This window comes from Urocampus carinirostris, chromosome 11 (assembly GCF_059441175.1).
Source record: "Urocampus carinirostris isolate Australia breed hairy pipefish chromosome 11, RoL_Ucar_1.0, whole genome shotgun sequence".
In the NCBI taxonomy this organism is placed as follows: Eukaryota; Metazoa; Chordata; class Actinopteri; order Syngnathiformes; family Syngnathidae; genus Urocampus; species Urocampus carinirostris.
The window spans coordinates 34206618-34267565 of NC_142359.1; the positions used below are offsets into that span (position 1 = coordinate 34206618).

Below are 60948 nucleotides of genomic sequence, written 5' to 3' on the forward strand. Positions count from 1 at the left end.
ATGCAAGACGTTATGTTTGGCATAAAAGCAGCACAGCTCATCACCCTCAACACATCATCCCCACAGTCAGCATCATGGTTTGGGCCTGCTTTTCTTCAGCAGGGAAAGGGACGATGGTTTAAATTGATGGGAAGATGGATGGAGCCAAATACCATTTGGGAAGAAAACCTGATGGAGTCCGGGAAAGACCTAAGACTGGGACGGAGATTTGTCTTCCAACAAGACAATGATCCAAAACATAAAGCAAAAGTGACAATGGAATGGTTCACCAAAAACATATCAAGGTGTTAGAATGGCCAAGTCAAAGTCCAGACCAATCCACTTGAGAACCTGTGGAAAGAACTGAAAACTGCTGTTCACAAACACTTCCCATCCAACCTCACTGAGCTCGAGCTGTTTTGCAAGAAGGAATGGGCAAAAATATCAGTTTCTTGACATGCAAAACTGATAGAGACATACCCAAAGCGAGTTGTGGCTGTAATTGCAGCAAAAGGTGGCCCTACAAAGTATTAACTCAATGGGGCGGACTAATTTTGCACACCCACTTTTTCGTTTTTTTATTTGTTAACATTTTTTAAAATGTCCAATTAAGTGTGTTCCACTTCCTGATATTCCTCATATTGTTGATACTTCACAGGAAATTAAAATGTTATATATTTGTGTTTGAAGTCTGAAATGTGGCAAAAGGTCACTAAGTTCAAGGGGGCCAAATAGCCACTGTATGTGTACCAACATTTCTAAAGTTTTGGGAGCATTAAGGCCTGGATATGGCAAATGAGAAAACTGCTTGCAAAGTTCGCAAAGCAAACCTTGCGTATTATGGCAGTACCTCTGTAATGCAGGGACATTTAAAGAGAACAGCCAGACTGTTTGAACGAGTCTGACTTGCCTCTGAAAGATTTACCTAAGTAATATTCAAGCCAATATGGTTTTTATGACATATATTGTTCTCTTTATATGCGTATATTTCGCTATAATGAGAGCATGAGCGTGCTTTAGAGGTGAGATCTTAGGTCCGAGCCAGCATGAACCTGCCTGAATTTTGTGCCATGTTCTGGCCTTAAATGTCAATTATGTCGAGCTCGGGCCAATTCGGGCTTCTCTGTTGCTGACTATTTTTTTTAACTTTTTTATTCTCCACCCGTTATTTGTCCTACGTTAATTTTTCTTAGTGGAGGATCCGCGCAGCGCAGCATGCATGTTCGACAGCGCATGGGCTCATCGGACACAGCGGAGCAGGCGCATGGCGGGGGGGGATGGTGGAAGCCAAAATCACCCTTCCTTATAGGAAAACTCGGGTTTGCTCCAGTTTCAGTCCCTCAAAACAAGTTAATTGGCCAGGCTTGGGCTGGTTCAGACCTTTATACCCAGAGGCCGGTCAAGTTGGGCTGAATTTTTTTTAGGCCCGGTCTTACCTCTAGCTTGCGCATGTCAGACTGTGCCTGACAAATGCGATTTAACTTAAATGCATGCAGTCCAAAGAAGTCAAGTCATTTTTATTTGTATAGCCCTAAATCACGAAGAGTCTCAAAGGGCTTCACAGATTATTACACTATATTACACAGACTATTTTTTATCCGACGAGAAGAGTAGGTTATTCATATGCTATGGAGTAGAAGTGAGTTTTAAGCTTAGATTTAAACATTTCCACTGAGGTTGCAGATCGGATCTCAGGGGGAAGAGCATTCCACAGCACCGGTGCCCGGATGGAGAACGCTCTCGAACCAGCAGAACACTTCTTTGCTCTTGGGATCACCAGAAGACCGGCACTCTCAGATCGTAGGCTTCGGACCGGGACATAGGGGCAAATCAGTTAAAATAATTTGATTTCAAACCATTGAGAATCATTAAATCATAAATGACTGCATTTATAAAGCGCTTTAACCTGTCACTGAGGACCTCCAAAGCGCTTTACAACGCACAGCACACTTTACCCACTCGTACACACACTTACACACCGATAGCAGAGTCAGTCATGCAAGGCGGCAACCTGCTCATTGTGGGCTTTAGGGGTTCAGTGCCTTGTCCAAGGACACTTCAACATTTAACTCAGAGGAGCCGGGAATCCAACTTGTGACCTCTTTGGTCCCAAGGCAAGCGAGCTACCTACTGAGGTTGTAGCAGACTTTGTAGTTGACCATGATTTAATTTACTGTTCACTTGCTGCTAATGAGCGTGTTGTAGGTTTATACACATAATTTTTTAAGTGATTTCAACAAATTACTTTATTTGACTGTCCCTAAAAACGGACATAGGTTTATTTTTGGATTTATGTCTCTACTGACCAAGCACTGTGCTTAATTGGTTTTAGAGTGGGCATTTTGTCATTATTTACCACATAATTCAATCAACTTCATGCTAAATTGAAGAAAAAAACAGTATCTGATTATTCGAGTAATTGTTTCAAAACCTCCAAAAACATGCAGGACATACGGTCCTCGAAGACCGTGTTGCCCACCTCTGCACTAAAGGATTCGGTCAGTCGCGCCGCTCACCATTTCTTCTTCTCATATTTGTCTTGCAAAAACTCTTTAAACTTGTGCGAGTCCTTGGCCTCCGGGCGTCCGTCGGTCTTGGGATCAAAGGCCCACAACCACGTCCTCCTTCCCACCTGAAAATAGGACGCAATTGCTCACAAAGGCCATCGGGAGATCCATTCCAAAATGGAACTAATGAAACGGTTTGTACATCTTTCCCCTTGCTAAATTCAAGCACTTTTTAAGCACATTTCCAATTTTCCCAGGACCAATAAAAGAAGTAATCCAGTGCCAATCAAAAGAACGAGAGCTTGAACTTTTGTTTCAAACCCTAACTCTAGCCCCCACCCTTATTTCGAAACCCTAAAATCGGTTTAACACCCCAAGCCCAAACCCTATCCCCTAAGCAGAGCTCTACAACCTAACCCTAGCTGTTACCCTAGCCCTAACCCCGTTTTTAACCGTAAGCTAAAATAGATTTTGGAACCCTACATTCAGTTTAGAAACCTGATACGGAGCTCAAAGCCTAGTTCTTAACCCAAAACCTAACTCAAGCTGTAACGCTAGCCCCAACTCTGTTTGAGAACCGTCAAATTCAGTTTAATACCCTAATAAGGAGACTAACACTTTCTAACCCTTCCCCGACCCTATTTTGGAACTATAAAATAATTTCAAACCCCTTATTTGGAGTGCAAACCCTAGCTCCTAACCCTAGCCCAACATCAACCTAAGAAACATGGCAAAAATGTCAAACATTTACAAGCACTATACCTAAAATTCAAGAACTTTTTAAACCCTGAAAAGACCAAATTAAATTCAAGTATTATCAAGGATTTAAAGTACCCTCATGAACCCTGTATCGAACGTGATGCTCCATTAGGGGACATTAGAGCGAGACATTGTCGTCTGCTGTGTCACTCACCTCATTGCCATGGTTTTGGAGGAATTCCACTTCCTGTTGTGAGAAGGTTGTCATGGAGATGGACTTGACCCTGTGCGGAGGATTGAGACCTCGCCTGTGGAGACAGGGGTGTCAACTGGGTTATAAAATAAAACAGCACATCAAATATCTTGTCATCACCTTAATTTTGATCATATAATATTGGTGTGGACAAAACGATTGCTTGATATTGTTGGGAACACTTTACCGCCGTCCATGCCAAATCTATACATTTTTGGCACATTTTGGCTGAGAAAAAAACCTAAAAATAATGACAATACTTAACTAGAAAGGAAACCAGATTCTGTCCAGTGTTCAAGTCTTCTCACAACTGCACTTTCTCCCCTTATTAATGATTGCAATTTCATTTATTAAGTGATAATTAACTTTACAAACACAGCGAGACAGATTATGTAGAATTAGAAAATATATCATTTGTGTAGGCATGTTTATTTTATTTACCATATTAAATACGCAGACAATTATTTCATTATCTTTCTTAGTTCTTTCCCCAATGGCAGTGAATTTAGCAGTCAGGCACAATTAGGGCAATGGACAATCTGGTAAGGAGTGATCAACGTGTGGAAGATGCTTCAAACAAGGTTGAGTTTCCTCATTCGGGCCACATAAGACAGCTTACCAAGTTCAAACAATTAGAGGCACTGGTTGAGAACTGCCAGCGCTGCAAAGCCCCAAACCTAAGCCTAAAATATATCCTGTCCAATCGCAAGACAGCCCTGGTACAGGGTATAGGTGGTAGGGCTGCACAATTTTGGAAAATAAATAGCGATTTTTCAGTCCAGTTTGGTTATTTCAATGTGATTTTTGATCTTAAAGGAAAATTCATTTTCTGTGCTAGTTTTTTTTTTTTGTGTGAATACTTCATCCTCTTGTCTTCGGGTCAAAGTGACATGCCACTGCGTTGTTAAAAACCCAGAAAAATCCCCTTGAATTATATTTTATTTAACTTTAAAAGTTTTTTTAAGGCAGCAGGGCGGCTGAGTGGTTAGCGTGTCCGCGGCACAGTTCTAAGGTCATGGAAATCCAGCTACTGCTGGGGCGGCAGTAGCTCAGGAGGTAGAGCGCTTGTCTTGGGATCAAGGGATCCCAGTTCTAATCCCGGCTCGTCCGTGTTACATGTCGAAGTGTCCTTGGGTAAGACACTGAACCCCTAATACCCCCAATAAGCAGGTTAGCGTCTTACATGGCTGCAATACAAGGCCGCTATTGGGAAATGTGGAGCACATTGTAAAGCGCTTTGGGAAGTCATTGACTTGAAAAGCGCTATATTAATGCAGATCATTTCATTTCTTATCAGCTTTTCTGTGTAGAGTTTGCATGTTCTCCCAGTCTTTGCGCGGGTTTCCTCCAGGCACTCCGGTTTCCTCCCACATTCCAAAAACATGCATGTCAGGTTAATTGGCCGGTCCAAATTGTCCCTAGGTCTGAATGAGCGAATGAATTGTCCGTCTCTGTGTGCCCTGCAACTGACTGGCAATAGCTCAGTGTGTCCCCTGTCCACTGCCCTAAACTAGCTCGGATGGGCTCCAGCACCCCCGCAACCTTATTGGGGATAAGCTGTCCAGATAATAGATGGATGTTCTTTCTCCTAATTGATACCAGTAGTAAAATTATTTTTTTATTTTTTATTCACATTTATATGTAATCTGTATAAAAACATTAAAAGATGGTCTTTTAAATGAAGACAACACGAGGGTTAATCATATGTGCTTTATTAGGAAAACTGTGTCCTCGTCTGGATGCTTGTTGGGGTTCCTGTCTGCTCACACAAGGCTCAAACCCGCAGTGTGTTGCAATCACACAATTACACTACGTCACATCGCAATATCGATTAGATTTTGGTTAATCATGCAGCCCTATGTGGCGGCATGTTCTGGTCTTGCAGAAGCTTGCAGAAGTCCTTGAAGAGCGGAGAATGGAAGCTTCCAAAGACCCTCCCCTTCCAACTCAAACACTGATCCACTTCAATGGACCAGGGGCCAGAGCTCAGATCATAAGCCAAAGGGAGAGACCACTACTTTTAAAACTTGAATGTGACTGGAACTTAAGGGTGAACCTTAATAGGCAGCTCAAGTTCCCACCAGATATATCCATCACCCAGGGATCAGAATGGAGATTTTCATTTTCAGCTGAAATAGCCAGGGTCCAGGTGCCGCAGGCCCTGGCCAGGTCCAGGGCGGAGCCCGGTGGGGGGCTCAGGGGGGCAAACCCACCTGAAGCCAACGGCATTTATCTTATTTGCTATGTGAAAATTGCACTAGAATGAATTAAGTCCAACAAAACAGAAACCATGTATTTTTTTCAGTTTTAAGATGTTTAAAACAATTGGGGGATTACAATGTTACAACCATCACCATTGTTGTTGTGTTTTGATGATGAAGATGGACCTTGTATTTAGCTACTAATCAACAATATATATGAAAATATATACATTGATAACCATTCATCATTAATTTGAAAATAGAATGCACAAACTGAACATGCTTAAAGAAAATACATGTCAGTCTGTGACAGTCTTCTCCAGCCATGACCACTTAAATTTATTCTTGATTCCTTTATCAATCTCGGAGACAAAAGCCTCGTCTTCTTTTCTTAGTATTTTCATATTTACTTTTTCAAACACTCATTTCACCGTTTGAAAAGACCGGAAGGAGCGCCATGTTTGAGAAAGCCAATGCTCTGAACAAAAGCTCCGCTGATTGGTTATCAGCGAACCTATCGACCAATGGTAGGAGTCGATCTATTTGTTGTGTGTTATAGATCTAATGCGCTGCGCTTCTTTTTGCCGATTTTTCTCGCGATCTCTAACTGCTAACTTGGGGTGATGAAACAGTCACGTATCATACCTCACCCCCCCAAAATATTTTCTCATCGAATTTAGACGATTTACGGGAATGACCTTTGGGGTTCAAAAACAGCGGAAATCCGCGGATCCGCGGAAAATTCTGATCCCTAATCACCTCTCTGAGATCAAACATCATCCTGTGGTCCCTTGCAGGCAAGACAGCGTCTCTTGAGAGAGAGAGTAAATGCTGCATATCAAGGAAAAACAAATACACAAAGCTGGTAGCCAATCCTCGAAAAGCGGGTTGGGCAACATTCATCTACCTTGTGGAGGTTGGCTGCAGGGGATTTGTTGGAACTTACATCCAAAGCCTCCACAGGAAGGTTTAAGTTAGTGAAACTAAAGAGAGGAATCAAGGACCAGGCAAAAGAGGCAGCTTTTGGCTGTGGCTGAGTAGGAAGGACAGGTCTTGGAGGAAATAGGGGTCCTAGCTGTGGCTGCAGGGGAGCGGCAGAGAGACATCCCTGAAATTGCTCCACCATTGTGAGATGTTCCGGGTTGAGTGGAGCTAAGCAACAACCCAGGGTGGCTACTGGCCAATGACCCTGCAGTTACACCTCGCATTTGGCACCATGCAGGTACTTATTACCTGTGCTCTCATCGAGCGTTGCTTGTTACATGTACCAGTGCAGGATTTTGCAGAGTTCATCTTCAATAGAAATCTACAATAACTTTGTTGTCTGCTAATAGTAAACAAGACAATCTGGAAAAGAGCCAAAATGGGCAACAAGTACCCTATTTTCCGCACTATAAGGCGCACCGGGTTATAGGGCGCACCACGAAAAAATAGTTTTTGGTCCTATATTTGACATACATAAGACGCACCAGATTATAAGGCGCTACAGTGGGAACGTCGACAAAATAGTCGGATAGTTCAGTCAAACTTATTACCCCCTTGACATTCCGAAAGCTGGCAAAGAAGCAAATACGTGTCGTAGACACGTGCGGATGCGGTGTACGTACGATGTCACTCAAATGCATCGTTCCAAATATCATTCCGAAGGTTAAAGTCTTGGGATTCAAGAAATGCCAACAATTCCTTAGTTTCTATTATCTTTTTCGCTCGCAACTTTACTGTGCATATGACAATAAACACTTGGAATTGAGTTTAATTTAAAAATATACTACTTCCTTCAACACTCCATTCCATCCATTATCTGCACCGCTTATCACAGAAACATCGAGTTCAGTCTGAAACAAGATACAGGGAAAATATATAGCCGGAGTAGCTCACCGAAGTCGTTGTGTTGAATAATAATGTGTAACCATGGTCCTCTTATATCCGTGAGTGTAGTAAATCCAGGAGAGTCAAATATTTACAAATACAGAATGGTAAAACATGTTTCCTCTATGCCGTAGACAACCATACTTGCTATTCACATTCATCTTTTTCGGCCAATTGCAGGCTTTGTTTTGCCGCTTTAGCCTATGCCAGCCTGTAAATGATAAAAAGGATCCGCCCCCTTTACCTCCGAATAACTTTAGCCAATAGTGATCGGTTCAAATGATGATTGACACATTGGTTAGCCAATGAAACGCCGGTAAATAAATCCCAGCATACACCGCGGACTACTTAACGTTCAGGGGAAAATCTAGTCGGCGGCTGCTGCATTAGTTGCAAGACTTTGCGACTTAATATTGATCCATAAATAAGGCGCACTGTATTATAAGGCGCATGGTCAGCTTTTGAAAAAAATAAAAGCTTTTAGGTGGGCCTTATAGTGCGGAAAATATGGTAAATACCGGGAAAACATAGGTCAACAGGTATGAAACCAGCAAAAACCTTTTAGTTTCATAGTAATTTGTACTGCATCCTCTTATGTCAAACAGTAATGATCACTTTCACAAATGTAATTTTAACTTAGTATGCAAGAATTGCGGATTTGATTATGCTGCTATTGGGGTCCAATGTCTGCACTTTTATGGTTTATATTGGGTTATTAATGGGTATTGGGTTTTATCTATATTTATTCTGGACATTTTTCTTTGGAGATTTGCATTTTTGTTGCTTTTTGACAATGACATAGATGTTCACCATCTAAATCAGCACTGAACACATTAAAAAGGGAAAGGCGCTTCATCCTGGGCACTAATAGCTGCATTGTACTACTGCTAAGCAGGATTCAACTTATTGCGTTTGAACACCGCTCAGCACTTGAGTTTCGAGAGCTGTAGTTTTCCTTTTGTTATTGTATTTTTTCAAATCACTTTATATCGTTTACCGTGTATTATTGTTGCACTTCAAGTGAAGGATAAATTTGTTGCTGGTGAAGTGCAATAAATATGACAAAGTTATATAACACAACTTCCTGTCTTTTCTATTCAACTAACTCAAATACTGCTCGGAAAATTTCAAATTCTTTGACATACAACTTTTTAAAAACGTAACGGAAATAAATACTAATTCATAAAGTAACTCAGTTACTTTTTGGAAAAAGTAGCAAGTAAATGAAGCCAATTACTTTTTAAAGTAATGTGCCAACGCAGCAGATAGGCAAACAGACAGATAGATCTGACTATACATAGACGGACAGATATAATAGGTATCTATAGATGTATAGATAGCTTGAGGGCAGCACATCAGCGCAGCGGTTAGCGCGTGTGAGGCACAGTTCTGAGGTCATGAGATCGAACCTCCCGTGTGGAGATTGCATGTTCTCCTTGTGCTTGTTTCCTCCAGGCACTCCGGTTTCCTCCCACATTCCAAAAACATGCATGTTAGGTTAATTGACCAGTCCGAATTATCCCTAGTTGTGAATGAGCGAGCGAATTGTCTGTCCCTTTGTGCCCTGCGACTGGCTGGCAACCAGTTCAGGGTATCCCCTGCCCATTGCCCGAACTTAGCTGGGATGGGCTCCAGCAACCCCGTGACCCTACTGAGGATAAGCGGTGCAGATAATGGATGGATAAATAGCTTAATTTTTTTTTACAAAATAAAATAAAAATAATAAGAAGTATAAGGCATCAATATCCCAGGAAGTGGGGGACAAATTACCAAGTGTGTTTTGTACATGGATGATTTTAATATTTTGTGTACTGACCGCGCATCTGTTGAAAGAGCCCTTGACTTGACTGACCTGTTTGGGAGGGCATCTGGGTCAAGGCTAAATAGAGAAAAATCACAAGTGAAGTTTTATGGAATGTGGAAAGAGACAGAAAAGGCAGGACTCCCGCTGACGGTGTTAAAGACAGACCAGAAAATCCTAGGGATAAAATTCAATGCGGATGGAGGAGGCGAGACCAACTGGGATGACGTGACAAGGAAAGTTAAGCAAAAACTTGTTTTTTGGTCACTAAGAAAACTGACAATAGAGGGGAAGGTCCTAATCATCAAAGCGATCATCCTCCCAATGCTTTTGTCAATCAGTTTAATTTTTATGCCTAAAAGAAACGTGCTGTTACAACTGGACCGAGCCATCTTTCGCTTTGTCTGGGGCTCAAAGTGGGAAAGGATAAAAAGAGATACAATGAAAAAGAAAAAGGAAAAAGGGGGGAAAGGAGTGCCTGACCTCCAGCTTTTCCTGGGAAGCAAATATGTCTCTCTCCACTTCCAAAACGCTGTGGGCCCACCCAACAACCCGAAAAGTCAAGCAATGACCCGTTTTTGGATGGGCTCATATTTGCGGAAGCTAAAGCTTGTACCAGACAATCGTTTGATTCCAGTTTCGTTTAACTTGCCACCAACACATCTCTTTATTCGGGATTTTTTGAAGAAGTTTGATTTGGAAACACAAGAATGTCACACTTTACAAAACCACAGGGCCCTTATTGCTATTGTGCAAGAGCGAGCTACAGTAAGCCCTGTGCGGGGGCTTGCGTTTGGCGAATCCACAACAGTTTGGAGCAACGTCAATCATCCTGCCCTCCCAAACAGACTACGAGACTTGTCATGGATGGTGGCTCATGAAGTTCTCCCAGTCAGAGCTGTAATGCACCACCGAGGAATGTCAGCGACTTCGACGTGCCCTCGACCTGGCTGTGGCGCCCAGGAGTCGGTGAGGCACCTTTTTTGTGAGTGCAGCGCTGCCAAGGTCTTGTGGACAATGGCCGAACAACTAGGAAAGTTCCCGGACTTGCCAGCAGGAGAGGTCCCTGATGCACAGTACGTGCTTTACGGGGTGAGTCGGTCGAGGAGGCATCGGAACGACTTTGCCAGGGACTGGCTCACTCTCGCCGCCATCAAGGACGCCATCTGGACCTCCAGAAACCTGCTGGTATGGAGGTGCAGGCAGATCCCCCCCGTGGCTGTGCTCCAAATGGCTGCAGATACCATACAATCTGCGAGCGGCGGGCCTAGGACGCAGCCATAAAGAAGACTCGTCTGCACCCACCCGGAGGGGGGAGCCGGAGCTACACTGTGGGAGTCCCGGCAGCAACGGCCTGGGTTGTGGAACCCAGAAGGGAGAGGACCCACGCAGAAGGGAAAGGACCCACACAGAGGACTGGAAGAATGCTGCTTGGGAGGGTGGGATGGCAGAGCTATGCCCTTGCACAATAGTATTGCCTTTTACACGCTGGTTAACTACTGTTAAAAGAAAATAACTCTGAAATTGTTTAATTGATGTTGAAAATGTCAGGAAAAAATGTTAAAACGTCATATCGTCACGTCATATTGTCAAATATAAAAAAATTGTGAATATGCTTGATGGCTGTGTTTTGCTGCTGTTGGTGTCGGTGGATTTGTTCAGACCGAGGACAATCGACTTTGGCCTGGACGGATCTATTGACACTAACAAAGATGTTATATAATGAAATTGTGAATATGTTTGATTTTCGAGAAGGTTTGTTCAAACCTCACTTTGTGTATGCTGTTAAAAACGTAATATTGGAATATAATATTGTGAATGTGCTTAATTGCTGTTGAGATTGTCATGATTGTTTTCTGTTTTTAGTGTCAATAAATTTGTTCAAACCAAAAAATCTATTGACACTAACAAAGATGTTATATAATGAAATTGTGAATATGTTTGATTTTCTGTTTTTAGTGTCAATAAATTTGTTCAAACCAAAAAATTTGTCGGTGGATTTGTTCAGACCAAAAACAATCGACTTTGGCCTGGACGGATCTATTGACACTAACAAAGATGTTATAAAATGAAATTGTGAATATGCTTGATTGCTATTAAGATTTTCGAGAAGGGTTGTTCAAACCTCACATTGTGTTTGCTGTTAAACGTCATATTGAAATATAATATTGTGAATGTGCTTAATTGCTGTTGATATTGTCATGATTGTTCTCTGTTATTAGTGTCAATAAATTTGTTCAAACCAAAAAAATAAATGAATAAATAATGCAGCTTCGACTGGACGCAAGCCAGTGTCCTCTTTGTCCCGGAGAAATGCAGAGGGAAAAAAGAAAGTCAGCATTGGGGGTGACCCCTCAAGATTTCTTAGTGCCAACCCTGGCAGGTAAACTTAGATCTGGGCCTGGGGGTAATCTAATTACTTTTTGAATTAAGTAACTAGTTACTGTAACTAATTCCTTAATTTAGTAAAGCGTCCAACACTGCTTAAAAAAGCCCAAAGGCAGCTGGGTAGGGAGGGGTGCTGGGAGTGGGCTCAACATGCCGAAATTGTCCATGCAGTGCAATGACAACAACACGGGTACACACCCACACGCATTCCGTCCAGACCAAAATCTGCTGGAGCCACAGATAGGTTAACAAAAACATGGTATTTTTTGAACCAAAGCACCATTTTTATACATGAAACATCTCGAAGCACATTACCCGTCGAAAATGTTTAAAAATGAATTTTCAGTTTCATGTTTTGTTCCTAAATGATAGTGTTGAATAAATTGACGGTATAAAGTGTTTTGGATCATTTGTGGTCACTGTATCTCAGGAGGTAATACACGTTATTCTTTCTTTTAATAAAATTTCAATCTGTTACACTGTATTGTTGTGTCTTGTTTTCATTCTAGAAAAATAGCAAAAGTAATACTTAAATCAGCACAAGGTATCAGCCAGTAGAAAAAATAAATTTAGACTACATACTAACTTTTTCTTTTATTAGGGTGGGTACACAAAGAAAGTAATTATAACAAGAACAAATGTGATTAAGGTTTTTACTAGTTTTGAGAGATTATCATTATTTTATACAGCTACATACAATAAAATAAGTGATATTTTTATGTATTAAACATAGCTGCCCGTACTACCCCATGCAAAAAAATAATTAAAATAAGAAAAATATGTGCTTCTTTTTTTTTTTTTTTTTTTTTGCTTATGTTATTATTTTTTCACCTTTGTTAAACAAAATACGTTATTAAATGTAATGCGCTAACTCACGAGCAGATAATTAGTGTATAAAAAGAAAAAAGTGCAATCTCCTGCCACCTAATGATATGGATGAAGATAACAGCTTCTCGGCAAATCAATATGAGTAAGCAGATATACGGAACAATTGCATACTTATGTACACGTTTAAATTGGATAATTTCTTACGCTCGCACACTGCTTGAAAAACACTGAGATAGATGACCAAAGCGTCAGCTTCCGTGGCAACACGTGCCTCGCGAGTGGTGCAGTGCCCTGCCGTTATTCCCGCCGCCATCCCGAACCCAGGCAAAACCTTGATATCAAAGACGCTACACTCACAGCATTCCAGAGCACGACGTGCACACGAAGGCGCCCACGGTCACGTCAGTGTACGTCACCCCGGGCTGGTTGCACTCGAAACAGTGCTTGTTTACTCCGGACTGGGCCAGCTCCCGGACCTTGCGTGAGCAGATCTCCTGGTTGTCCCGGTGCTTGCGGTTCGACATGGTAGATTCAGGGCAGGGTCAGGCTCGTTCGTGAATCCGTCCGAGTGCCGTGTCCCGGCGGGATCTCGACTCGGCCGCCTTACCGCTGCATGGTGGGGAGGCTCGCTTGCTCGCTCACTCGTGCTCGGCCGAACCCCACAAACGACGCGAGACCAGGCAGCACCGAGCGGAGCTAGAAAGCTAGACTGAACCGGGTGCGGCACGAGCCGGAAGCACAGCCTACTTCCTTCAAAATAAAAGCGACAAACCGGAAATACGTCGTTTGGAACGAAATTCCACGAGGTGTTCACCCCTTTCCACCCTATGTCATTACTGTGTGCACTTGACCCAAAACGACGGGAGTACGAGCACGAGTTTGAATGGAACGAGTGGAGATTTCTAAATTGAGTTGTATTTTTAGATTATCAATCTCATACCTGTCAGGAACCTGAATTAAGAACCTGAATTAGAACACCATGAGGTAAATGGAAGAGGCAAGCATGACAAAGAGTGGGAGCAAATGTCAAGTCAATGCGAGGGATTAATACAATCTTCAAAGAAAGGTGTGGAACGGTACATTTACAATGATCGCAGCAAGGCTTTAGGGCTAGGACCTTAGCTTGGCCTTTTGACTGAGAGTAAGTGTCCCAGCTCCTAGGCTATGTAGCGTATCATGAACTGACCGGTGTCGGATAATGGATAATGAATAACGAAGATAGAACAATAACCCTTATAAACCCCATTCGTATTGTGTTGCTTGCAAAAAAGATGTGACAGTAGTTGCCTCCGGATTCTATGATTTAAAGACTAATTTTGATACATATAATAGAGAACACTTCAGTAAATAGGCAACACTTGTAATATCACAATTTATTAAGAATATGTACAGAATGATATAACGAATCACATGTACAATATAACATGTTTAAACTACATAAATAAACACGTTTGAAAAAAAATATGGTGTAAGATTATTTTGTAAGAGAAAATACAACAATTTGTAAGGGCATGGAGCCGTGGAGGTTGATAGGTATGCAATTTACAAAGTTTTCTGCAAAGATAGACAAATCACCGATTTAGGGAAATTATTTTTTTGCAATTCCAAAAGGAAACAGCCCTTTTCCAAAGCACCATAAGAGCCTGTGTCTCCTAGCCATTAAATAAAAACTGACTATACCGAAGGCATCATCATGAATGTCAGTGTTTGCGTTGCCTATTCCATATCTGATAAGTAATTGTGAATATCTGGTTTGGATTAACTGGAATGCCGAATACCTGAGTAAACCATGATAACTGGAGTGGAAATGGTAAGTGTAAGTTTGTTACTACTGCTGCTAGCTAGTAAATCTTTTAGTATTATAATCTATTACAACAATAATAATAATGTCATTATTAACATTAGTATTATGAATAAAGTGTTTTATATAATACTGTATACATTTACTAACAATAATACATTACAATATTGTTAATAATAATTATTCTGCTTGTCTATACTTTGTGCTTATTTGAGATGTTGCGATCTACGATCTTTTTCTGTCACAATGCATTCCCCAGAAGTTTGAGCACCATGACTGATGGCAGGAGGCACTGGAGTGGACGGCAGTGGAATAAGCAGTTGAATTGAAACAAATAATAATAACCACGACGGAAGAATGTGACTACAACTTGTTACACTGGGGATTTCTTGCTGTGCATTGGGCTGTGGTAACCGGCAAGGTTCTAAGCCCAATTTAGCATTTATCTGATCCCTTTTGATGAACACAAAAGACTGCATGCATATCTCCAATCAGGCGGAAGGACAGGCAGACCTCAAAGTACTCAAGGATTTGCAGTGAGCAATTTTTACTGTTTGTTTGATCTATTTCCGAGCAATTTTATATTAAGTAGATACAAGTGTTGTGCCTAATTTCACTCCCCTTCACGTAAAATACTATAAAAACGTGTGTCGCGATCGTAGTCCTTATAATGTTTTACGAAGGAAAATTGCATAGTGTGATTTAAAAAAAAAAAAAAAAACGTGGAGCGAGATTCTACCGGGCAGTGGGAATTGGGCACATAAACGTGTCACAAGAAACTCTATGTAGCTATCAATAAGTTAGCAAGTTCTACTGTAACTAAAATAAAAATGATAAACAATTCGTGCAGCTTTTCGCTACTGTTTATTTGAGATTTAATGGCACCCTGGATAAAACAAATTAGCATACACAGCTCTTGTTAGTGTTTTACCGTTGCCAATATGAGGTGCCTCCCTATCAGCGCAGCAACACGTACCAGTAAGAACTGGTAAGCATCCAGACTTACACACTATTTTATATCAGCACTGGTGTATGTGGATACTTCACTAACAATATAGTGGTACAAATCGTGTGGACCAAAGTCAGACAGACTGGAGCATTTGGTTAGATGTGTGAATATGTCAGGAGGAAGACGGTAGCTAGCCTTGGTAATGCTATCCTCAGTGCAAAACCCCTGCACATACAAGATTTATAATCACGTAAAAAAAATGTTTGTGTATACAAGAGGCAGAAGTTCTGTACGTTTTTGATCATTTTGATAATTTCATGATGTAACACGCTCACAATGACCACAAATTATAAAAACACTTTGTTCTATCAATTTAGACAACAAAATAATTCAAGAAAAATTATAAAAATAAAAAAACAAAAAATAGAGGGAGAGAGAGATAGAGAGAGAGAGAAAATAAGGGCGGCACCCCGGATGAGTGGTTTGCGCTTCTGCGGGCACAGTTTTGAGGTCATAGGATCAAAACCACTAACCAGCCTTTCTGTGTGGAGTTTGTATGTTCTCCACGTGCTTATGTGAGTTTTCCTCCCACCATTCCAAAAACATGCATGTCAGGTTGCATGGCCGGTCCAAATTGTTCCTAGATGTCTGTCCCTGTGTGCCCTGCAACTGGCTGGCAACCAGTTTAGGGTGTCCCCTGCCCACTGCCCAAAGGTAGCTGGGATAAATATGGATAGTTTTTTTTTATATGGCTTTTGACTGAATTTAGTTTTTAATGTCTAATATATTACTGTAACACATTTACATTTCATTACATTTTTATGTTTTGTTCAGCAGTTTTTTAATTTATATTTCTATATATCAATGTTTCCTCATCTGGGGGGTCCACACTGTTAAAGTTTAGTTTGATGGCTGAAAATTTTGAGACCAATTGTTGCCATTTCTATCTGTGTGGATAAGGCTCCCTCAGATACCTTTCCTTGTATGGTTAGTCTGTGCCTTGCTCAGATCACATTTTATTTATCTTACAATTTTTGTCTTTATTGTATTTTAAACCTCGTGTGTGTTTGTGTATACTGAGTTGGGTGGCAGCAACTAAAGAGGTTGAGCAATTGTCCTAGGATCAAGAGGTCGCAGGTTCAATTCTCGGCTCCACTTAGTTTAATGTTTTAGTGTAGTTGGGCAGGACACTGAACCCCAAATGCCCCTGATAAGCAAGGCTGACTCTGCTATCATTGTTTGAGTGTGTGTGTGTGTGTGTGTGTGTGTGTGTGTGTGTGTGTGTGTGTGTGTAAATGGGTAAATTCTGAAGTGTATTGTAAAGCGATTTAAAGGTCCCCAGTGACTATAATATAGAGCTTTATATAGAGTCTATATAAATGCAGTCAATATACCATTCTCCATTTATTGGGTAGGGACAGATGGGGAAAAATATTGTCTTATTGTACGCTGAACGGTTTTGTACAGCACTTTCAGTGGTAATTTATTTTTTTGCGACATATGATTTTAATTTGATTGATTTGAATGGTCAACTATTAAAAAAAAACCTCGACTGATCAGGGCGCGACACTAGCCGGAATCCCTGCTTACTTCCTCCGAAACAAAAACAATAAACCGGAAATACATACTTTGGAACAAAATCAAATATGTATTTTGTTTTTATAACGGAGAAAGTGCGCAAACATGTGTACAAATGGGATTTAAAATCACCAAAAAGCAGAAATTGTGTTTTTGTTTCCAAGAGGCAGACATTCTGTACGGTTTTCATTATTTTTCATCGTGTCATGTTGTAACATGCTTCCAGTCACGTGATTTTTCGACACGATGCCTAGGAAATTGAAGAACTCTTAAAAACGACTTCCAGAGTTTTTAAAAATACATTTCGATGCAGCATTATTTTCGACCCAATTAAAATATATATATATATTTAGTCAACGCCACGTTGCGCATCACTTTAATTCAAAGGGCGTAATCAACCCGTTTTTGGGGCTTAAGCACCCCGAAGAATTAAAGGATTTTTAAAGCTCTCTTTTCCTTAATAAAGAAAAGGATAGGCTTATATATAATGAAATACCTTAGATTAAAAATGTTAACAACACAGCAACAGAAATACCCCACTTCCTTGAAATGGTTCACTCCATTTGATTCCTAGCACCCCCCCCCCCCCTCTTGCTCCTCTATCGGAATTATGATGTGTTGAATACAAAGCATCACTGTCTAATAAGTTCCATGCTTATTATTATGTATGTGTATAGTGTATGTGAGCGTACTCTATTAGAAATAAATGAATATAAACTTGGCATGGCTTCGTAATAGTTATTCTGCTAACCACAAAGTGTAATGTGATGCTCGCAAAACACTACTGAACAGTGTCCAATGATCCTAAATCCCTTTAAAGGTTTCATAAATGTGAATTTCCCTTCGGGGATGAACGAAGTATCTATCTATCTATCTATATTTGGGGGCAGCGAGGCGGCGCAGTGGTTAGCACGTGTGCGGCACAGTTCTAAGGTCTTGGGCTACCGGACTTCCTGTGCGGAGTTTGTATGTTCTCCCCGTGCTTGCGTGGGTTTCTTCCGGGCACTCCGGTTTCCTCCCACATTCCAAAGACATGCATTTCAGGTGGATTGGCCGGTCCAAATTGTCCCTAGGTGTGAATGAGCGAGCAAGTTGTCTGTCCCTGTGTGCCCTGCGATTGGCTGGCAACCAGTTAAGAGTGTCCTCTGCCCGATGATTGCTGGGAGTGGCTCCAGCACCCCCACGACCCTACTGAGGATAAGCGGTGCAGTTGATGAGATGAGATGAGGTGTCATATTTGACCACAAGATGGTACCGTCTTGTCCAATGAGAATGAAAACCAGTACCAAATGAGCACAGCGTAGCAGCAAGATGCCAGACTAACAAGATGGCGACTACTACGTATGGATTCCGCTCTGTAAACGAAACAACTATTTTATATTTTCGTTTATTGTTTGATACATGAACATCCATTGCAGTTCGGTCACCCTGGAAGGGGGATCCCCTCGTGTGCGGTCCCTTCTAAAGGTTTCTTCATTTTCCTCATGTTGAGGTTGTGAGTTTTTCCTTTCCCTTGGGTAGGTTTTAGATCAGGGGATGGTGTCATAATAGTCTGTAGCTTGCAATAGTCTGTGGGCTTTGCAGCCCTTTGAGACTCCTTATGATTAAGGGGTGTACAAATAAACATGACTTGACTTGAGAAGTTTTATATAAAAGCAGTCAATTTACCATATTTATGCCTATTATTAAAATTAAGTTTTTTTACTGAATTGAAAATGTAAAAAAAGTAACGAGACAGACTCTGAAGCTTAAATCGCCTCTGCTCTAATTTCTTGTCATATTAATTTTTTTCATGAAAACAGACAGTTGGAGTCACGTGACTAATTTAATTCCGGTACGTGTTTTTTCTTTTTTTTTTCTTCAGTGTGCAACTTTAGTGTGGGTGTCGTGGTATGTTGCGTGGAAAGAAACCGGTTGTCAGTCTGTCGGACAAGAAAAACACACCCAAACGTTTGTGCATCTTAGCGCCAATGACGTGTTAAACGTTTCTGGAGCTGCTGGAGGCGCAACCTCCATTTATTCGACAATCCCGACATCGCCGCGACATGACAACCTAAAAGCAAGCTGAATTTGGAGTGTTTTTTTTTTCCTCGAAGGGTTGTGTCCTCACGAAAGGGATTATGACGATTAAAGTGGACTTTGAAGAGTGCTTGAAAGACTCCCCGCGCTTCAGGTAACCCTTTTCACCCTGTGGTACGAAATAGCATTGAATGTGAATATTAGCTGAAGAGTCGCTTCCAGAATTTTTGTATAGGGGTGGCCAGATTGGGCCACTTGAAATCCGTAGGTGGCGCCACAAAATGAAAAGCCACAATTTCGGGTTATTGAAGAATGTCATGGGGGAACTATCAGAAAGAGTTAAGAACACGGCTACTGATATACATCCGTGTATTGTGTAATATTTAATGTAACTAATGATTTAATGTGCATTGTGGGTGTCCGCCGATCCTTAAAAAGTCTTAAGAGGCATTTATTCTTTATCTAAAAATAAAGCCATAATTGTCGTTAAAATGCCTTAAATACAGTGTCCGCAAGTCTTAAAAATATGAGCACATTAATTTACTTATACTTGTTTGTGTCATGATTACTCGTTGCACTTACCTGTGCTTGCTCGTTGACACCAGCTGCTGCTCGTTACCCGATTGGTTCCCCCTCTTATTTAAGCTCAGTGCTCTCACTCGCCCTTGGTCAGTCCGTCAGCGAAGCTCTGTTTACACAAGGCAAGCATTTTGACTCTGACTCCCGTCTGTCCCATTTTGTCACCCGTTATCCACTCGTCTGATCCTGATTTCCCCGTTTTGACTCCGGCTACGATCCGTTTTCTGACCCCGACCACGTTCTGAACTCCCGTCCCGACTAACGACCCGTTTTTGACCCCAACCACGCTCTGCTCTACCGTCCCGGCTAACGACTCGTTTTTTTCCTGTTTAACCACGATACGATCTCCCGCTCCGGAAGATCCACTTCCGCATTCCGAACACGTGAACGGCTTGCTTCCCTCGCCCAGCGAGCACCGGATCGCTGCTGCTGGTTTTTCCTCTATATCTCAAACTTGTGAGCAAACGTTACGGATCTTGGTCCTCCTCCTGTCCTGGTCTCGACAGTTTGAGATTAAAAGATTTAGTAACTTTTGTCTTTCTTAATAATTCACAGATTTACTTCTGTGGGAGGGCGGCATGGCGACTGAGTGGTTAGCGTCACCGTGGTACAGTTCTGAGGTGATGGGATCAAACCTTCCTGTGTGGAGTTTGCATGTTCTCCCCGTGCCTGCGCGGGTTTCCTCCGGGCACTTCGGTTTCCTCCCACTTTCCAAAAACATGCATGTCAGGTTAATTGGCCGGTTTCAATTGTCCCTAGGTGTGAATGAGCGAGCGAATTGTCTGTCCCTGTGTGCCCTGCGACTGGCTGGCAACCAGTTCAGGTTGTCCCCTGCCCACTGCCTGAAGACGGCTGGGATGGGATCCTGCACCCCCGCGACCCTACTGAGGATAAGCGGATAATGGATGGATGGACTTTTGTGGTAATATCGTGTGACCACATTTACAGAACTATCAAAACGGTGATGTAGAATCAGTCGGTTCTTTCAGAGTAGACTTATGTCTTAGGTCTACCCTCAAGTATAGCCATTTCGGACAGAGACGTTTACTTTGGACCATGGGAAACAATACATACAGGACTGTCTCAGAAAATTAGAATATTGTGATAAAGTTCTTTATTTTCTGTAATGCAATTAGAAAAACAAAAATGTCATACATTCTGGATTAATTACACATCAACTGAACTATTTCAAGCCTTTTATTATTTGAATATTGCTGATTTTGGCTTACAGCTGAAAAAAACTCAAAAATCCTATCTCAAAATATTAGAATACTTCCTCAGACCAAGTAAAAAAATAATTTTATAACAGCAAAACTAAATCAAACATTTGAAAAGGTCCATTGATGCACTCAGTACTTGGTTGGGAATCCTTTTGCACGGATTACTGCATCAATCCGGCGTGGCATGGAGGCAATCAGCCTGTGGCATTGCTGAGGTGTTATTGATGCCCAGGATGCTTCGATAGCGGCCTTCAGCTCATTTGCATTTGTAGGTCTGGTGTCTTTCATCTTCTTCTTAACTATACCTCACAAATTCTCGATGGGGTTCAGGTCAGGGGAATTAGCAGGCCAATCAAGGACAGTGATGCCATGGTCAGTGCACCAGTTACTGGTGGTTTTGGCACTGTGGGCAGGTGCCAGATCATGCTGGAGAATGAAATCCTCATCTCCATAGAGCTTTTCAGCAGATGGAAGCATGTAGTGCTCTAAAATCTCTTGGTACACAGTTGCATTTACTCTGGACTTGATGAAACACAGTGGACCAACACCAGTAGCTGACATGGCTCCCCAAACCATTGCTGACTGTGGGAACTTCACATTGGATTTCAAGCAACTTGGATTTTGCTCCTCTCCAGCCTTTTTCCAGACTCTGGCGCCTTGACTTCCAAATGAAATGCAAAACTTGCTTTCGTCTGAAAAGAGGACTTTGGACCACTCTGCAACTGTCCGGTGCTTCTTCTCCATAGCCCAAGTCAGACGCTTCTTCCGTTGTCTTGAGTTCAGAAGTGGCTTGACCATGGGAATACGGCTATTGTAGCCTATTTCCCGGACACGTCTGTGAACTGTGGCTTTTGATACCTGGACTCCAGCTTCAGCCCACTATCTTTGAAGCACCCCCAAATTCTGGAAGCGGCTCTTCTTCACAATTTTGTTAAGGCTCCGGTCATCTCTCTTGGTTGTGCAGCGTTTCCGGCCACATTTTTCCCTTCCAACAGACTTTTTGTGGATATGCTTTGAAACTGCACTCTGTGAACAGCCTGCTCTTTGAGAAATTTCTTTTTGTGTCTTACCCTCCTGATGGAGGGTATCAATGATGGTCCTCTGGACAGCAGTCAGATCAGCAGTCTTCCCCATACTTGTGATTTAGTTTACTGAACCAAGCTGAGTGTTTTTAAGGCTCAGGAAACCCTCGCAAGGTGTTTCGAGTTAATTAGATGATTCAGGTGATTAGTTGAATAGCCTACTTGTATACTTTTTCATGATATTCTAATATTTTGAGATAGGATTTTTGAGTTTTCTTAAGCTGTAAGCCAAATTCAGCAATATTCAAATAATAAAAGGCTTGAAATAGTTCAGTTGATGTGTAATGAATCCAGAATGTTTGACATTTTTGTTTTTTTTAATTGCATTACAGAAAATAAAGAACTTTATCACAATATTCTAATTTTCTGAGACAGTCCTGTATAAGATGAGTGGCGAACAAACGTTTTTCGCCATGGCTAAAAGTCGTGCCAGGTAATGTGTACAAGGCACGATTTATTGTGTGCAAGAAACATTTGTTTTGTTTGTTATAATTGTGGGTTTTTTTTTCAACTTGGTCTTAGATTTGATTACGAAATACATTAAAAAGTATTTAAATGTCTTGAATTTAACTTGCCGTAAGCTGTAGGAACCCTGGCATAGACCACAACTGTCCAGTCGATATTTTGAGTTCTGCAACAATTCTGTTTTTATTGTGTTATGAGGCACTGGCGCCACCAGGCTGTACTTGCCCAAGACACACCACCGAAAATGGTGCTGGTTAAGGGATGCAACCAACTACAGTATGTTTTGCATGTATGTATGCATTAGGTGTACATTTAACAAAACAAAACATTGACAGGATGGTGGCAGATACGCATAAAAGCAAATACAGAGACGATCATATCTTAACTTGATATTTCCCAACGCAATGTTAATGTGACACAAAAATAATTATAATTATTATAAATAATATTTTTGAATGGACAGTGGGGTGTGGAGCTGGCCAACCATGGCCACCCCCTGGTGGTGCAACTTCTTCACTCAGGGGCGGGTTTACGTTCAGAGCGTCTGGCTGGTTTAATTTTCTTTTTTCATTTCTCTTAAAGGGACAGTGTGTTCATATTTATTGGCTTCTAGTTGTACAGAATCGTTTCATTCAGTAAAAAAAAAACAATAGTTGCCGCTATGTTTGTATGGCAACTTGCTGCTACGTTGTGCTCTGTGGCACCGATCTTTGTTCGCAATAGACAAATCGGTGCCCTCTAGTGGTTAAATACTACACACCCGGGCTTTAAAGTGACTTAAGATCATTCAACACTGTTCAGAAGTGTCACTTTCCATTACACCAGGGGTCTCCATCCTTTTTTTAGATGAGACCTTATTTTTTGTTACTCATTAACGAAAAGGGCACCTCAGTTTTAAATGCATTTCTGAAATAACAACTGGTCATTAGCTCAATAGGCGGCATTAGCTCAGGAGGTAGAGCGCTCGTCTTGGGATCAAGAGATCGCAGGTTCGAATCCCGGCTCCCCTGTGTTACATGTCGAAGTGTCCTTGGGTAAGACACTGAACCCCTAATGCCCCCAATAAGCAGGTTGTCGCCTTGCATGTCTGCACAGCCGCTATTAGTGTGTGAGTGTGTGTGAATGGGTAAATGTGAAGCACATTGTAAAGCGCTTTGGGAAGTCTTCATTGACTTGAAAAGCGCTATATAAAATGCAGATAATTTCATTTCATCATGGTATTACTATATTGTTACTATGCTATTACCAGTTTTTATTATTAAAAGTAGTGTTAAACAGACGGAACCACAAACATTTTTTTTACAAGAAAATCACAATGACCCAGCACAAGTGAGCCATTTTCAGAAAAGGTCCGCAGGCACCCCGGTGCCCTAGGGCACCACATTGGTGACCGCTACATTACACTTTGTGGTTAGCAGAATTACCATTGCTACAATTCAATCCAACTAAAATTAGGGTGTCTATCTGCTAATGATAACAAAGTTATGGTATTGGGTGATGAAATAGTTGTTTAACATAATCACTGTATAACATACTCACACAGTAAGCCACACCGGATCCTCCAAGGACTCCGCTGCTGTGCCTTGGCTCAAAAAAGGTTAGAAACTACTGAGTGCACTGAGATGTGTTTTGGGGCCGAAATGCGTGCGTGTATGTGTTTGTGTGAGATTAAGTACAGTTGAAAAATATGCATGTTAAGACATTCACTGGCTTTATGTTAATGAAACTGATGTTGCAAGCTCATGCGCAGTGTTTGAATGTTCCCTGGAACAGCCAGAATTTCAATGTTGTGCCCTGCAGCTGATTAGCTGCAGAGGTATGTAGAGTAGACAAATTTGTTCATTAGGCAAAAGTACTGTTACTTCAAAATAACGAGTCAAGTAGAAGTAAAACGTAGTCATCCAAATAATTACTTGAGTAAAATTAAAAAGTACTTGGTGAAAAAAAACTACTCAAGTATTGATAACTGTAGCAAAATCTGATTTATTGATAGTTTTTAACAACCATTCATTCAGATCATCAAATCATCAAAGTCCATCCAATCAACAACAAATTACATTTAATTGAAAAATGCATCATAATAGTAAAGGGAAAATCAAGTACTTTAACGAACAAAATAATAATAATAGTATAAAAAATGTTTTTAAGCACAAGTAGTGTATGTAAAGCCTTAGTAGTTTTTTTTTAAAGGCTCTGCAGGCAGAACACCTATCTAGCCCAGGGGTTGGCAACCCAAAATGTTGGACCAAAGAAAAAAAATTGTCAGCTGCTTGAAAAATTAAAAGCCTTATCTAAGCCTTATAGTGAACACAACACATGCTGCATGTAGCTATATTAGCCTACTATTAAAATGACTTAGTTGGATGCAGCACATCTTGTGGAGAATGACGTGACAACTCTGCTGTATGAAACTGCCTCAAGTTTTCCTATGTTACTGTTTTAATGAATTATGAAATCTTTGTTCTCAAATTTAATTTTAAAAAATCCAATTTTGATGTCATTTTTATTTTGAGGATTGGAAAAAACAACAACAAAACTGCATATTGTGGCCTTTGTCTGGGCAACAATGACAGCACAATAAATCACAGCATGTATTTATAAAAATAAAAAAAGCAACCTTTTGAAAATAGATAAAGTAAAGAAAAATCACATTAATACAGTTATTTATTACTGTTGGAAGGGAGGCCTTGAGTCTTATACCATCACATTCACATTGACCAAGAGGAAGGCCACGATTGACGTGGATGGATAGTTGTTATGAGTGCTCTGCAGGAAAGAGGTCTGAATATAATAGAAGCTAGAGCTCTTGTTGCTGATAGGAATGAGTGGAGAGTTGTTGTGAAAGGATAGTGGGATGTTTGGACGCGTTCTAAGGGATGGGCAGGGCATCCGTATGATGCGGCAGAGCTAAACCAGTGAAAGCTGTTGGGCCCTGCTGCTGAACAGAAGAGTGTTGTGTCACCCTGACCCGAGTGACATGGCCGCTTTCTTGGGTGCTGTTTCATCTGGAGGGATGAAAGCATGACCAACTTGGATGCCGAAGTGCTTAACTTGTTTGGGCATTTGCGTTGGTCATGGTCCAAAAACTTTGTGCGTGTGTTTTTTTTTCTATTTTTTCCCCTTTTTATCTTTTTATTTTTTAATTTTCTTTACTTTTATTTATTTTTGTGTGTTGTCTTGCTGTCGGTCACCCCGTTTGAGGGATATGACCAGGATGGATGGATAGATAGATAGATCTTTGGGGTCCATGGCAGATTACACACACACACACACACACACACACACACATGCCTGTTTGCTACCTGTAAGGTTCCTTTAAAAGGGGCGGGGTTTGGGTCATTCAGCCCTCAATGAGAGCCCTTTACTCACGGGACACAAGAGAGAAGAAGATAAGACAAAAACAAGCAAAAAAGGATGCACGTATTAATTTAAGTAATAGGTTAAATGTAGCATGACGTAGAGAAGTAAGAGTACCCTCGAGCTCCATGGCCGGTCACACACATGCCGGTTTGTTTATAAAAAAAAAAACACCTGCTTGGCACGTGACACTGCCTCTGTCTTGGGGTGAAGTGAAGAGAACAAGCAAGGAGAAACGCGCATGCTTACGAGGACAGGATTTAAATTACAGGTTCAATGTAGCAGAGTACAGTTTCACCTTCACAAATCTAGGTAAATAAAAATAGAAAAGTATAGTGATTCAAAAACACTTCCAGAAGTGCAAAATATCCCAAAACTCACTCAAGTAAATGTCACAGAGTAATTATAACTTGTTACTACCCACCTCTTGAACAACAGGCCTCTATCACTCTACGCAAACATACACAGTTTATCAGCATAAAGAATTAAATTGGAAAAAATGATATTAAAACAAAAAACTACAAAGGGATGTGAAGTTTAGTGTGTCTATGGTCACCTTGCTTTTTGTGACCTTCAAAAAAGTGCATCCTCGTGTAGCGAGGTGACAGTTGAGGTGAAAGGGAAGGAAGTGAGAAGTACTGCAGGAAGTGTGAAACTTCTCTTTGGTGTCACTGGTGCTTACACAAGGAAGAAGATACCGTACAACGCACATGTCATATTTCCCCACTTTGTACTTCCTCTGTGTTTACCTGCACAATGGACAAGCGCGGCCCTGACTCATCGCTTTGATTGCAGTGACCTGCTGTGAGGTTTGTGAGTGGCGAGGCAACAGTCAGATTTATAAATGAACGGACATATATCTTGTTCATCATTTGATTAGTTGAGCAAAAAAGAACTTTAGCATGTAAAAAAAACTTCTAGTGGCTTATAAATAAACTCTATTTGCTGCTCCTTCTGAACAAAAGCATTGATAGCTAATCCTCCGTTATTTAAAAAATGCCCATAGAATGAAAACAAAATACTTTAAATACACGATGGCTCGGCTTGCTGATAGCTTGCTATACCGATCACAAATTCTATTGTTTAAGGCTGATGTGTGCTTTGGTGTGTGTGTGTGATTAAGAAATCGCATAAAAAGTGGGGTTAATTTCTTTTACGGAATATCAGTGGGAGACTGATATATTAGCTCTTATCATAACCTTAGTTTGTCAATGAAGTGTTTGTGTTTGTGATTGAGAAAGAGCATACAAAGCACGCTAAAGTGAAAGGCAGAGTGATTGGCTGTTACCATAATATTAGTTTGTCAATCTGGGTCTAAAACAAAAGTGCCCACACTTTTCAATTCGCAAGCCCCGTTGAAATTTCGATACACTGATTGTCTTAAGCTAACTTAACTCATGTTGTTTTTTTTTTTACATTTTTATTTATTTATTGTTATATCAAAACCGGGGAGCTATTTTAAGTTTTTGTTTACCTTTTATATGAGTTTCTGCTAAACCCAATTTAAAATTCCTACACTGTTAGTTTTTGGTGTCAGTGAAATATTAGTCATGATAGTTCTGTTGAAATTCTAATGTATTTACTTCTAAAGGTTTCAGAGAGTTATTAAAGTTTTATTTGAATCGCTAACAAATATTATTTGTTTCTTTTTGCATTATTAACTTTCTTACACCGATTTTTAAAATTTTACAGCAAATGAATATTGTATTCAAGTGTCTGTCATCAGCCTCCTCTTAATACTTAGAATCTGTATCGGGATTGGCCCTGAAAAACCCATATCGGTCAATCCTTAATATTGATTGCATCAGTCCATGTATGTTAAAAGTATAAAAATCTGTGATTTTGAAAAAAATCCCCAAATTGTTAAATTAGTAAAAAAAACGTAAACACTCAATAAATAAAACATTTGAATGTAGTTTTAATTATACATTTCCATGATGATGGCTGAAGCATAACTTTACTCTCCTCCCCTTACTGCACATCACTTGGCAGAGAGGGTTGAGGACTAAACGACTTGTAAAATGTGACAAAAAGTGTTTTTGATGTTAGTTTGAAACCTCATTTGTTGGCTCGACCGCTGCATGTGGCACTTGCATGACTCCAGATCCTTATTGACAAACATAGTGTCATGTGGTAGCTCCGTGATGAAGTGCTGCCACCAACTATGAAAATACAATGGTTCTTTATGATCATAATGCCAGAGGTAGGTAGTATTGAGTTATATTCACCCCATAACATTTATTTCAGTAAGTTTTGGGAACTTTTGTTCTTCTGGGAGTATTTTTAAACCACCATACTTTTTACTTATACTTGAGTAGATTTGTGAAGAAGAAAGGGTACTCTTACGCCGCTACATTAGGGACAAATGAACCCGTTACTTACGTAAGTAAACATGACTTGACATTCCTCCTTCGCTTTTTTCTTCCGTGTCCACTGTGAGAGAGCCGATTATGGGGTCCAAGCCCCGTCCCTATTTAAGAGGCAACGTCGCTAGCCAGGCAAACTGGTGTGTGTGTGTGATTCCCCCATAGAACCCAAAGGTAAAAAGATAAATAACTGCACAGAAATCAAACTAAAACCATATTAATGGGATTTTACCTTTTCAAAGGGTTGCTATATGATTGTTATAAATGCATGCTGGGTTTTATTGCATAGTTTTGTTGCCCAGATAAGCTGCACATTGTGAACCTTTGTTGTTGTCATTTTTATTTTACAGATTGGAAAAAATAAACAAATTTTATTTCCTAATTGCATTTCTTTAATTTCATCAAAACAAATAAACGTTCTGTAATTCATAATATAATGACAAAGTTAAACTTGAGGCAGTATTATACACCATAGTATTTACGTCATTCACGTCATTTTGATAGGAGGCCAATATGGATTCATACAGCATGTGTTGTGTTCATTATCAGTCTTAGATAAGGCTTTTCATTTTTTGCAGCTCACAAAAAAATTATTTTTCTTTTATTGGTTCGATATGGCTCACTCAACATTTTGGGTTGCCAACCCTGGGGCTAGCTGTCATGATTACTGTTGTCACTCACCTGTGCGCGCTCACTTTGCGCCAACTGCTGTGGGTTCTGATTGGCTCCCTGTCACTATTTGAACCCAGTCCTGTCTGTCCCATCTTGTCAGTCCGTCTGTGAACCTCAGTGTATACTAGGCAAGCCTTTTTCAACCCTGACTCGCACCTGTCCCGTTTTTGCTCCCGACCACACCTTGCTCTCCCAGTCCCGGCTACCAACCAGTTTTTCCGTCCCTGACACCGGCATCGCTTGCTACGGAAGATCCACTTCCGTGTTCGGATCCCAGTCCGAATCCGAAAGCGACTTTCTTCCCGCGTCCAGCCAACACCGGATCGTGGGCGCAGCCCATCCTCTATCTTTCAATAAAGCTTGTGGTAAACGTCACACAATTGGGTCCTGTTTCCGTTCTGGTCCTGACACTAAGCTGTTGTTTTGCCGAGCCTGTGAAAAAAAGCAGAGCCTGTTAAAAAAAAGTACTAGGCTTTAAATGTGCTACTTCTGCCTTATTTATTTCTTTGATTGATACTATTATTATTTTATTTTTTATTAAAGACACTAAATTTACTTTAATTTTTTTAATTAAATGTGAATTAATGTTGATTGGATGAACTTTGATGATATGGTGATCTGATTAAATGGTTGTTTAAAAATATATCAATAAATATGATGTTGCTACAGTTACGCTGTAATTTTTTTCACCAAGAGCCTTTTTATTTTTATTCTAGTAATTATTTGGATGACTACTTTTTACTTCTGCTTGAGTCACATTATTTAGAAGTAACAGCAGTTTTAATTGAGCACTGTAAATGTTTTGGCTACTCTACCTACCTATCGCACAACACAACACTTTTGCAATCCCGATGCTGTGGGCTGGACATTCACTAAAGTCTGATAGCATTATTACTACTAAGAACTTGCTGGTCAGTTACTGAAATGAAAAAAAAAAATCAAAGTGGCCTTTTTCTTCGTTTCAGAGCAGAAATCGAGGCAGTCCAAACTGACGTGGGAGAACTCGAGACACGATTAGACAAGGTGAGATTCTATCATTTTGGATTCCAGTTGTAAACAAGTTGGCTTTAAGGTCATCAAATTGAAGATTTAAAATGGCAGGGGTATATAAGTGTATTTTCTTAATGAATTGCGTCATGTAGTCGTATTAATAATAATTTTCTTTTTATATTTTCCCAGATTCCAATTTGGGATTTAAAAAAAAATAGAAGGTGTTTTTTGTTTAAGTCCTTTGAGTTTATTATAATGAGTCAGTTTCCGGTGGTAAAAACATGCAGAATTTTGGGGGTTGAAAATGGTGTTAATATTCATAAGTGTGACATTCCAAATAAGTGTATTGAATTTAAAAGAACAATTGGAATTGTTCAAAACACATGTGTCAAACTCATGGTCCGTGGGCCAATTGTGGCCCACCACATCATTTTATTTGGCCAACAAGAGCTTAAACTTTTTAGGAGTCAACAAGTCAAAGGGTCAAACATGCTTTGACCAACAACTCGATCTCCCACAATGCTAGTCGACCATGATACTTGCGAAGTGAGGGCTCAGCACCACTAGACGACACTGTTTTCATATCAATGCCAATGAGTCAAAATGAGAAATAAATGATCCCATAATTACCCAAGATGATTTTGTTTTATTGTTATATTCAATTCATATTGTACACATGTAGCAATTTTTTTTAATGCAGTTACAGTTTGTGACTTGAGTAATAACTAAACTCAGTGTTACAGTGTTTACATGAAGGAGTAGTTGCATTTATGTTACATACCATTCAGTCACATGTATTAACATTCATTAGTTACATCAGGCCATGTGATGATAGCTAATATGCAGATATAGCCCTCAGTGAAAATGAGTTTGACACTTCTGTTCTAAAACGAGTGACTCAAAAAAATTTGATTTTCTGTTTTGGCCCTATCTATCAGTCATGCTGAGACACTTTTTGATTTTGTCTGTTTTTCGCTTACTTGCGTACTGTTGTGTGTTGTTTTGCAGATTGTGAAACAGTGCCAGGCCATGCTAGAGGCCGGTCGAGTCTATTGCTTGAGTGGCAAAATCTTTGTGAGTGGCCTTCAAGATCTCGGACAGCACTGCTCAGGGGACGCCACCACAAAGGTTTGTTCAGGCTTACGGTTTTCCTCTAAATCTGTTACACTCAGCTTTGCATTTTCCTATAGGAATGCTTGAAGATATTTTCAGACAAGTTGTCCCTCATCTTGGATGCACAGGAGGTGAGTTTGTTTGTTTTGTTTTGGCAAATTTCAAGAAAATAGCTCCTCTATAATTGTTGTCTTAGTTCATTTTAGTTACGCAAATTATTATTATAAGATCAATCCGAGAAAAGTAAACCAATTCTCTCTGACCTAACGAAAGTAAAATTAAAAAGTCATAGCCCATTTTATTGTCAATTTTCTGAGATATCCTTGACATACAAGGAATCAAAATTTCGTTTTACACTCTCCCATGTTCAGACATTGAAGACATCCATCCATCCATTATCTGCACCGCTTATCCTCAGTAGGGTCGCGGGGGTGCTGGAGCCCATCCCGGCCATCTTCGGGCAGTGGACAGGGCACACCCTGAACTGGTTGCCAGCCGGTCGCACGGCACACAGAAACAGACAATTCGCTCGCTCATTCAAACCTAGGGACAATTTTGACCGGCCAATTTACCTGACATGCTCGTTTTTGGAATGTGGGAGGAAACTGGAGTGCCCGGAGGAAACTCATGCAAGCACGGGGAGAACATGCAAACTCCGCACAGGAAGGTTGGTAGCTGGATTTGAACCCATTACCTCAGAACTGTGCTGCACACGCGCTAACCACCGCGCCGCCGTGCTGACATTGAAGACAATGAAGTGCAAATGCACACAGTGCTAACCTTAGATAATTCTAAATAAAAGTGTGAGTGACGTCTCTGCTAACAAGTAATACAACAGACACAACATACAGAATTGTGTTCCAAGCAGCAGCAGTAGAAGCAATAATATAAACAAGTGTAAAAATGTAAAAAGGTACAAGGTAAAAAATAGATAAAATATGATTACAATCAGCAGGTGTGTGCAACCTTATATGCAGTCATGAGTGTTCATTTCTTATTGTTTGTTGATAGAGTAGAGTAGTCTCACTGCCTGGTGGATGAAGCTGTTATCGAGCCTAATAGTATGGGAGCGGAGGGTTCGGTTTCTCCTTCCAAAGGGCAGGAGGCTAAATGGACAGTGTGATGGGTGGATTGCATCGTGGCAAGAGGCTTTGTGGGTGATGCGGGTGGTGTAAATGTATTGAAGGCAGGGGAGTGATACCCCAATTATCCTCTTGGCTGTTCTACCAATGCATTGTAGGGTGTTGAAAGGTCGTCAGTGTGCGGGTTATCAAGCTCTCGATATTGATATAGTGCATTTGGCCTAACTCCAACTCACCCGGTAACATTGTTCTTTTGAAATAATAATAACGGGACGGCGAAAGCTTATGCAAAAAAAATGACTACATCTGTAAAGAAAAGTGAAATCGAACAAAACAATTCTCTCTGATGTTGCATGGGGATATGGGTTGTTTATCAATTAATGTATCAGGTTAGCTTTAATTGCCATCAGTGAACATTTCCACAAAAGCAAAACCTTTTTGGACAGGGCTTAAGTTAAAGAAACCAAGCAGCAGAACAACCTCCTTCGAAAACATTGCCCTTGCTTCAGTCTTCTTGAAAATGCATTAGACAAAAATGTGCAGAAAGTATTCATATTGTTTTTCAAAGAAATTAGTGTTGCTATTCATAAAGTTGGCCTCATTATTGGAGGGGAATGCTTAAAAACTGAGCTTGAGCACAACAACCAAGACCATTCTGAGTGAGAACCGTACATTGGGGAATTCTGCACAACTTCAAGCACACGTAAAAATATTCAGCAGCTGGAATCATAAAATTACATTTTGATTGTTTAAGAAAAATATGAGGTTGCAAAAATTGCGTTACGCTGGTTGGAACTTTTAACAAAATCTATGTACACCCTACCTTTCTTTGCAGGAAGTGATTGATATCACACAGACTTCGGTCAAGACCAAGCTCCAGTCTTTCGTGAAAGAGTAAGTGACCAGAAGAGTTGCAAGTTTGAGTAGAAATCGTGAATTTTGCTGTCCAAACATGCGGCAGGGATGTGCGGCGCTTTAAGGATGCTCGCAAAGAGTTTGAGCGAAGCAGCGAATCCTTAGATGGGGCCCTAGCCAGAAATGCCCAGGCACCTCGTGGGAAGCCCCACGAGGGGGAAGAAGCCGGCAATGCGCTCCTCCACGCTCGCCGGGCTTTCAGGGCCAGCGCCCTGGACTACGTCCTGGAGGTATACTCTCTTCTTCAATTGGACCGTCAACTATGAATGTTAGTTTTAGCGCTGTTTGTCGTTTTGCTGCAGATAAACATCATTGAGGCCAAGAAGAAGACAGAACTGTTGATGGCCGTGAGTGGAGCCTTAATCAATCAATTGTACTGACAAATTTAGAGCTTAATTCTAAAAATCTTGGAAATAACAGACTTTGTTGATGAAATTCCTCTAGTCCAGTGGTCCTAAAATAGTGCAGACCCCCCTTTGTAGGGGGTAAGGGGTGGCGAGGGGTCGTGGACGCGTTTGACTTTGGGGAACGTTTTCTTAACTTTCCTAGATTAAAGTAATAATTGAGAAGCACTGCACTAGTACTACAACTTCAATATGTAGTAAACTCTTCGCAAATTTAATTAAATAAAAATTCCATCACATCTTCATCATTTTTGTGAATTTAGTCTTTAAAGGTTGGGTGCGTTGTTTGGGATGTCTTTAAAAAGTTTAATGTTCAATATTTTCTCTATATGTGTCAAACAGTTCAAAGACCCTTTATGCTTTATTTTCCATTGCGCTTTAGGTTCGAGTAAAGGGGGCTGGGGTGAGTGCTGGAGAGAGACGTCAAATGTCTGTCCCTGCAGGTTTTTGTTTTCATTTCTATTTGTTTTTGGAGCATACAAATAGTGAAAGTAAAAACAGGACTGCTTCTAGTGGTGTCCAAAAGCCAACCTAAACCCCCAAAGAGATATTGTATTGTATTGTATTTATTTATTCAGCCAGTATAAACCATAAACATGATATATACAAGAAATCATTTGACACGTAAACACTCAATAATGATAAAATAATAGATTTAAAAGAATAGAGTATAAAAATATATTGTAGTGTATAATACAAGGTAATTATATAGAATAGTTTAAAAAGAAATAATATGTAAATAACAAGACTAGAGTAGAATAGGTTGGAGGAACGCCGTTGGCATAATAATACTATACATAATAACCTAAATCAATTCCCGTTGAACATAAGGATAGCGGAAGGGTAAAAACTCTCTTTAAGACGCGAAGTCTTGCTCGCAATGGAGCGAAGACGGCGACCTGACGGCAGGTAATGAAAGTACCTGCGAGCAGGGTGACTGGGATCGTCTATAATTTTTAGTGTCCGTTTTCTAGTTCGATCGATGTTGATACTTTGCAGGGACGGAAGGCCAGTACCTATTATTCCCTCTGCCGTCCTCACTACTGATTCCTTCTTTGACAATTCTTTCTGATTGACGCGACCAAACCAAACTGTGATTGACCTAGTTAAAACGGATTCAATGATAGCACGATAAAAATTGACTATAATGGATTGACGGACTCCGAATGATTTGAGTTGACGAAGGAAGTAGAGCATTTGTCTGGCTGACTTTAGAATATCAGTAGCATTGACGGTCCATGTGAGGTCAGCTTGACAAATAAGTACCCAGAAACTAGAATCAATGGACCAGTTCTACCTCACTACCATTAATTGACAGTGGCACATGCGTGGAAGGCTTTGTACGGAAATCCATTATCATCTCCTTAGTTTTACCTACATTCAATAACAGATTACTCTCATGACACCAGGTGGAAAGTGAATCAATTTCTGCTCTGTATTCAGTTTCATCTCTATTTGAAATAAAGCCAGTAACAGTGGTGTCGTCTGCATATTTAGCGTGAATGGTCAGAATTGGGTTTACAATCATGTGTGAATAGGGAAAACAAAGTTGGATTAAAAAAGTAGAAGAAAGGTTTATTCAAGCGCGTCGAAGAAATGCTTGTATTTGTACATAAATAATGAACTGGCTGCCTACGGCTGCAATCATAGATAGATAGTTTATTCATCCCCGTAACTTTAACTTTAAGCCAGGAGATAGCGGCAGAGGGTAACAAAGTTTTTAAATCCCGCACCCCACCTTTAAAATTTGGGAATGCACAACACATATTGGGTAATATCCCCAAACAGCTCAGTTTGGGGTTCCCCCTTCTTGTTTTTTGCTGAAAATGTTCTAACTGTCCCCCTGCCAGATGTTGTCACTGATGGATGCTCAGGCCCAGATGTTCCAGAACGTCCACCAGTCCTTGTCACAGCTGGATCAATATCGGCAAAAGCTCAGCCAGGAGGTAGCGGTCTTCCTCACGATGACATTTAATTATAAATTCAATCTCTTGTATATAAATCTTTGAGTCTTGATGACTTTATTACCCCTTAGATGCATGACCCAGCTGTATATAAATTGTTCCATGAGTGGTGCTGAAAAATGAATGGCCAAAAAAATAAAAATACCACTGGCATCATGTCATAAACATGTTTTGTTTGGAATACCTGGAATATTACAATATTACAACATTTAGTAATTGTAAAGATGTTTAAGAATGAAAACCCATGGGGTCATGCATCCAAGGGTTAATTAATATTACAACTTGATTTCAAACTTAATTCTCGTAATTTTACGGCCTTAAAATCTGGAAAATGTGGCTTTTCATCCTAAAAGTACACCACTTTTTTCTTATAAATGTGCAGCTCAATTCACATCACCTGCAATTAATTTGGAAAGTATATCGCCAATAAATAAAAGTATAAAGCTTTCCACTAATCTCCAAATCAAATTCACATATTAGAACTTTTTTTTCGAGATTGTTTAAAATAAGCTACTGTATAGACATTAACTTAAATCTCAAAAGTACATACATTCATATAAAAAAAACATTCAACTTTGTTCTTGTAATAGTAAAACTCATTGATTGTTGATAAAACAAAGGGTAGTTCTGAAAATATCGATCGAAAAGGAGTATCTGTTTGCATGACTTGACCCTTTAACAACAATATGATTGCCTCTAAGCTTGACATTTGACTCCTATCAAAGATGCTGTCCTTGTGACTCAAGCGACTGTCTGGCTGCTCTGGGCTATTCTTCATTGTCCATTACAGAACTTTTACTGTTCCAGAAAGCCATGTGCAGACAAGAAACTCTGCCACTGCAACCCAACGTGTGCAGGAAATGTCAAACGACAACAGGAAATAGTTCTCGTGTCACACTGCGACTGTTTCAAAAGAGCGGAAATGGAATCCTCTGCTGCAGGGTTCTTATTACTACGTCTAATTGCATCACATGATAAATGTATCGTCGCTGTCATGAGAAAAACACTAACTTCCAAATTTATCAAAACACTTTTATTCAGAAAAAAAAAACATTTTGGGGGAAATTTTTAAGCAACAATACATTTCAATGGATCGTTGGGGAACAATTTGGATCAGGGGTTCGGGAACATATGGCTCTTTTCACGAGTACCGTATTTTCCGCACTATAAGGCGCACCGGGTTATAGGGCGCACCCCGAAAAAATTGTTTTTGGTCCTATTTTTGACATACATAAGACGCACCGGATTATAAGGCGCTACAATGGGAACGTCGACAAAACAGTCAGATAGTTCTGTCCAACTTATTACCCCCTTAACATTCCGAAAGCTTGCAAAGACGCAAAGACGTGTCGAGAACACGTGCGGATGCGGTGTCCGTACGATGTCACTCAAATGCATTGTTCCATCATTCGGAAGGTTAAAGTCTTGGGATTCAAGAAATGCCAACCTACCTTAGTTTCGCTCGCAACTTTACTGTATATATGACAATAAACACTTGGAATTGAGTTTAATTTAAAAATAGACACTCCATTCATTATCTGCACCGCTTATCACAGAAACATCGATTTCAGTCTGAAACAAGATACAGGGATAATTTATATAGCCAGAGTAGCTCACCGAAGTCGTGGTCCTCTAATATTCGTGAGTTTAGTTAATCCAGGAGAATAAAATATTTACAAATACAAAATAGTAAAAAAATGCTTTCCGTATGCCGTCAGCCACGTGCTATACGCACTCATCTTTTTCGGCCAATTGCAGGCTTTGTTTTGCCGTTTAAGCCAATGCCAGCCTGTAAATGATAAAAAGGATCCGCCCCTTGACCTCCGAATAACTTTAGCCAATAGTGATCCATTCAAATGATGATTGACACATTGGTTAGCCAATGAAACGCCGGTAAATAAATCCCAGCATACACCGCGGACTACTTGGCGTTTGGGGGAAAATCTAGTCGCGGCTGCAAGTTAGTTGCAAGACTTTGCGAATTAATTTTGTTCCATAAATAAGGTGCACTGTATTATAAGGCGCATGGTCAGCTTTTGAAAAAAATAAAGGCTTTTAGGTGCGCCTTACAGTGCGGAAAATACGGTACATGTATGTATGGATGGGAGATAAAATGATTCTGCAGTTTGAGGTGCAGTTTCAGGTTTACTTCGGGCAGGGTCCCTCAAATCAAGTGTGCACTTCAGCGCCCAAGTACGTGTGGTGCTGAAGCGCGCCCTTCGGCCGCAAAGCGCACAATTTGGTGCCGGAGTATGCGTGTGTAGCACAGAATTGTGTTGCTCAAGTAAGAGTACTATTACTTCAGAATGATATTCTCATCTCATCTCATTAGCCGTACCGCTTATCCTCATTAGGGTCGCGGGGGCTGGAGCCCATCCCAGCCATCTCCGGGCAGTGGGCAGGGGACACCCTGAACTGGTTGCCAGCCAATCGCAGGGCACACGGGGACAGACAACTCACTCGCTCATTCACACCTAGGGACAATTTGGACCGGCCAATTCACCTGAAATGTATGTTTTTGGAATGTGGGAGGAAACCGGAGTGCCCGGAGGAAACCCACGCAAGCACGAGGAGAACATACAAACTCCGCACAGGAAGTCTGGAGCTGGATTTGAACCCACGCAGGAGGTTCCCATGACATGAACTGTGCCGCACAAGCGCTAACCACTGCGCTGCCGTGCTGCCCCAGAATGATATTACTCAAGTAAAAGTAAAATTAGTCATCCAAATATTTACCTGGGTAAAGTGCATGCTGTGCAGTTCATCCGTGAGGAAAAAGAAGAAGAAAAAAAAAAGAAAAACGGCGAGAGAGAGAGAGAGAAGCCTGTTCCGGCCCGACTTAATGATTGACTTTCTATATCTGTACCCAAAATTCGGGCCGCGTACGAGCCCGGGCCCAAGATCTTACCTCTAATTAGGAGTAACAAGACAAACAACCTCATTGTAATCAAGTACATTTGGGTAGATCATCTTTTTGTTGCATTTTCTACAGCATACACAGTTGGTCCTGAATAGTGCACGAGAAAAAAGGGACATGGAGCAAAGACACGTCGCCATCAAAAACAAGGTTAGCAGCAGCTACTCGGCTATGATTGCAGCCCACATGATTGATTACCATTCTCATACCAAGAGCTCTTATTTCAAAGCAGGCATCACAAATATGACATTTTGACCACTTTCAATTATCACACAACATTCCCAAGATCGTGCATGTTTATACATTTGCCTTCCACATCATCAACCGGTTACAAGTATTCAGCTTTTACATGTCCACTATTGGAACATTTTCAGCATCAGTTGACAGTTAATGTAGCTACCTTCTTTTTGCTTTCCTCGTTTTCCATCCACAAACTCCACACTGATTATTTTTTTGGTCGTAACTTCAGTAACATCGTGCGTCACCCTGTCAGAATTTCCATGACTTGTGTAGTTTGCGCAGACGGAGACAGATTGCTGCTTTTGCAGGGGGTCTCCTACGACGACTCGATGATGGACTTCAATCCGGACGCAGGTGATGGGGTTGCCATGGAAGGGCACCTCTACAAAAGGGCCAGCAACGCCTTCAAGACCTGGAGCAGGTTCAGGCAAAATAACGACCCACGAATGCTATTTCTTCGAGTTCTCATGCTTTTCTTCCTCAGGCGCTGGTTCTCCATTCAGAAAAATCAGCTGGTGTATAAGAAGAAATTTAAGGTTCAGGCGGCAGAAGAAAAGGCAAAATATCGCCAAATTAATCCTGTGGCATATTTTAACGTGTCATATGCGTCATCAGGAACTGCCCACCGTGGTTGTGGATGACTTGCGCCTTTGCACGGTGAAGCCCAACGGTGAGAACGAGAGGCGGTTCTGCTTCGAAGTGGTCTCCCCGGCCAAGTAAGTAAAGGCAACTGCACGCCGCAGTCCCGGTGGATTACTGGTGCCCTGACACTGGCGTAGAAGCTGTCTGTTGCAGGCGGACTCTGAGAGGCAGCAGCAGGCGTGGATCAGTGCTGTGCAGAGCAGCATTGCCTCCGCCTTCCAGGAGCGCACCGAGGCCCGACTCAGCCCGGTGAGACGACATACACATTCCTTTGGTCAGGCCAGGGGTGTCAGGAACCTATGGCTCGCGAGCCAGGTGTAGCCTTTTCTCTAGTATGTATTGCTTCGAGATAAAAGGCTACTGATTCTTTTTTTTTTTTTTGAGTGTTCCAATCATGATAAACTCAAAATCAAGCTTGGTGCATGTGCAAAGCCGAAGCAACATTGGATAGCACAACTCTTTGTTCCGATATATAAGAGGCACAGTTTTAAATACAGTTTATAATCAAAGTTGTCCCACCAACAGACCTGTTTTGGCTGTGCATAGCTAAGGAATCCTTTTTATGGAAGCTCTTTAAATAATTTATGTTCACTGTTGAAAGACTGTATGATAAAAACCCTCATTAAATGGTAAATGGTCTGCATTTATATAGTACTTATTAAGGCAATGAAGACCTCCCAAAGTGCTTTACAATGTGCTTCACACTTACCCATTCACACACACACACACACACACCAATATTATCCTCCTGTAAACACCCCAAAACACTAGCCAAGCACACAGAGCAATTTGATTGAGTGAGCAGTAGGGGTGGGCGGATATCTGCCCTCAAAAAACGCTCCCTCTTTCACTCGACCGCGCCCTTTGTGCTGGAGGGAAACACATCCATAAAGATTTCGTTTGCACTTTATGTGACAATTTTTACAAAAAGTACTCTGCTTGCTCCTTGTTTCTAAACCATTATTCACTGAAAAAAGAAAGGTCAAAATGAGCCACAACAATCTTAAGTCTCCCTGGAAGGGAGACCAGTTTAAAGTGGTATGTTTGTTTAATATGTGACACAGGCTCTGGCATTATCATTTTATAAATGTCATCAAAACAGTTAACGTCACACAGTGAACTAAAATGCGCTGAAAAAATAACTTTTGTCTGGAGAGTGGGTTTGGCAGTTTTGCTGAATTTTGTATTCAAACATATTTGGTATGGCTCTCTCCAAAAAGAAAAGATTTTGCTATTATGGCTCTTAGGGTCAAAAAGCTTTCCGACCCCTGCACTAGTTCCCCGTCAGATGTACGCTTGTATTCTGCAGCGGCCAGGCTCTCTGCCAGCAGACAGCCCCCTGGCCCATCGAGAAGACGGGGGCGTCGAGGCCTTGGAGGCGATCGGAGCTGTGGCCGGGAACAGAGAATGCTGCGACTGCGGGGCGCCGGGTCCCGACTGGGCTTCCATCAACCTAGGCGTCACACTATGCATAATGTGCTCGGGGATACACAGGTAGCTGTTGCCGCCAGTCTTCTCATGTGGTGACTGTCCCACCTGAACCTCTCTCTTGTAGGAGCCTCGGGGTCCATTTCTCCAAAGTGCGTTCTCTCACTCTGGATTCTTGGGAGCCAGAACTTATTAAGTTGATGTGTGAATTGGGCAACAACGTCATCAATGGAATCTATGAGGCTCGCATTGATGAGATAACCCTCAAGAAGCCCCTGGCATCAAGTCCTCGGTAAGATCAGCTCTCGCTTAAGGGTTGTTTGCTTTGCTGACTCAGCCGCCAGGTTTGACCCTCACATTCCTTTTGATAGAAAATATTTGAGAAGCTTTAGCCCAAATTTATCATGATTAAACTCAGAACCATTTCCTCTTCCATAAGGTCTGACAAGGAGGCCTGGATCCATTCCAAATATGTGGGAAAAAAGTTCATTCACAAGCTGCCAGAGACAGGTCGAAACGCGCTGCAGAAGCATTCAGGGGCTAAGAGGATCAGTACATCCACGCTGGACCGCGGCGTGCCCAAACCACCGCCCAAGCCCAAACCAAGCCGAAGCACGCTGCCTAAATCTGCGAATGCGGCCTCGCAAGGTAACATGCAAAGATGTCCATGTTAGACATGCGTCTGCTCACAGGTCTTTTTTTCTCCACCCACAGTTTTAGGCCCCGGTGAAGTCCGCAAGAACACCGTGAGCACCCAAATAGGTTAGAAGCCATATACTCATTAGTTCATGGACACACCAATGCATCCTTGGGAAAGAACTGGCTAGATTTTTGGGGATCATCTTGAGAATATTACAATGCCGCCTCACAAAGTTTTCAGACTTCTAATGGAAGGTTGTATATAGTGGTTTGCAGTAATATTGCCGCAACATATGGCTCACTCATAAGGAGAAACCCCAAAAAATAGTCTTTTGTGATATTTCTTTCATTTTTAAAGCACACTGGCGGATGGAATTCCAATTACAGTATGGGCTAGGGTTGCACAAAAAAATAAATACCATATTCGTGCATTGATTGATCAATGGGAATTTATCATTGTTGACAATTGTACATAACATGTAACACTAAATGCAACAGGCATTGAAGAGGGTAGCACGCTGAATCTTATCCACCAGACTACTAGGAATACAGACGACAAATGGAAAGGCATTGGGTTTTATCTCATTACACTATTTTTAGATATGTCATTTAATTGTTGATGTTATTATTTGGCCATGCCATGAAAATATTGTCAGACATTTAACCTATCCATTGTACACCAAATTCTGGGACCCACTGAAATACAGTATTGTATCACCGAATCGCAAATTCTTTACGTAGCGCACGAGATTCTGAACTGAATGAAGAGAAAGGCATTGTTGGAAGTAATTTGGTCGTTCTGAACCGAATGAAGGAACATTGTGGGAAGTCATTCGGTCATAGTGGAAGATATGAATTAACACATATTCTAAATGTTTGTGACTTACTATGCTTAGTTTGAGTTGAGAAAAAGTGAAACAATATCTCATACCGATTTTTAATCATTTCCGTTTTCTCAATTCTCTAACATATCTTGTACAGCGACTAGAAATCGTGTGATCATGAGATAAGATCTCAAGCATTTTCATGTGTTGTCTTTACCATTAGTGGTCAAGTGGATAGGAATGCGCTCTCCCTGCCGTGATCCATGTTCAATTCCTGTTGTATCCAATGTTATGCATTTGTGGTTAGCCATATCAACTGATCTGTAATTGCACAAATATAAAAACACATTTCCAATTTTGTGCACATGTAAGATTATAAGGCTCGCGTTCAAATTTCTGGCCAGTTTTTTTTTTTTGGGGTGTGTCTTATAGGAAAATACGGTACATGGATTTATCTTGGGGATACTGAAATCTTTACCTTGTTTTCCAGATGGATGTATTCACCTTGCTCACAATATAGTTTAGTAATGTCAGTCCCAAAAAGTAGTTATAAAAAGATCAATGGAGCTGTGATTATTTTTTTCTAACTATAGATAGGAATGAAGAAGAGGAGGATCTGAGTTTCCTCCACCCCGGGGCCTTGCTCTATCGCTCAGCTGCTCTTCGGAATTTCCCCGTCATGGCAGATGCGCTGGCCCACGGCGCCAGCGTCAACTGGGTCAATGTGGCCGAGGAATCCTCCACACCGCTCATCCAGGCCGTCTCAGTGGTTAGGTTTCTTCCGTCACCTGACGTGGTATCGGCCGCCAGCTTCTAAGTTGCTCCTCTTTGACCAGAATGCCCTTGCGGCTTGCGAATTCCTGCTACAAAATGGCGCTGACGTCAACCAGGCAGATAGAAACGGGAGGGGTCCGCTTCATCACGCCACCGTCCTGGGTCACACGGGGTACGGACACACACAAGCCAAGTATTAGCCCATAAACATGATAACAGCTTGATCACCATCCTCACGTGTGCAAAAGGCAAGACAAACAAGCTTTTGTGTTGACGAAGTGAATGAGTCTGTGCCTTAGGATCACAACAACTCACGGAATCCAACCCTACTTTTCTCAAGTTGATCAGGCCAAAGCAATAGAACAGGCATCTTAAACATACATTGGATGATTTATTCCGACCCGCCATAGATTTCTCAAGTATGTCAAAATAGAAGCATGTCTCAAGGTAATTTCTATCTAAAGTTATTATTTTTTAAAGCACCAGTGTGTAATATTTGACCCTTAGATGGTACTGTGTGTTCTGGTGCAAGCGAGGGCCATTGCGACAAAGCACAATGTGGCAGCTGGCGACATGGCGGCAACCTAAGTGTGGATTCCGCTGTGTAAAAGAAATACACCTTTCTCAACCTATGATACACACTGTCCTTTTAAATAACTGCAAACTATGCCCTCTTCCGCCGCTAGAGGGCAGTGTTGAATTTGTATAGCGTTGTGAGTTGGTTCATGCATAAAACTCCATACACTCAGCTTTTAAAATAATCCAGTTAATTAATACACTCAATGCCAAACGTGAAAATTATTTTTCATCATTATTTGTGAATACATTTGTTGTGTTCAGAAAGGATCCCATGTCATTTTGATTATAATGTGAAGGGTAAGGTTATTAATGTAGTCTGGATGATAAAACATAACACTGAAAAACAAAGCTAAAGAATTTGGAATTAATTCTTTTACTAATCTGGGCCGCTTCAGAATATAAAGTCTGGATCCAGCCCAAGGGCTAAACTGAGTTTGACATCCCTGCAATAGAGCATAATAGTCAATAGCACGTGTCGGGAACCTATGTCTCACAAGCCGTATATGTCTCTGAGTACATCTGGCTTGGAGATAAAATAGAACGCGGGCAATTATTCACAGTGCTGTTAAATGCAGAGCTATATGTAGCACTTCAGAAGCCAATATGACACTAACTGGTAACAGGGTTCAGTCCATTATATATTGGCCACAGTCTCCACTGCAGTTTGCAGTCAAGGTCTCACACCAACAGGTCCCGTTATTGCTCTTAATTGCAAAATAATCCTCATATATGTTCATTGTTGAGACACTTTATGATGAAAAGCCATAGAACAAACTGTAAACATCCAAAAGCTATAACAAAGCGCCTAGAGGAATTTGATTGGGTGAGTGGTAGGATCGGGTGGAGCTATTCACATAGCGCACACATTCCTTCTCCTCGCCCTGAGCTGTCTGCAATGAAGGTAAATGCGATTGTATCACAGTTTGCAATAATTTGTGACATTTTTACAAAAGAACTGTGCTCCTTCTTTTTTAAAAACATCATTTAGGACAAGAATGTGCCTCATCACTAAAGAGACAGTGTGTAGTATTTAGTGACTTCTAGTGGTGCAAAAGACTTTCATTCAATTAAAAAAAAAAATACCTAAAAAAAATACTTAAAATATCATATTAATGTTAATTTTGCTAAAAGAAAAATCATAGGTCGTAGGTATTTCTTTTAATAGTGAAATCCCTTCCTTGGTTACCGCCACGTTTGTCTGCTATGTAGTTGCTTGCTGTGGCACTGGTTTTCGTTCACATTAGACAACGTGCCATCTAGTGGTCAAATTCTACACACTGGGGCCTTCAGTAACTGTGGGAGGGGGGTGAATTCTAACCTTGAGGTAGATTCATATTGATATGGGACACAGGCTAAGGCATTACAGTATTATTAGTTCATAGATTCTATCAAACAACATCAAACATCTCATCTCATCAGCCGTACCGCTTATCCTCAGTAGGGTCACGGGGGTGCTGGAGCCCATCCCAGCAATCATCGGGCAGTGGGCAGGGGACACCCTGAACTGGTTGCCGGCCAATCGCAGGGAACACGGGGACAGACAACTCATTCGCTCATTCACACCTAGGGACAATTTGGACCGGCTAATTCACCTGAAATGCATGTTTTTGGAACGTGGGAGGAAACCGGAGTGCCCGGAGGAAACCCACACAAGCACGGGGAGAAGATACAAACTCCGCACAGGAAGTCTGGAGCTGGATTTGAACCCACGACAGGTTCCCATGACATGAACTGTGCCACACAAGCGCTAACCACTGCGCCGCCGTGCTGCCCAACATCAAACATCTCATTGTGAAAAAAAAAATGTACTGACGAATTAGCTTTTGTCTGGAGAGCAAGTTTGGTTGTTTTGTTGATTTTTTTCTTAAAATATATGATGAGCCTCTTCGGTTTAAACATTTTCCCGACCCCTGGTCAATAGGATAAATTGACACATTTTGGGTGTGGGATTGTCCAAGAGCTTATGTAGAGGTGTATTTTTTTCCTCCTCTCCATTTCAATGGAGAGCTCAAATTCATACATGCGATAGCACTTGTTTTCAGCCTATCAGAACGACAGACTCTTATTTGCCCAAGATGGACGATTTCTTTGCATCAAAAACAATGCACATGTGATCCACACGCTTGTACAGTGTCTTGTCTCAAAATGGTTCGACGATGTATATGGGGCACTTGTAATGTAGATCGCTTAAGTCTTAAGTTCCCTGTCACGAGAATTGGCTTGTACCCACATCTCGCATCGCCTATGTTTGACAGGCTGTTTGTTGCCTTTTTGTATAAAGTCTTAAAATGACCCGACACATTATTGTTATTGTATGTAAAATCAACCATCAAGATGAATACCAATACAGCCAACCCCCGTTTAACGCTTACATTCACAGTAATATGTTATGAAAATCAAATGACATATCTAAAACTCATGAAGGTCTGTTAGAAGGAAAAACAAGTGTACATAGCCTGCTTTACATTTGCAGTAGGAATCCATCAGAGCTGACAGATTGATGCGGGGCTTCTGACTTCCTGATAGATCGCCAACATTTTCATCCACTCTTACAAAGTTAGCGTCTTTGGACACCTTGATGCCATGAATATAACTCTGCAAATAATAATTGAGACCAATGTTCCCTCTAATTTTCCACGGGTCTGAGCGTTCACACAAAGTCTGTGAGCAACGCTTGAAACAACAGTGAGCAACCATAATCCCAAGTGTGGCAAGATAATTAATTATCAAACATGTCCTAAACTTGACATCAAGTTACATTTTGCTGAGTTTCCGGCTATGCAAAATTATTTTTCTCTTTTGAATGAATTGACTCATGTACTATTGCAAAGGTTGTACGGCCTACAAACGTCGTTTGTTCTTACAATTCTTTCACAAGATATCCATTTCTTTTTATTTCCTGATATATTTTGTCGCATAATATTAACACTTTTAGGGGCTTATTTAGTCGGTTGTAAGATACAGAACTGTACTTAATCCCATTTTTAGTGGAAGTACAATGTTGGCAACAATATTCACTTGATATAATTGGAAATTATTTAAATGCAAAATAAACTTTTTCTTCTTTTTTCCGTGTTTTTTTCTTTTTTTTTTAATTCCTTTAAAAAAATTCATTTGGTTTTATTTTTTCTGAGCTGTTACTTTTTTCTTTTTGTTCTCTATTTACTTTTTTCCAATATTTCTTTCTTTTCTTTTTTTCTGGCTTTTTTCTAATTTTTGCCTTATTTTTTTCTCTTCCTTTTTTCTCAGCTTTTCACTACTTTTTTATTTTGGTATTTTTTTCTTTTTTGTTCTATTTCCCCCCTTCCTTTAAGTCATTTTGTGCATAATTTTACATAATATTTGGTCATGTTGGGATTAAAGAAGCAAAAACAACCTGAAGAGCCGTTTAGGACCCTTGTCCGCTGGCTAGATTTTATTGTGCACCGAGAATGTGCGAGCTGTGCGCAATTGCGCACGCGCGCAGTTTAGAGGGAACACTGATTGAGACCCTTTTCTACTGACTTTAGATAGAAGTCTACATAATCTGGAAGAAATGATACGGCTATGCTATCAGTAATATCGACTAAAGAATCGCTCGCTGTTGTTTTTTCGACCGCCATGTTTGCTCCACTTATAATACATGGGATACTGTAACTATGGTGGACGTGTCTTAGCACTCCCTGTCAGATGTATGAATTTGATTTTCTAAGCGAACGACATTGTGCGGTTGTATGTGTTCTCAGGCTAGTGTGTCTCTTCTTGAAACGAGGGGCAGACTATAAAGCCAAGGACAAAAACCAGAAGGACCCCATCACGATCGCTGTGGAAAATGCCAACGCCGACATTGTCACTCTGTGAGTGTTGCCAACAAACCTGCCCGAACGGCTAACACCTCAAGCTTGAATGCTAGTTTTGTTCTACAGACTGCGGATCGCTAAGATGAACAGAGAGATGCAAGAGATGGACGGATCCCTGGGAAAAGGTCTCTCGAAGGGCCCTTCGGCCGGGAATGCTGGGACGGGGAGTGGGCGGGGCCAAACCAGGAAGAGCCTTCAGGCTCTGAAAAGCCAAAGAAGTGGATGGGCTCTGGGAGGACTAAATGATTAAGTCACATCGGTTTTATAGGATTTGGCACATTTATGGTTCTACATTTCAAAAGCTTTGGTTCGACAGTGTGGCCTTGTTTTCCAGCGTCATGCAATCTCTTACCATTGGAAATCTCTTTTGGACATGAAAAGCTTTTGAGTCAGTACCAAATACGCTGCCTGGAAGCAAAAGGACAGGACAAAGGGCTTTTAATCATCAAGTCATTTTTCATCTTTGCACATTTTTCACTTTGAAAATATGACTGGCCACAAAGTCACCGTATTGTTGCCATTTATGCTTGCTTCCTGGACCTTATTTTGTTGTTAAGATTCTGTTTGTGAGCGCTTTTGTTCAATAACATGCTCTCAAAAATACTCCGCTGCTCAGCATTTTGACTACGTCTCTTAACAGCTTGTCAGCGCGTCCTACCTGCTGCCAACTTCCAGGTAAAGTCGAGTGCGCATGCATTCTGCTTCCTCGCTCCTGCTTCCAAGCTGACCCCATTCACACTCCAAAGGGGACTTCGAACTATTTCCCGATCCTCTTGCCATTTATTTATTTTTGAGTCATCAGTGCAACAATGGAAATTATGTGTATTTTTTAAAGGGCTTGGCCGAAGTTGGTCCGATGCTCTCTGGATAAGAATGGAACATTTTGACAAGGCAATGAAGGACTCTCCTTTTTATCTGGTTTGAATGAAGATATGTCATGTGTGATGCAGTGATTTTTCTTCTGTCATTTTTTGGAGGAAATTTGATTTCCCTGGAAGGGAGGAGTGAGGTGGATTTTAATAAGACATACATATATTCAAGCAACACTGCCACCATTGCGCAAGGCGCCCTGCCTTTTCTGGACATGAATTTGAGACAGGACACTTCAAACTGCCACCTGAGGAACGTGAACCTTTGTTTACTGTGAGATCAGAGTCCTGGTAGTGTGCGTCGCTGTTGCAAGGCTGGAGCCATGTAGTTCTCACAAGAAGAACAAGGCCTTGTGGATGACCTTGCAATATTTATTCAATAATCCTTCATTCAATCAAACAAAAAATGAACATTTCATTGCCTAGCCAATGTGTGTGATATTTATCTGAAGAGGATCGGACCAACTGCCGACAAGCTCTTTAAAAATACACTTCAGGAACGCTAGTCATTGTTTTCCCACCCAAAACCTTGTGCTATATTGACATCTTGAACTTGGTGGTGGTGGTGGTGGCTTCGAGCTCGGTCTTTTTTGCGCGTCTTTATCCGACAGCGGCATCTTTTAGAATAGATGATGATTGCATCATGATTACACATTTCTATCAAGTGTACTTGTGAATTTTTGCTTTTGTGTCGCACAGGTGACGAGACCTACCACCACATCTTCAGAGATTTCTCGCACATGGCTTCCAACCACCCGGAGAAGCTCACACGTAGCAGTTCAGACCACACTCCATGAAATATATTTTTAATATATCTTCATCAAAAAAAATATTACAACAGTAAATGTAATGATTTATTAATGGAGTGATGTCAATCAATAAAGTTTGTCTCCAGTTACCACCTGTTTTCCTGTGGAACTCTTACATGGTTTGGACTGTATTTTATTCAGGGCCTAGATAAGCTTTCGTCTCTCCTGTGTACTAAAATTCTGATGTTGCACTTGCGCATATGTTAGCAACAGACATGTGCTGCCACTTGCAATACCAGCACTGCAAAAAAAACCATGATCTTATAAATGTTACCAAGACTCTGTTTGAATTTAATAATGGTGCAAAGTAGGTCATGCCTCTCCGACCTTCACCCAAGGCTTATGAATGCCAGTTACACAAGTCAACGCAAAGCTTGCCGGTGGAAAAGCGCAACAATTCATCTAAATGTTAAAAGAGTACATGCTAAAACGGATTGTAGTTAGCATAATAAGTACTCTTTGGTCGTCAGTAGATTTGTTACATCATTTTCACAGCTTTTCACAGTGGACAAAATCATCGATTCTCATATCAAAGATTAAGAAACACTACATTGCAGCAAGCTGCAAATATGATCATAAATAAGACAAAATCCCATAAGAGCCTGGGAAGGCCCTCTAATGGACACAAAAATAATAAATGAAATCACAAAATTACTATCAAATGCAATTACTGCAAAAATTCTGCTGTAAAATTCAGGTTGATCTTCTGCCAAGCCCAATACTGAATTGTCCCAGACCAGGCACTGGCCTCATTCAGGGACGGCGGTTTTCAGGGGGCAACTCTGTCATCTGCTGCGAGCCTGAGCTGAGACGCTGTTTCTCTGTGTCGCTTGCTACTAGCGGTGGCGGTTCTTTGCAGGAGAAAAAGTGCGGCAGTGTGGCCAAGGTGAGCGAGCCCAGGAGGAGAAAAGAGCCAGACACCACAAAGGAGGCCGTGTAGTTACCTGTGATGTCTCTGAGCAGCCCTGGGAGCATCACACCGAAAAAACATTGGTTAAAACAATAAACTGTACCGTTAAACTTGCGAGAGAAATATATGTGTTGCCAGTAAAATGTATTATCCTGGTCTTCCCTGAAACCACCTCTCACTCTTGTGAGTGTGCTTGTGTAGGAATTTATGATTTAGACCACAACTCTACACAACTGTAGAACATTCAACGTTGGGTCAGAATTAAGTTTTGCAATGTCAAAGAAAATGATGAAACAATGTCAAACACATGCCTTAAATCCCATGGTAGTTCTATTTCAATTTTTCAAAGTGAAAGAATTGTGGCACTGGGTGTGAAGTGGGGGTGTGGTGTTATCTCGCACTTGCAAAAACAAAGCGACCGTCCGGGTTGCGTTGACGATCAGGCCCCAGGAGGCCGGCCAGCTTTGTGGGAGGGTGACGCAAACACCCGCAATTGCATTCTGTGAAAACCAGTAAGCCAACAAGAAGGTTGAGCTGAGAAAGAGCTCAAAAACGTTTCTTTTGAAGCCATCGAAGAGGCAAGAGGTCTGGCCTACAAGAAATAAAGAGTTCTCAAGTGGCCAGCCAGACAGGTTCCAACTGAAAAAGCAGCAAAGGACTATGTCCTGGCCAGCAGGCATCAAAAAGTTAGGTTGGGGCAAGCAACTGTTATGGTCCCGACAGGGCTTCCATCTTTGCTCTACCACTGAGGACATCAAAACCGGCCTTCACTATCAGCGAACTGAGACCAAAGTCCATCTCATGGTCCTAGGTATTGATTGGTGTGTCTTGAGGTGAGTTATTTTAATGTACGATAATGCCCAGTTGCCTTAAGTTCTATCTGCAGTAAAAATTAAGTCAACCACGATGATTTTCTATCTAAATATTGTAACAGCCAAGATCCAACCTACTATCTTCCTTTGTTTTATTTACTTAACCTTGTTTAGCGTTCTATTCAAGTTTCTTCAGTAAGAGAATGTCCATAAATCCCAAATTGTGTGTCTTGATTAGAGTATATTGAATGATCAAAAACGGTGACAAGAATGTACTTAAAATTGCTGTGCAGACAATCTCTCTGATTACTGTCTCCCAAAAAAGGTTTTTCATCTGTTTTCTTGATATAATTATCTAAAAACATATGTAGTGCTCCCAAAAGGCGAGCCGAGTTTAAGAAAATAAACTTGTCTCTTCAATTTTCATGGTCAGTCGATTATTTGTCCAAATAATTTATTGACCACCCAATTTCACTACACAACCGAAGATAAAGATGTATTTTACCTAAGAGAAATTAAGGCACTCCCGAGCTATTTTTAAGAGAGGGGACTTGTGTCCCTTACTCTACCCCTAGGCTCTGCGGAGTATTGTGACATGCTTTGTTTCCTTGTGAACGCACATTAGAGTAAGGAGCAAAATAAATGGGAAAATGATTGGGAATGGGTGTGAACCGCAGAGATATTGTGTTATATTGTCTCATGGGTTCAGGTCATTACCTGAGAGCGGCGATCCCAGCAGTCCTGCACCACTCTCAATAAGCTGCAGCAAGCCGAGCGCACCCATCACACGCTCCGCTCCCGCCACTGAGGGCACCACCGTGAAGGCAAGCGAGGTCAGTGCCCCTGAGCAGAAGCCGTAGAGAAGCCCAACGGCCAGCAAGCCCGCGTAGGAGCCCGTCAGGGCGCTCACAGGCAGCAGGGCCATGAAGGAGCCAGCCAGCGCTGTCCAGGCACTCAGCAGGTGCACCAGCCGGAAGCGGCCAAGGTCTGAGAACCAGCCCGAGGCTACGCGGCCCAGTACGTCCGCCGCACCCGCTGCCGATGCCACGAAGGCTGCCTGGTACTCGGAGAACCCGGCGTGCCTGCTGAGGGCCACCAGGTGCACATAGGGAACAAAGTAGCCCACGTTGAGCAGCGAAATTGCGGCTGCATACGTCAGGTAAGGTCTCTCGCACAGCAGGGACAGTTCCAGGTAGGAGGCCACTCGCTGCAACAAATTGCCGCACGATCGCCCGCTCTCCTCAGCAGTCTGCAAAAAAGCCAATTCAGAGACGGCCCAGGTCATAAGTGGGCTAGGCACCTGCTTAGAGAGCTGCAACCACTAGGGCTCCCCCCTAAAACATAAATAATGAAGCAGATTGTGTTTGCAGTAAATAATTGGTATATTTTGTTACTTTTAGATGGCCTAGATAACTTTCAATATCCCACTTTGTCATGTGTCACTTTGAATATTTAGTGCAAAACAACCCCTGGCTGCTCTTGTAGTTGAATCTTGAACCATTTCACTTTATAAATCATGGGTAAAACATGCTTAGCTGCCCTGAGGTTTTGTGTATTGATTCTTGTATGCCCAGTAGGAAGTGTTGCTCACTTTGCCACATAATCATTTGAAAGACATTTTGCAAATGTGTTGTGTGCAGTGGCCTTATTCACCATTGATTAAAATCTAACTACAACAGAAACCTCTAGTATTTTAAGTGTATTCGTAATGACGGAGTAGAACATTGACTGGGTTGTAGTAAGCAGTCAAATGATCAATTAATAGGAGGGCCCCAAGGAAATTCACACAAGGACATGATTTGTCTGTGCAAGAAATTGGGAGAAGCCTCTAATTCAAAGACATATAGCCAAACGTATTAAAAGCATGAAAAACAGTTTGTGGTCATTTTATGAGCTTTTAATACAAGTGAGGGACAAAAACTGGGGTTGGCAACCCAAAACGTTGAAAGGTCCATATCGAAATCCAGCAAAATAAATAAATAAAATAAAAATAAAAAACATTCAAATTCCCCAAGATGACGCCGTAGCGCCACAATAGTCTATCGTTACCTTGTCAGGGGCCGGCCGGGAGCGGACGAGAGCCCCACAGGCGACGATATTGAGGCTGAGCCCTCCAAGAATAAGCAGGGCTCCCCTCCAGGCGTACGTTTCCACCAGAAACTGAAATAATGGATTAAAGGTGAAGGAAGCCAGGCCGATGCTGGAGAATGCCAAGCCCAGAGCTAAACTACGCCGCTGTTTGAAGCTCGCCATCACCGTGGCCACCATGGGTGTGAAGACCAGGCCCCAGCCCAAACCTGGTCCAAAACACCAGCAACAAATCACAATGGACCTTCACACAAATATGAATTTTCTCAGTCACTTATGCATAGTAAATTCTGGACTACAGAGTGCACCTGTTAAAAAGTGGCATGTGCAAATTGAATAAGAAAATCTCAATTTTGTCTCCGTACAAGCCGCACTGCATTTAAAGCAGGCTTGATTAACAGCCAAAAATGAACTCATTCACATCCATTACTTAAATGTAAAAAAATCAGATGAGTAACACATAGTGCCACAATTAATTAACCTTAAAATAACTTTAAAGAATTTGAAACTATTTTATCCTCTACCACCACCAGATCCTGGTTTAAGGTCATAACTGTAGCCTTAGTCAGCTCTTGTGTGAGCAAGAACATGCATTTTTTAGACACACTCGAATAAACTCTCCTTTTTTTCCATATATATTGGGGTTTATGTTGGTGTTTGACTTTACTAGAAGCAGGCCATTTCTTACCATTTTCAAGCTGCACAGACAAAAAGTACTGCTGGCATGAGTCACTCTCCGGCACTCTCCCATGGCCACTTTCCTTGAACCTAATGTGTTCTGCACTGAACCGCTCTGATAAAATTAGGATAATAGCAGGGAGGAAAATGGAAAATAAAGCTTAGAGGCCCTTTGAACTGATTTGGACATTGTAAACACATACCTAATATAGAAGTTGAAGATAGATATTCAACTTTAAACTTTTCAGGGACACCTCAAACGATGCACCCCATGTTAAATATAGTAGCACAGCAGTTACTATTCATTAAATTGGCATTAACATATACAAACACAAGTGAGACAAAATCAGTAAACATAAATACCCGGAATCTTTCTCTTGCGTATATGTTAATGCCACTTTACCTAAAATTATTGATTGATTGAGCGAGGTTGATTGTGAATAACAGCTGCAGACAAAGTCCAAAAACGAGTCTTAATTGTGGCCTTGTGTTACTTTCTTAGACATTTCCCCACTGAATCTGCCGGCCGATCTTACTCCAAAGAGACAGTGGGAATCTCTTTCATTCATTCGTGCGCATAACTAATTTGATAACGAGGAATTTGTCTACAGAAGGGAGTAACACTTACATGCACTTACATGCACTTCATTGACTTTCTTAATGTGATGTTCAGAGCACTTGGCAGAAATCGAAACGCTTCATTTTGATTAAACGGTCATATTCGTGGTCCACATTAGTTCTGAGCCAGTCGCCTGGGACGTGCCGCTTGATGAGGCAGGAAAAACTGACAGGGGTGCCGAAAGACACCAGAGCCGGGAAGATTTGAGGGAAGGGCCCTGTGCGCATTTGACGTCGCTGCCTACACCCTTGCAACATCCACCTCGCGCGGAAAAAAGAGGAAGCCACACTGTATTTAAAGGTATTCTTCAACAAGCGAAATGTGAGGAAATAGTAGTCTTTGTCATCCTGAGCTGTTACATCATCAAAGGAACACCAGCACCCAAGCAAGTCAGTCACTACATTGTCTTACATGTTAATAGATAGATAGATAGATAGATAGATAGATAGATAGATAGATAGATAGATAGATAGATAGATAGATAGATAGATAGATAGATAGATACTTTATTCATCCCCGAAGGGAAATTCACTTTTCCAGCAGCATCCCTAAGCTGAGAACAATCGAAAATAACTGAGAACAATCGAAAATAATAAGTAGATTAGTGTTCTGGTAGTTTTTGTGGAGAATCCCTGGGCATTGTGTCACAGGTGAATGCAGTATTGTACAACAAAGGGCGAGCAGCTAAAATGGGGCTAACTGGCAAAAAAAAAAAATCACAAAAAGAGCCGCCAACGGGGGTGTAACTGGAGCCGATAAAAAAAAGGCGGCTGCAGCTTCGGCGGAAAAATGCAAGGCTGGACAACCAAAAACCACACCGTGAGCAGCAAGGCTAACCAGGAACCAACAACGAAAAGCGGCAACAACTATGGCAACAAAGGCAAGATGACCTGGAATTAAACCAAGGGACACGGCAAAACCGGCGCTAACGCCAGGCTAGATAGCCAAACAATACACGGTGGGCAATGAGCGCAAACAAAACAGAAAAGCCCCTGGCAGCCCCTACGCTAACAGGGAACTACTTGAACAAAACATTCCCAAATGGGATGCACGTGGCAAAAAACAAACAAAAAGCCACACTCGCCCACGTTAAAGAAGGCAAAGGCAAACAAGGAACGCACGCTGTAACGGCGGCTTGTAAATTCATCCTATGCAGCTTTTGGAGGTCGGAGCAAACAACTCAGACAAAAAAGGTACGAGGCCTCCAGCTTTCTCCAAGCAGAAATGAGCGGTATAAAACCGATATTCACCACAATTGCTGTTTGTTTCAGAACCGCCTCACATGTTGTGTTAATGAGATTTACTATTTCGAAAGGGTTGTAATAATTCAATTATGTCACAGCTCAAGACAAAACAAGCCAAACGGGTCAACTTTGAGATTAAATTTATCAAGTCTTCTGGCGCGTGGAATATCTTGCAGCATATTTGCATGATTGTATGGACGAACACCGCATGTTCTATGCCTGATTGAAAAAAAGTTATGTTTGGGAATACCTTTAAAGCTGCAGTTCTTAAAATGTAGGAAAAAAGTAGCTGCTTGTAGTCCAGAATTTACAGTATATTACTAACACTTTGCTATTCGAACCAGAAATGAGGCCCATGGTGAGGTAGAGGTGAACCAAGCAGGTTGCCTGTGAAGCCAGGATGAAACCGAGGCTGGCCAGTAAGCCGCCAGTCATCACCACCAGACGCGTGTTGTAAGCATTGGACAGGGCAGCACCCAAAGGACCTGCCAGACATCACAGTGACTACTGTTAGATTATTAAAGTGTATCACTGAATATGTAGTCAATATGTAGTGCACGAGTTTCCCAGTTATTTTAGTTTTGTTATTTAATCAACACATCATAACTTTGAAAATCACATTTTTCATTTACTTGTAATAAATGCATCTTATGCTTATCCGTGTATTTTAATGAATTCACTTGCTGTATTCATATAATGTATTAATGTATCCATTCATTCAGTGGTTATACCTTCTCAACATTGTTATTGCAAGTGAAGAATGCGTGTGAGATGAGGTCAGTAAAGACAATTCAACTCACTTCGGGGCCCCCACAAGGCGAAGACCCCAACTCACTGAAGAATTGCTGTGCTGCCAGGCCGCTGGAGGAGATCCATGAGATGGCTTGCGCGCTCTCCTCAAAGTACTGCACCAGCTCCACAAAGAAGACTCCCAAGCCGCGCATGAGTCCGAACACCAGGCTGGTGCTGACGAAAAGGGCCCCGACCATCACCCAGCCTCGACAGCCACCCTCGCCCCAAGACTCTTCATCTCCCTTCCGTCTTTTGCCGTCCGCTTCGACTTTGGCCATCGCCAGTGAGACGGCAAAAAGTATTTTGGCTAGTAGCGTGTGTTGTTCGTATCGTGTCCCGGTGCCTAAACATTAACTCCCTAGGCTCCTCTGTGCTTAAGTGGGTTCATGACCTAGGACTGGAAACCAGCAATCCTAATTGATGGCCTGAGGAAAGAAATAGTTGAGTTAGACAGTTTGTAAAAAAGACATTTTATTCAAAAAGAAAGCTACATTGTGTCAAATGACCCAACTCTATTTTAAGATTAAAAATGCCTGGTGATCTGTGCAGCCCTTTGAGACTGACACTTTGTGATTAAGGGCTATACAAATAAACATGACTTGACTTGTTGTGTGCATATTAGATATTCGTCTATATGTATTTTGTGTCACAATCAGGGCTATCCCAGGATTTTTTCATTCAAATTTCCGACTTTTTAAGACCACATCCAAAGAAATTCAAGACCAATATTGAACTTATTTTGGCGGACGCCAAGCTGGGACGGACCCTGGCGCCTGACGCCACCTAAGCTGCGACAGCGGGGATTTTAAAGCGCCTACCACGCCGAAAGAATTGGGAAGGTATCAAGTACATGAAGTTTGGTTTGTAGGGTCAGCCGGACCATGCTGGCAACAAGGAGGGACTGGCCCCCACCAGGCCACAGCCAGGTTTGGACTAAGGATGGGACTGACACCTGAACATTTTGAAGGTGGGGTTTTACATTATTCATATGTTTTTTGTCAGCTAAAAATGTTGCGACACATAAAATGTAAAGTATTGCTCTTTCTTCATTTCTGTTTCGTATGGTAGATCAAAATGTAATGTGATCTCTGAATAAGTTGGTTAAAAAGAGTACCTTACACATTTGCGGGTGTAGCATTCATGTGTATGTATTTTTATTTATCGTTATTTGACAAACACAAGGATTTTTTATTATTTTATGTTGCATTCTGTTCTGTTGTACACTATTTTTTCTGTCAGTCCAAAATTTCAATATTTGTATATAGGAGATATTGTAAAAATTTGTTTTTTAAAAATCGGACTCATCGATTAATCAGGAGAATAATGGACCGATTCCTCGCCTATTAAAATACTGGTTAGGTGCAGCCCTACAATTTAATTGTATTCATTGTATTTTGCTTATTATCAAAACCAAATTTGTTTTAAAATGTGATTCTTACGACTTGAAGGCGCTAAATGATACGCACTGTCCCTTAAACACTTATCTATACCTGTCAACCTCCACGGCTCCATGCCCTTAAAAATTGTCGTATTTTCCCTTAAAAAATACAAAATAATCTTACACCATGTATTTTTTTTCAAACGTGTTTATTTATGTAGTTTAACGTGTTATATTGTACATGTGTTTAGTTATATCATATATATTGTTAATTAACCTTTTGTTGTGAGATCCTGAGTTGCTCGACATGAATGAGGTCTATTATAAAAAAAAGTTCAAAAAATAAGAAGCCTGGACGTTCACTGTAGAAGGAAAAAATAAATGCAAATATAATTAAGTAGAATAATACATTTTCTTATTCAAATTATAAATTCATTTTCTGCATTAAATTATTGTTGGTAATATACTGATTAAAGGGATAACCACAAACCTGTCTTTTTCATTTTCTTATTTTATACTTCCTTTTTTCTTAACTTCTTTATACAACATAATAATTCGTAATATAATGCATCAAAGCAAGTGAGCCGTTAATGAGTTGAGCCGAAAAAGCCGGTTCTCTAAAAAGAGACGGACTTCCTTTCACTACATCAAACCGCTAGCTTCGTTTGCAATGAAAAAAAAAAACAATACCGAGATAGAGGCTTCCGCGGAGAACTGGTTTGACTTGATTGATTTGCTGTTTAGTGATAGTCGGTGTATACCGGATGGTACCCATAATTGACAAATTTGGGTTTTTCCATACAGATTTTCTCGTACGTCTTAAAATGCATAATAAACGTACTTTGTACGGCAAACCCATACAGGTTGACAGGTATGCTTATCATTTTTCTGGTCATGTCACAAGCTCTGCAGGGGCAGATAATTATTGACCAAAAACTAAAACATTAATTTCTGATGTAAGCGAGACGAGAAACATGTCGAAGCAGAAGTCATTTCGACAGCACAAACGTTAAACATTTTAACGGAATACATCGTTTTCTCGAGCGTTTATCAGTAGCATATACGGTAATCGGAAATACACGAAAATACAAGAAAACATTTTTATTAAATCTTCAGTTTACGTCAACGGCGTACGCCATACCGTTAACTACGCAAATAACCCACAACTGACGTGGCGCGTGCGCAATAACACGTTGATCAATTCCCCCTCAAATCGAAAAAAAAAACACAGCAAAACTCAACAAAACGTTGTAGTTTAACAAGACCTGCTCGAGCAAGAATGAAATGATCGCATCGCAGCGTTAGTCGTGCAAATAACCTCATTCGTCCCGCCGCACGTGAATGATCCCGGGGAACCTGTTGGTGAATAAAGGCAAGCCGAAGCAAGCAGTCAGCGTCAGCAACACTTCGGACTTCGAACCCTTTTTGCATTCCGCTGCTTCTGTTCTGATTGGAGAGGTGCAAATAGTAAAAGCACATAACGGCCGGTGCAGGTGTCGGCTGCATTTGAACGCTCCATATGAAGGTGACACTTTTACGCAGCCCGTGGGGGCTGCACTGCGCGGAGGGGGTTGGGTCGCATGCAGGTCAATATTTACATTTAGTTGACGTACTTTGTAAAACTTCATGCAGTCCATACAGGACCAGCCTAAACCTTCATGGAGCCCTATGCAAAATTATTGGCTCTCGGAGTCACAAGTAGACCGGCATTTTCCGAGCGCAGACTCCGTGCAGGAAAATAGGGGGAAATCAGATCAGAGAGATAAGAGGGTGCAAGTCCATGCAAACATGTATATGTTAATAAGAGAACCTTAAAGTCACATCTTAAGTGGATTGGGAGCCAGTGCAAGTTGGACAAGACAGGAGTAATATGCTCAAACTTTTTGGTCTTAGTCAAAACTCTAGCTGCCGCATTCTGAACCAGCTGCAAACCTTTAATGCTAGACATCGGGAGACCAGAAAGCAATACATTACAGTAATCAAGCCGAGAAGTAATAAACGCATGAATTAAAACCTCTGCATCTGATTGGGACGGCATCGAACGAATCTTCGCAATATTACGGAGGTGGTAGAAAGCTATTCTAGTAATATTTTTCATGTGTGACTGAAACGACAGATTAGGATCAAATATGACACCTAGATTTTTGACCGATTCACTATGGGTGATATTACATTTGTCTAGGTTCAGGGTAGTGTTTGAAAACAACTCACGACAGTGAGCTGGACCAATAATCAACATTTCAGTTTTTTCTGGATTAAGGCGTAAAAAATTAAGTGACATCCATCTTTGAATCTCAGTAAGGCAAGCCTCCAGATTTCTACAACTTAAATGTCGAGTTGTCTCCTTTGGCACATACAGTTGAGTGTCATCTGCATAGCAATGGAAACTAATATTATACTTGCGGATAATGTCACCAAGCGGGATAATATAAATACTAAAAAGAAGGGGGCCAAGTACAGAGCCTTGTGGAACACCACAGGGGACATTGGATTGTTTAGAGGTCAGATTGCCATAGTTAACACATTGCATCCTGTCTGACAGGTAGGACTTAAACCACGAGAGTACAGTTACTGAGAAACCAATGCATTCCAGACAAACCAGTAATATGTTGTGGTCGACAGTATCAAAAGCAGCACTGAGATCCAGCAGCAGTAACATTGATGAGACACCGGAATATATTGCTAAAAGGAGATCATTGGTTACTTTAGCCAGGGCTGACTCAGTAGAGTGATTTGCCCTAAATGCTGACTGGACAGTTTCAAAGAGGTTATTTTCTGACATGAAGTCATTTAGCTGCTGTGCAAAGACCTTTTCAAGTAATTTTGCAAAAAAATGGCAGATTTGACACTGGCCTATAATTACCTAGGCTCTCTGGGTCAAGGTTAGGTTGCTTAAGCGTGGGTTTTATGACGGCAGACTTGAAGGCTACAGGAACAATACCCGGGGATAGCGATATATTAATAATATTTAAAACTGATGGCTAAGATCCCAGACAGACAGAATGAGGGAGCAAATTGTCTCTCCCTGTGTGCCCTGTGACTGGCTGGCAACCAGTTCAGGGTGTCCCCTGCACACTGCCTGGAAATGGTTGGGATGGGCTCCAACACCCCCGCAACCCTACTGAGGATAAGCGGTGCAGATAATGGATAGTTTCATCAAATTGGTTTCGAAACGAACACAATTATAGCAAAATAGTATAATATATCCCTGTTTTAAGCACTTAATTTGTTTCATTTTGAAGTATTACTGCAGATTTTTAAAAGTTTTTATTTCAGTATTTCTGAAGTCTTTTTTATTGAAGTTCTGAAGTTTTTTGTAGTGTGACTGTAGTGTCATTTTTATGTAGTGTTTCTGAAGTCATTTTTATGTAGTATTTCTGTCGTATTTTTGTTTTATAAGTGTAGTATTTTTGTATAATTAGTTATTTTATGGTTATAATTTTTTTGTAGTTCAGTATTATTTTTTTTGTAGTATTTTTGTGATATTTCCATAGAATTTTTGTAGTATCGTTGCAGGTGTAATTTGCAGTATTTCTGTTACAAACCTATTACCCAGTATTATTTTTACTGCAGTGTTATTGAAGTGTTTCTGAAGTAATCTTTATGTAGTATTTATGTCAAAATTTTGTTGTATAAGTAGTATTAGTTATGTTATGGTTAGAGTTTTTTTGTAGTACAGTGTTATTTTTTTGGTATTTTTGTGATATTTCCATAGAATTTTTGTACTATTTGCAGTATTTCTGTTACAAACCTATTACCTAGTATTATTTTCGTAGTAATATTTCG

General features: G+C 41.1%; 3 protein-coding genes across 9 annotated transcripts in view; 1 reads left to right on the forward strand and 2 right to left on the reverse strand.

The window, feature by feature from the left end:
* The window catches only part of agfg2 (ArfGAP with FG repeats 2), a 21999-nt gene extending 8737 nt beyond the window's left edge, over window positions 1–13262 (reverse strand). Inside the window, exons 1-3 of one of the 2 annotated variants that reach the window (XM_088348726.1) lie at window positions 12883–13262; window positions 3400–3493; window positions 2496–2611 (exon numbers count right to left, since the gene is read on the reverse strand). In XM_088348726.1, the coding sequence (XP_088204852.1) occupies window positions 2496–2611; window positions 3400–3493; window positions 12883–13049 (377 nt within the window). In that variant the 5' untranslated portion in view covers window positions 13050–13262. Of the gene's footprint in view, window positions 1–2495; window positions 2612–3399; window positions 3494–12729; window positions 12824–12882 lie in introns of those variants that run through there. The other variant, XM_088348727.1, reaches the window with a different exon arrangement.
* Window positions 13263–18708: 5446 nt separating this feature from the next.
* On the forward strand, window positions 18709–48756 carry acap1 (ArfGAP with coiled-coil, ankyrin repeat and PH domains 1). Of its 4 annotated transcripts, none has more exons than XM_088348719.1 (22): window positions 18709–19026; window positions 29579–29636; window positions 30612–30731; window positions 30794–30847; window positions 32634–32692; window positions 32760–32943; window positions 33016–33060; window positions 34968–35063; window positions 38074–38148; window positions 38547–38659; window positions 38723–38774; window positions 38854–38954; window positions 39018–39129; window positions 40190–40374; window positions 40436–40600; window positions 40748–40956; window positions 41023–41070; window positions 42365–42540; window positions 42608–42717; window positions 46850–46960; window positions 47030–47638; window positions 48532–48756. In XM_088348719.1, exons 1-21 carry the CDS (start codon window positions 18974–18976, stop codon window positions 47211–47213), a joined length of 2310 nt encoding a protein of 769 aa, XP_088204845.1. In that variant the 5' UTR covers window positions 18709–18973; the 3' UTR covers window positions 47214–47638; window positions 48532–48756. The 4 variants fall into 4 exon arrangements, with proteins under 4 accessions (XP_088204845.1, XP_088204847.1, XP_088204846.1 ...); XM_088348721.1 differs by having other exon boundaries at window positions 47030–47088; XM_088348720.1 differs by lacking the exon at window positions 48532–48756 and having other exon boundaries at window positions 39021–39129; window positions 47030–47566.
* Window positions 48674–58788, reverse strand: slc16a13 (solute carrier family 16 member 13). Of its 3 annotated transcripts, XM_088348725.1 has the most exons (7): window positions 58481–58788; window positions 55828–56209; window positions 55334–55477; window positions 52413–52660; window positions 51518–51612; window positions 51081–51445; window positions 48674–49606 (listed from the first exon to the last, which is right to left on the reverse strand). In XM_088348725.1, exons 2-7 carry the CDS (start codon window positions 56060–56062, stop codon window positions 49395–49397), a joined length of 1299 nt encoding a protein of 432 aa, XP_088204851.1. In that variant the 5' UTR covers window positions 56063–56209; window positions 58481–58788; the 3' UTR covers window positions 48674–49394. The 3 variants fall into 3 exon arrangements, with proteins under 3 accessions (XP_088204851.1, XP_088204849.1, XP_088204850.1); XM_088348723.1 differs by having other exon boundaries at window positions 51081–51612; XM_088348724.1 differs by having other exon boundaries at window positions 51081–51612; window positions 58428–58788.
* Window positions 58789–60948: the final 2160 nt, after the last annotated feature.

Coding starts and splice junctions, on each gene's coding strand:
- acap1 (XM_088348719.1), top strand. CDS start 18,974: ATGACGATTAAAGTGGACTTTGAAGAGTGCTTGAAAGACTCCCCGCGC. Junction 32,693..32,759: donor CTCCAGTCTTTCGTGAAAGA/GTAAGTGACCAG, acceptor AACATGCGGCAG/GGATGTGCGGCGCTTTAAGG. Junction 41,071..42,364: donor CACCGTGAGCACCCAAATAG/GTTAGAAGCCAT, acceptor TTCTAACTATAG/ATAGGAATGAAGAAGAGGAG.
- slc16a13 (XM_088348723.1), bottom strand. CDS start 56,062: ATGGCCAAAGTCGAAGCGGACGGCAAAAGACGGAAGGGAGATGAAGAG. Junction 52,661..55,333: donor CACCATGGGCCTCATTTCTG/GTTCGAATAGCA, acceptor GTTTTGGACCAG/GTTTGGGCTGGGGCCTGGTC. Junction 49,607..51,080: donor GCTGGGATCGCCGCTCTCAG/GTAATGACCTGA, acceptor TGATGCTCCCAG/GGCTGCTCAGAGACATCACA.